This window comes from Lactuca serriola, chromosome 2 (genome assembly GCF_051521515.1).
Source record: "Lactuca serriola cultivar US96UC23 chromosome 2, Lser_US96UC23_V15, whole genome shotgun sequence".
NCBI classification, from domain to species: domain Eukaryota; kingdom Viridiplantae; phylum Streptophyta; class Magnoliopsida; order Asterales; family Asteraceae; genus Lactuca; species Lactuca serriola.
The window spans coordinates 45,539,684-45,611,772 of NC_136409.1; the positions used below are offsets into that span (position 1 = coordinate 45,539,684).

The 72,089-nt window shown below is 38.9% G+C and overlaps 1 protein-coding gene across 1 annotated transcript; it reads right to left on the reverse strand.

The window, feature by feature from the left end:
* Positions 1-25,504: 25,504 nt before the first annotated feature.
* On the reverse strand, positions 25,505-26,283 carry LOC145089202 (uncharacterized). Its single transcript, XM_079027671.1, has 2 exons — positions 25,613-26,283; positions 25,505-25,565 (listed from the first exon to the last, which is right to left on the reverse strand). The coding sequence occupies exons 1-2, from the start codon at positions 26,281-26,283 to the stop codon at positions 25,505-25,507; spliced, it is 732 nt and encodes a 243-aa protein (XP_078883797.1).
* Positions 26,284-72,089: the final 45,806 nt, after the last annotated feature.

Consider the following 72,089-nt stretch of genomic DNA (forward strand, 5'->3'; position numbering starts at 1 on the left):
ATCGACAAGTAGAATTTCGTATCGACTTGTTGCCAGGAACGACGCCGATAGCGAAAGCACCTTATCGACTAGCGCCAACCGAAATGAAAGAACTTATGACACAACTTCAGGAGTTATTGGACAAAGGTTTTATTCGACCTAGTTCATCACCCTGGGGAGCCCCTGTGTTATTTGTAAAGAAGAAAGATGGAAGCATGAGAATGTGCATCGATTACAGAGAGCTGAACAAAGTGACGATAAAGAACAAGTACCCGTTGCCAAGGATCGATGACTTGTTCGACCAGTTGCAGGGTTCGAGCTATTTCTCGAAGATCGATCTTAGGTCGGGATACCATCAACTAAAGGTGAGAGAGCAGGACACCGAAAAGACTGCTTTTAGAACGAGATATGGATACTATGAATTTTTGGTTATGTCGTTCGGACTAACCAATGCCCCAGCAGCTTTCATGGATTTGATGAATAGGGTTTGTAAACCATTCTTAGATAAATCCGTGATAGTATTCATAGATGATATCTTGATTTATTCGAAAAGCAAGCAGGAGCATGAAAAGCATTTGCGTGAAGTGCTAGAAGTCCTGAAAAAGGAGAAGTTGTATGCAAAGTTCTCCAAGTGTGAATTTTGGATTCAAGAAGTCCAATTTTTAGGTCATGTGGTTAACCAAGAAGGGATAATGGTCGACCCAGCAAAGATTGAAGCTGTAATGAAGTGGGAACAACCAAAAAGTCCTACGGAGATTCGAAGCTTTTTAGGATTAGCTGGATATTACCGAAGGTTTATCCAAGGCTTTTCTTCGATTGCTACTCCATTAACAGCTTTGACCCACAAAGGAGCCACTTATTCTTGGAATGAGAAGCATAAGGAAGCCTTTGAGAAGTTGAAGAAGAGATTGTGTGAAGCACCGATTCTTTCATTGCCCGAAGGAGTTGATGACTTTGCAGTTTATAGCGATGCATCCGGAGTTGGGTTAGGTTGTGTTCTGACCCAAAGGGATAAAGTGATCGCGTATGCATCGAGGCAATTGAAGGAGCATGAAAAGAACTACCCCACTCACGATTTGGAGTTGGCAGCGGTAGTATTTGCCTTGAAGATATGGAGGCATTATCTTTATGGCACCAAGTGTAAACTTTTCACTGATCATAAGAGTCTCCAATATCTCTTTAATCAGAAGGAATTGAACATGAGGCAACGACGTTGGCTAGAGTTACTCAAGGACTACGACTGTGAGATACTTTACCACCCTGGTAAAGCAAATGTTGTTGCTGATGCTCTCAGTCGGAAGGTAAACCTTGAAAAGAAAAGGCCAAGAGCATTGAGAATTGAAGTTGTCTCGACAATTGTGGAAAGTATAAAGAAAGCTCAAGAGGAAGCTTTAGAGAAAAATGACCGAAAGGAAGAACGTTTAGGCAAAACGTTAGTGTTCGGTACAAACAACCAAGGGTTGAAGGTATTTCAAGATAGAATTTGGGTACCTAAGACGGGCGGAATAAGAGATCTTCTGATGGAAGAAGCTCACAAGACCATGTACTCAATTCATCCCGGCAGTACGAAAATGTATAGGGATCTAAAACTCTATTATTGGTGGCCGACGATGAAGCTCGATGTTGCTAAGTATGTGGCCGAGTGTGTAACTTGTGCTAGGGTTAAGGCACAACATCAGAAACCATATGGGAGTTTAGAACCTTTACCCGTACCCATGGGTAAATGGGAAGACGTCACCATGGATTTTGTAACTAAACTGCCTAGAACAAGGAACGGTCACGACATGATTTGGGTGGTCGTTGATCGCTTCACTAAGAGTGCGCATTTCATAGCGGCCAAAGAGAAATGGTCTATGGATAAACTTGCGAATTCTTACGTGAAGGAAATTGTGAGGCTTCACGGTGTTCCGTTAACGATTGTGTCCGATCGTGACAGCCGTTTTACCTCAAGGTTTTGGAGGAGTCTACAAGAGGAATTGGGTACCAAGTTGTGTTTGAGTACAGCTTACCATCCGCAAACCGATGGTCAGAGCGAGCGAACGATTCAAACATTGGAGGATATGCTGAGAGCATGTACCCTAGAATTCCAAGGTAACTGGGATGAACACTTACCTTTAGTAGAATTCTCCTATAATAATAGTTTCCACTCAAGCATTAAGATGGCACCTTATCACGCTTTGTATGGGGAGAAGTGTCGAACGCCATCATGTTGGCTGGAAGCTGGGGAAAAGCAGTTTATGGGACCTGAAATAGTCCATGAGACTACTGAAAAGTTGAAAGTGATAAGGGAAAGGATGTTAGCTGCTCAAGATCGACAAAAGAGTTATGCTGACAAGAAAAGACGACCGATATCCTTCGATGTTGGAGATTCGGTTTTACTTAAAGTCTCGCCGTGGAAGGGACTTATAAGATTTGGGAAACGAGGGAAGTTGAGTCCAAGGTTTATTGGACCATTTAAAGTTCTTCAGAGGATCGGGAATCAAGCTTACAAGCTAGAGTTACCGGAAGAACTAGAGGGTATTCATAACACCTTTCATGTGTGTTATTTGAGAAAATTCACAGGAGATGTGCCCGACATAATTCCGATTTCTGAGTTAAGGTTGGATGAAAACAAGAGGTTGATCGAAGAACCTGAGGCAATCGTTGACCGTAAGACTATGAAGTTACGACGCAAGATGGTCGATTTAGTGCTTGTGCGCTGGAAACATACGAATGGACCAAATCTCACTTGGGAAACGGAGAGTGACATGATGAGTCGCTACCCGCAGTTGTTTGGTGATATGTGATTCCGGGGACGGAATCATCCTAAGAGGGAGAGAATTGTAACACTCGTGTTTCTAGCCTAGGCATTTATATTGAGTTGATAGTCTAGGTTAACCGATGTAACTCATTTTGAAGAAATGAAAAGGAGTTATGTGAATATTATGTGAATTATGTGTTTTATGCTTAAGTATTAGGGCTTAATTAATTAAGAATAAAAATAAGCGTCAAAATTAAAGTGTGATATAAGCCCGATATCTTTACATAAAGTTGTAGTGGTCGAAACAAGGATTTCGGGGATATAAAGAATACCAAAATCCGAGTTATAACGAAGAAGTTATGACCTGTCGAAGTTTCGCGACAAAACCGGCACGGTGCTGAATGTCGTAAAAAGTGAGTTTTTGATAAACTACTTTTTAGCCTTAGTAATCTAAACAAAAGTTGTAGTATTCGTTAAACCGAGAAGTTCGATAAAAAGAACGCCCAAATCTGACTTCGTATGAGGAAGTTATGATTTTTCGAAGTTTCAGCGTAGCAGTAGACAGCTAAAAACTCGAATTTTAGATCGAGCGATTTTTAGCCGACACAACCTAAACGAGAATTGAAGGTCTCGTCATTAGGAGCACAACGGTAAAAAGTCTGACGAAAACGGACGTCGGATGAAGAAGTTATGAATTTTTAACGGATTTCCTGTCCCGGTCTGTTAAAAATAATAATATAAAAATTAAAGTCAAAATTAGCCGACGAAGTCTAAACGGAAGTTATAGATCGTAATTTTAGCTACACGTGCATATAAAGAACGTCAAAAACGGAGCTCGTATGCGAAAGTTATGGATTTTAGAAGTTTTGGCACGAAAACCGAGAAATTTCGCATAGTCACAATTGCCACGTCACCCTCGCTTAGAAAGTGACACGTGTCCTGCTGAGTCACCTGACTGCTGAGTCATTAGGCTGCTGAGTCACCGAGGCTGCTGAGTCATGCGAGCCACGTGCCCTCTTCTGATTCGACCGAGGAGGAGGCCCAATCCGAAGCAGCCAGCTCCCCAGCCGAAGCTTCGCCCAGCTGCCGCGTGTGTCCGAGCCTCACATAGCCTAGCTCCGAGCCTCGCAGGTGCTCCAGCAAGCCGCGGTCCACTTAGAAGCCGACAGCGAGCCCTCGCATGTGCGAGCCAGGTGCGAGCCATGCGAGCCATGTGCGAGACCTCCCTGCGAAGCCTCTTAGCCGTCGGATCAGGAGACTTCTCAGCCGTTGGATCAAACTTCGGACCCTATAAATAGAAGGGTACCTGCGAGGGTTTCCGGTTACTTTTGGAATTTAGCCATTTTTAGCCCCTCTCTCCATATTTTCTTCATCTTAACATCCCGCAAAGCCCCGGTATCAATTGTAAAGCCCGGAATACCCCACGAAGTGCCCGAGAAGCCCGGAAAATTTATCTTTTCGGTTTCGAAGCCCGACTTTTGCAGAGCCCGGTTTCTCAATAAAACTCCCGGTTTTATTAGAAACGATCGTTTTAGGAAACGAATTGCTGCCCGATTTTCACCAAAATAAGTGAGTGTGTAGTTACTTTCAATTTACACATAGATATGAAGTATTTACCTTGAAATACGTGTTATGTGTAAATATGCTAATTGTTTATTCGAGGTGACTGTTGAATTGACGTTTTATACAAGTTTTAAACTGTATATGCTTTTTATCTACAAAATATGTTGGGTAGAACATGGGTAGATGAAATAGTTGATGTGTGTTAAAATGGTGAGAGGCCTCGATGTCGATGTTGTGTTGTTGTTGTAGTCATCTAGCGAAGTATAGATGACGACCACGGACTTTCTAGATAGTCCAGTGGAACACTAGCAGGTTCGCAACTTGTAGGTGTTGATGAATTAAATGTTCATTGGCGTACTTCATCCCCCTCATGGTTGCCTTAAGGACATGTATGGCTGAGGAAACCCCTTAGCAGTAGTGTCCATCCCGATGATAATCCTTAGGCTAGGTCCCTTGTGATAGGTGTTTAGGGACGTAAAGTGAGGACAACGGGAATGGGTAATCAGGGTTATTGTTGATTGGTGAACTTAATAAGTATATTATTATTGTGGGTTGAAAACCCTATATGCTCACCAGGCTCCCAAGCCTGACCCACTCAGTTTTATGATTACAGGTAGTGGACCCCGAGCATAGTCGGAGGACAACGAGAGATTTTTGGATTATAGGCCAGTAGTTGTAAATAACTGTTGAAAGGCTTATAATGTCTTGTTTATGCTTTTGGATCTGTATCGGAACATGACATCCCGAGGTTTTGATATATATATGGAAAACATATACCTTCTTAATGAAGGGTTTTGATAAACTTTTATCATATTTTGTTTGGGGACCAATTCCGCAACATCTTTTAAAAAGATTTCTCTGATTTTATTTTAAAAAGCATAAATTAAATCGGTCTTTTCTAGCCGAGAAATTAGGGGATGTCACAGTTGGTATCAGAGCATTAGTTTAAGCGAACTAAGAAATTGTAGAATTTCTAGACTTGAACTTAGAATGCTAAGTGATGATTGTGAGGTGAGTGTGTACCATATTTTAGACACGAGCACTAGTTTATTTTAGGGAAGATGCCTAAAATGCCCTTATGTGCTAAATGCTATGTGTTTGCCATGTGTGCCATTATTTGTTCGGATCTATGGTCTGTTGCCGACCGGATCTGGAAACCTTATGTGTGTAGGATTCTAAGTGTATGAATACGAGATTAGAACTAACATGTAAACGTTTCGGAGTGATAAGGGAATTGACATGTCTAACAAGGATAAAGACCTAAATTTCGCCTTATTCGGTATATAGATTGTAATGACAAGAACTCGGAGTGGAGCTGGAAATGCAAACAGAAACCAACAACCTCAACCTCCAGTGGTGGAACAGGTGCCTATAGTAGGAGCTGCACCCGAACCCATCACTATGGCTGGAGTACGAACTATGATTCAGGCCATGTTGGCTGAACAGAGGGAGGAATTGAGGCAAATGTTGCTGAACGGCAGGGATGAACCTTCAGTTCCTGTTGAACAACGTGAACTAAATAACGATCGATCTGAAGAAGGGAACAGTAGCAGATCGGTTGGTCATGGTGAACCGTTTGTGGTTGGGAGGAATAACCACGAGCGTAGAGCGGAGAGAAATGGGTGCAAGTATAAGGACTTTATGACTTGCAAGCCATCGACCTTCAATGGAAAAGAAGATCCTGTCGGAGTAATGGATTGGATCTCGGAAATGGAGTTGGCTTTCATGACTTGTGATTGCCAAGGCAAGTTACAAACTACGTTTTCAGTACGTCAGTTCAGGGGTAGTGCTGCCCGTTGGTGGAGCACTTTGGGGAAAACCCTAAGCCCTAACGAGCCACTGCAATTAACTTGGGCAGAGTTCTTAGTGCACTTCAAGCGCAAGTACTGCTCGGCCCAAAACGTACTTGAGTTAGAAAACCAATTTCTAACGTTGCAGAAGGGGAGTATGACCGTTGACGAATATACAAATAACTTCACAGACAAAATGGAGTTTGCTTTGCGTATTGTCCCAGATGAGTTGGCAAAAATAGACAGGTACGCAAAGGGACTTCCATGGGAGTATGCGGTGCCAGTACGTCAGGCACTTACTTTGGAGGCAGCTATCTGGGCTGCCAAGTCTGTTGAAGATATGATAAAAGGGAGAGCCGCCAGCAAGGTTGAAGTTGGCGAAAAGCGAAAGTTTGAAGGAACTTCAGGTTCCAATAAAAAGAACAAATTCTCGAAGACTGGTTCGAGAAAGTTTGGAGGAGGAAGCGAAGCCAAGTGGTGTAACAAGTGTAAGAAGAAACATGCTGGGAAGTGCAGCATGGAAGTCACTTGTTACAAATGTGGAAAGCCAGGGCATTATGCCGATGAATGCAGCTTCAATAAGAACGTATGTTTTGGGTGCAATGAAGAAGGGCATATTTTGAGGGACTGCCCGAAGAAGAAGGACGCAGCAAAACCCAATCTACCACCAAAGCCGAAGGCGAGAGCCTTTCAGATGACCCTCGAAGCTGCGAAAGAAGAAGCCGATGTTGCTTCAGGTACCTTTCTCGTAAACGAATTGCCTGCCCAAATTTTGTTTGATTCTGGAGCCAATTACTCCTTTATATCGCATGAATTTGGTAGAAAGCTAGCTTTGCCTGTAGATAGGCTAGTTAATGCCTTATTAGTCGAGATTGCTAGTGGCAAGTTTGTACCTGTTAGCCATCGTATGAAAAACATCCTCATTGACTTGGATGGGAATAAGTTCCAAGAGGAATTATTGCCTATCGAGTTAAATGGATTCGACATAGTTCTAGGAATGGATTGGCTTAGCGCCAACGATGCAGAAATACTATGTAGAAAGAAGATAGTAAAAGTAAACCCGCCAGGGAAAGAGTCGTTTATGGTGTACGGAGACAAACGCAGAGTAAACTCTGGAATCATTTCCCTAATGAAAGCCAGAAAGTGTTTGGCCAAGGGATGTACATCATATCTAGCATTCGTGATCGATGCCAAGATGGAAAAGAAGGAGGTGCAGAATATTCCGGTGGTGTGTGATTATCCGGAAGTCTTTCCCGAAGATCTTCCCGGATTGCCCCCTGATCGACAAGTAGAATTTCGTATCGACTTGTTGCCAGGAACGACGCCGATAGCGAAAGCACCTTATCGACTAGCGCCAACCGAAATGAAAGAACTTATGACACAACTTCAGGAGTTATTGGACAAAGGTTTTATTCGACCTAGTTCATCACCCTGGGGAGCCCCTGTGTTATTTGTAAAGAAGAAAGATGGAAGCATGAGAATGTGCATCGATTACAGAGAGCTGAACAAAGTGACGATAAAGAACAAGTACCCGTTGCCAAGGATCGATGACTTGTTCGACCAGTTGCAGGGTTCGAGCTATTTCTCGAAGATCGATCTTAGGTCGGGATACCATCAACTAAAGGTGAGAGAGCAGGACACCGAAAAGACTGCTTTTAGAACGAGATATGGATACTATGAATTTTTGGTTATGTCGTTCGGACTAACCAATGCCCCAGCAGCTTTCATGGATTTGATGAATAGGGTTTGTAAACCATTCTTAGATAAATCCGTGATAGTATTCATAGATGATATCTTGATTTATTCGAAAAGCAAGCAGGAGCATGAAAAGCATTTGCGTGAAGTGCTAGAAGTCCTGAAAAAGGAGAAGTTGTATGCAAAGTTCTCCAAGTGTGAATTTTGGATTCAAGAAGTCCAATTTTTAGGTCATGTGGTTAACCAAGAAGGGATAATGGTCGACCCAGCAAAGATTGAAGCTGTAATGAAGTGGGAACAACCAAAAAGTCCTACGGAGATTCGAAGCTTTTTAGGATTAGCTGGATATTACCGAAGGTTTATCCAAGGCTTTTCTTCGATTGCTACTCCATTAACAGCTTTGACCCACAAAGGAGCCACTTATTCTTGGAATGAGAAGCATAAGGAAGCCTTTGAGAAGTTGAAGAAGAGATTGTGTGAAGCACCGATTCTTTCATTGCCCGAAGGAGTTGATGACTTTGCAGTTTATAGCGATGCATCCGGAGTTGGGTTAGGTTGTGTTCTGACCCAAAGGGATAAAGTGATCGCGTATGCATCGAGGCAATTGAAGGAGCATGAAAAGAACTACCCCACTCACGATTTGGAGTTGGCAGCGGTAGTATTTGCCTTGAAGATATGGAGGCATTATCTTTATGGCACCAAGTGTAAACTTTTCACTGATCATAAGAGTCTCCAATATCTCTTTAATCAGAAGGAATTGAACATGAGGCAACGACGTTGGCTAGAGTTACTCAAGGACTACGACTGTGAGATACTTTACCACCCTGGTAAAGCAAATGTTGTTGCTGATGCTCTCAGTCGGAAGGTAAACCTTGAAAAGAAAAGGCCAAGAGCATTGAGAATTGAAGTTGTCTCGACAATTGTGGAAAGTATAAAGAAAGCTCAAGAGGAAGCTTTAGAGAAAAATGACCGAAAGGAAGAACGTTTAGGCAAAACGTTAGTGTTCGGTACAAACAACCAAGGGTTGAAGGTATTTCAAGATAGAATTTGGGTACCTAAGACGGGCGGAATAAGAGATCTTCTGATGGAAGAAGCTCACAAGACCATGTACTCAATTCATCCCGGCAGTACGAAAATGTATAGGGATCTAAAACTCTATTATTGGTGGCCGACGATGAAGCTCGATGTTGCTAAGTATGTGGCCGAGTGTGTAACTTGTGCTAGGGTTAAGGCACAACATCAGAAACCATATGGGAGTTTAGAACCTTTACCCGTACCCATGGGTAAATGGGAAGACGTCACCATGGATTTTGTAACTAAACTGCCTAGAACAAGGAACGGTCACGACATGATTTGGGTGGTCGTTGATCGCTTCACTAAGAGTGCGCATTTCATAGCGGCCAAAGAGAAATGGTCTATGGATAAACTTGCGAATTCTTACGTGAAGGAAATTGTGAGGCTTCACGGTGTTCCGTTAACGATTGTGTCCGATCGTGACAGCCGTTTTACCTCAAGGTTTTGGAGGAGTCTACAAGAGGAATTGGGTACCAAGTTGTGTTTGAGTACAGCTTACCATCCGCAAACCGATGGTCAGAGCGAGCGAACGATTCAAACATTGGAGGATATGCTGAGAGCATGTACCCTAGAATTCCAAGGTAACTGGGATGAACACTTACCTTTAGTAGAATTCTCCTATAATAATAGTTTCCACTCAAGCATTAAGATGGCACCTTATCACGCTTTGTATGGGGAGAAGTGTCGAACGCCATCATGTTGGCTGGAAGCTGGGGAAAAGCAGTTTATGGGACCTGAAATAGTCCATGAGACTACTGAAAAGTTGAAAGTGATAAGGGAAAGGATGTTAGCTGCTCAAGATCGACAAAAGAGTTATGCTGACAAGAAAAGACGACCGATATCCTTCGATGTTGGAGATTCGGTTTTACTTAAAGTCTCGCCGTGGAAGGGACTTATAAGATTTGGGAAACGAGGGAAGTTGAGTCCAAGGTTTATTGGACCATTTAAAGTTCTTCAGAGGATCGGGAATCAAGCTTACAAGCTAGAGTTACCGGAAGAACTAGAGGGTATTCATAACACCTTTCATGTGTGTTATTTGAGAAAATTCACAGGAGATGTGCCCGACATAATTCCGATTTCTGAGTTAAGGTTGGATGAAAACAAGAGGTTGATCGAAGAACCTGAGGCAATCGTTGACCGTAAGACTATGAAGTTACGACGCAAGATGGTCGATTTAGTGCTTGTGCGCTGGAAACATACGAATGGACCAAATCTCACTTGGGAAACGGAGAGTGACATGATGAGTCGCTACCCGCAGTTGTTTGGTGATATGTGATTCCGGGGACGGAATCATCCTAAGAGGGAGAGAATTGTAACACTCGTGTTTCTAGCCTAGGCATTTATATTGAGTTGATAGTCTAGGTTAACCGATGTAACTCATTTTGAAGAAATGAAAAGGAGTTATGTGAATATTATGTGAATTATGTGTTTTATGCTTAAGTATTAGGGCTTAATTAATTAAGAATAAAAATAAGCGTCAAAATTAAAGTGTGATATAAGCCCGATATCTTTACATAAAGTTGTAGTGGTCGAAACAAGGATTTCGGGGATATAAAGAATACCAAAATCCGAGTTATAACGAAGAAGTTATGACCTGTCGAAGTTTCGCGACAAAACCGGCACGGTGCTGAATGTCGTAAAAAGTGAGTTTTTGATAAACTACTTTTTAGCCTTAGTAATCTAAACAAAAGTTGTAGTATTCGTTAAACCGAGAAGTTCGATAAAAAGAACGCCCAAATCTGACTTCGTATGAGGAAGTTATGATTTTTCGAAGTTTCAGCGTAGCAGTAGACAGCTAAAAACTCGAATTTTAGATCGAGCGATTTTTAGCCGACACAACCTAAACGAGAATTGAAGGTCTCGTCATTAGGAGCACAACGGTAAAAAGTCTGACGAAAACGGACGTCGGATGAAGAAGTTATGAATTTTTAACGGATTTCCTGTCCCGGTCTGTTAAAAATAATAATATAAAAATTAAAGTCAAAATTAGCCGACGAAGTCTAAACGGAAGTTATAGATCGTAATTTTAGCTACACGTGCATATAAAGAGCGTCAAAAACGGAGCTCGTATGCGAAAGTTATGGATTTTAGAAGTTTTGGCACGAAAACCGAGAAATTTCGCATAGTCACAATTGCCACGTCACCCTCGCTTAGAAAGTGACACGTGTCCTGCTGAGTCACCTGACTGCTGAGTCATTAGGCTGCTGAGTCACCGAGGCTGCTGAGTCATGCGAGCCACGTGCCCTCTTCTGATTCGACCGAGGAGGAGGCCCAATCCGAAGCAGCCAGCTCCCCAGCCGAAGCTTCGCCCAGCTGCCGCGTGTGTCCGAGCCTCACATAGCCTAGCTCCGAGCCTCGCAGGTGCTCCAGCAAGCCGCGGTCCACTTAGAAGCCGACAGCGAGCCCTCGCATGTGCGAGCCAGGTGCGAGCCATGCGAGCCATGTGCGAGACCTCCCTGCGAAGCCTCTTAGCCGTCGGATCAGGAGACTTCTCAGCCGTTGGATCAAACTTCGGACCCTATAAATAGAAGGGTACCTGCGAGGGTTTCCGGTTACTTTTGGAATTTAGCCATTTTTAGCCCCTCTCTCCATATTTTCTTCATCTTAACATCCCGCAAAGCCCCGGTATCAATTGTAAAGCCCGGAATACCCCACGAAGTGCCCGAGAAGCCCGGAAAATTTATCTTTTCGGTTTCGAAGCCCGACTTTTGCAGAGCCCGGTTTCTCAATAAAACTCCCGGTTTTATTAGAAACGATCGTTTTAGGAAACGAATTGCTGCCCGATTTTCACCAAAATAAGTGAGTGTGTAGTTACTTTCAATTTACACATAGATATGAAGTATTTACCTTGAAATACGTGTTATGTGTAAATATGCTAATTGTTTATTCGAGGTGACTGTTGAATTGACGTTTTATACAAGTTTTAAACTATATATGCTTTTTATCTACAAAATATGTTGGGTAGAACATGGGTAGATGAAATAGTTGATGTGTGTTAAAATGGTGAGAGGCCTCGATGTCGATGTTGTGTTGTTGTTGTAGTCATCTAGCGAAGTATAGATGACGACCACGGACTTTCTAGATAGTCCAGTGGAACACTAGCAGGTTCGCAACTTGTAGGTGTTGATGAATTAAATGTTCATTGGCGTACTTCATCCCCCTCATGGTTGCCTTAAGGACATGTATGGCTGAGGAAACCCCTTAGCAGTAGTGTCCATCCCGATGATAATCCTTAGGCTAGGTCCCTTGTGATAGGTGTTTAGGGACGTAAAGTGAGGACAACGGGAATGGGTAATCAGGGTTATTGTTGATTGGTGAACTTAATAAGTATATTATTATTGTGGGTTGAAAACCCTATATGCTCACCAGGCTCCCAAGCCTGACCCACTCAGTTTTATGATTACAGGTAGTGGACCCCGAGCATAGTCGGAGGACAACGAGAGATTTTTGGATTATAGGCCAGTAGTTGTAAATAACTGTTGAAAGGCTTATAATGTCTTGTTTATGCTTTTGGATCTGTATCGGAACATGACATCCCGAGGTTTTGATATATATATGGAAAACATATACCTTCTTAATGAAGGGTTTTGATAAACTTTTATCATATTTTGTTTGGGGACCAATTCCGCAACATCTTTTAAAAAGATTTCTCTGATTTTATTTTAAAAAGCATAAATTAAATCGGTCTTTTCTAGCCGAGAAATTAGGGGATGTCACAGTTGGTATCAGAGCATTAGTTTAAGCGAACTAAGAAATTGTAGAATTTCTAGACTTGAACTTAGAATGCTAAGTGATGATTGTGAGGTGAGTGTGTACCATATTTTAGACACGAGCACTAGTTTATTTTAGGGAAGATGCCTAAAATGCCCTTATGTGCTAAATGCTATGTGTTTGCCATGTGTGCCATTATTTGTTCGGATCTATGGTCTGTTGCCGACCGGATCTGGAAACCTTATGTGTGTAGGATTCTAAGTGTATGAATACGAGATTAGAACTAACATGTAAACGTTTCGGAGTGATAAGGGAATTGACATGTCTAACAAGGATAAAGACCTAAATTTCGCCTTATTCGGTATATAGATTGTAATGACAAGAACTCGGAGTGGAGCTGGAAATGCAAACAGAAACCAACAACCTCAACCTCCAGTGGTGGAACAGGTGCCTATAGTAGGAGCTGCACCCGAACCCATCACTATGGCTGGAGTACGAACTATGATTCAGGCCATGTTGGCTGAACAGAGGGAGGAATTGAGGCAAATGTTGCTGAACGGCAGGGATGAACCTTCAGTTCCTGTTGAACAACGTGAACTAAATAACGATCGATCTGAAGAAGGGAACAGTAGCAGATCGGTTGGTCATGGTGAACCGTTTGTGGTTGGGAGGAATAACCACGAGCGTAGAGCGGAGAGAAATGGGTGCAAGTATAAGGACTTTATGACTTGCAAGCCATCGACCTTCAATGGAAAAGAAGATCCTGTCGGAGTAATGGATTGGATCTCGGAAATGGAGTTGGCTTTCATGACTTGTGATTGCCAAGGCAAGTTACAAACTACGTTTTCAGTACGTCAGTTCAGGGGTAGTGCTGCCCGTTGGTGGAGCACTTTGGGGAAAACCCTAAGCCCTAACGAGCCACTGCAATTAACTTGGGCAGAGTTCTTAGTGCACTTCAAGCGCAAGTACTGCTCGGCCCAAAACGTACTTGAGTTAGAAAACCAATTTCTAACGTTGCAGAAGGGGAGTATGACCGTTGACGAATATACAAATAACTTCACAGACAAAATGGAGTTTGCTTTGCGTATTGTCCCAGATGAGTTGGCAAAAATAGACAGGTACGCAAAGGGACTTCCATGGGAGTATGCGGTGCCAGTACGTCAGGCACTTACTTTGGAGGCAGCTATCTGGGCTGCCAAGTCTGTTGAAGATATGATAAAAGGGAGAGCCGCCAGCAAGGTTGAAGTTGGCGAAAAGCGAAAGTTTGAAGGAACTTCAGGTTCCAATAAAAAGAACAAATTCTCGAAGACTGGTTCGAGAAAGTTTGGAGGAGGAAGCGAAGCCAAGTGGTGTAACAAGTGTAAGAAGAAACATGCTGGGAAGTGCAGCATGGAAGTCACTTGTTACAAATGTGGAAAGCCAGGGCATTATGCCGATGAATGCAGCTTCAATAAGAACGTATGTTTTGGGTGCAATGAAGAAGGGCATATTTTGAGGGACTGCCCGAAGAAGAAGGACGCAGCAAAACCCAATCTACCACCAAAGCCGAAGGCGAGAGCCTTTCAGATGACCCTCGAAGCTGCGAAAGAAGAAGCCGATGTTGCTTCAGGTACCTTTCTCGTAAACGAATTGCCTGCCCAAATTTTGTTTGATTCTGGAGCCAATTACTCCTTTATATCGCATGAATTTGGTAGAAAGCTAGCTTTGCCTGTAGATAGGCTAGTTAATGCCTTATTAGTCGAGATTGCTAGTGGCAAGTTTGTACCTGTTAGCCATCGTATGAAAAACATCCTCATTGACTTGGATGGGAATAAGTTCCAAGAGGAATTATTGCCTATCGAGTTAAATGGATTCGACATAGTTCTAGGAATGGATTGGCTTAGCGCCAACGATGCAGAAATACTATGTAGAAAGAAGATAGTAAAAGTAAACCCGCCAGGGAAAGAGTCGTTTATGGTGTACGGAGACAAACGCAGAGTAAACTCTGGAATCATTTCCCTAATGAAAGCCAGAAAGTGTTTGGCCAAGGGATGTACATCATATCTAGCATTCGTGATCGATGCCAAGATGGAAAAGAAGGAGGTGCAGAATATTCCGGTGGTGTGTGATTATCCGGAAGTCTTTCCCGAAGATCTTCCCGGATTGCCCCCTGATCGACAAGTAGAATTTCGTATCGACTTGTTGCCAGGAACGACGCCGATAGCGAAAGCACCTTATCGACTAGCGCCAACCGAAATGAAAGAACTTATGACACAACTTCAGGAGTTATTGGACAAAGGTTTTATTCGACCTAGTTCATCACCCTGGGGAGCCCCTGTGTTATTTGTAAAGAAGAAAGATGGAAGCATGAGAATGTGCATCGATTACAGAGAGCTGAACAAAGTGACGATAAAGAACAAGTACCCGTTGCCAAGGATCGATGACTTGTTCGACCAGTTGCAGGGTTCGAGCTATTTCTCGAAGATCGATCTTAGGTCGGGATACCATCAACTAAAGGTGAGAGAGCAGGACACCGAAAAGACTGCTTTTAGAACGAGATATGGATACTATGAATTTTTGGTTATGTCGTTCGGACTAACCAATGCCCCAGCAGCTTTCATGGATTTGATGAATAGGGTTTGTAAACCATTCTTAGATAAATCCGTGATAGTATTCATAGATGATATCTTGATTTATTCGAAAAGCAAGCAGGAGCATGAAAAGCATTTGCGTGAAGTGCTAGAAGTCCTGAAAAAGGAGAAGTTGTATGCAAAGTTCTCCAAGTGTGAATTTTGGATTCAAGAAGTCCAATTTTTAGGTCATGTGGTTAACCAAGAAGGGATAATGGTCGACCCAGCAAAGATTGAAGCTGTAATGAAGTGGGAACAACCAAAAAGTCCTACGGAGATTCGAAGCTTTTTAGGATTAGCTGGATATTACCGAAGGTTTATCCAAGGCTTTTCTTCGATTGCTACTCCATTAACAGCTTTGACCCACAAAGGAGCCACTTATTCTTGGAATGAGAAGCATAAGGAAGCCTTTGAGAAGTTGAAGAAGAGATTGTGTGAAGCACCGATTCTTTCATTGCCCGAAGGAGTTGATGACTTTGCAGTTTATAGCGATGCATCCGGAGTTGGGTTAGGTTGTGTTCTGACCCAAAGGGATAAAGTGATCGCGTATGCATCGAGGCAATTGAAGGAGCATGAAAAGAACTACCCCACTCACGATTTGGAGTTGGCAGCGGTAGTATTTGCCTTGAAGATATGGAGGCATTATCTTTATGGCACCAAGTGTAAACTTTTCACTGATCATAAGAGTCTCCAATATCTCTTTAATCAGAAGGAATTGAACATGAGGCAACGACGTTGGCTAGAGTTACTCAAGGACTACGACTGTGAGATACTTTACCACCCTGGTAAAGCAAATGTTGTTGCTGATGCTCTCAGTCGGAAGGTAAACCTTGAAAAGAAAAGGCCAAGAGCATTGAGAATTGAAGTTGTCTCGACAATTGTGGAAAGTATAAAGAAAGCTCAAGAGGAAGCTTTAGAGAAAAATGACCGAAAGGAAGAACGTTTAGGCAAAACGTTAGTGTTCGGTACAAACAACCAAGGGTTGAAGGTATTTCAAGATAGAATTTGGGTACCTAAGACGGGCGGAATAAGAGATCTTCTGATGGAAGAAGCTCACAAGACCATGTACTCAATTCATCCCGGCAGTACGAAAATGTATAGGGATCTAAAACTCTATTATTGGTGGCCGACGATGAAGCTCGATGTTGCTAAGTATGTGGCCGAGTGTGTAACTTGTGCTAGGGTTAAGGCACAACATCAGAAACCATATGGGAGTTTAGAACCTTTACCCGTACCCATGGGTAAATGGGAAGACGTCACCATGGATTTTGTAACTAAACTGCCTAGAACAAGGAACGGTCACGACATGATTTGGGTGGTCGTTGATCGCTTCACTAAGAGTGCGCATTTCATAGCGGCCAAAGAGAAATGGTCTATGGATAAACTTGCGAATTCTTACGTGAAGGAAATTGTGAGGCTTCACGGTGTTCCGTTAACGATTGTGTCCGATCGTGACAGCCGTTTTACCTCAAGGTTTTGGAGGAGTCTACAAGAGGAATTGGGTACCAAGTTGTGTTTGAGTACAGCTTACCATCCGCAAACCGATGGTCAGAGCGAGCGAACGATTCAAACATTGGAGGATATGCTGAGAGCATGTACCCTAGAATTCCAAGGTAACTGGGATGAACACTTACCTTTAGTAGAATTCTCCTATAATAATAGTTTCCACTCAAGCATTAAGATGGCACCTTATCACGCTTTGTATGGGGAGAAGTGTCGAACGCCATCATGTTGGCTGGAAGCTGGGGAAAAGCAGTTTATGGGACCTGAAATAGTCCATGAGACTACTGAAAAGTTGAAAGTGATAAGGGAAAGGATGTTAGCTGCTCAAGATCGACAAAAGAGTTACGCTGACAAGAAAAGACGACCGATATCCTTCGATGTTGGAGATTCGGTTTTACTTAAAGTCTCGCCGTGGAAGGGACTTATAAGATTTGGGAAACGAGGGAAGTTGAGTCCAAGGTTTATTGGACCATTTAAAGTTCTTCAGAGGATCGGGAATCAAGCTTACAAGCTAGAGTTACCGGAAGAACTAGAGGGTATTCATAACACCTTTCAAGTGTGTTATTTGAGAAAATTCACAGGAGATGTGCCCGACATAATTCCGATTTCTGAGTTAAGGTTGGATGAAAACAAGAGGTTGATCGAAGAACCTGAGGCAATCGTTGACCGTAAGACTATGAAGTTACGACGCAAGATGGTCGATTTAGTGCTTGTGCGCTGGAAACATACGAATGGACCAAATCTCACTTGGGAAACGGAGAGTGACATGATGAGTCGCTACCCGCAGTTGTTTGGTGATATGTGATTCCGGGGACGGAATCATCCTAAGAGGGAGAGAATTGTAACACTCGTGTTTCTAGCCTAGGCATTTATATTGAGTTGATAGTCTAGGTTAACCGATGTAACTCATTTTGAAGAAATGAAAAGGAGTTATGTGAATATTATGTGAATTATGTGTTTTATGCTTAAGTATTAGGGCTTAATTAATTAAGAATAAAAATAAGCGTCAAAATTAAAGTGTGATATAAGCCCGATATCTTTACATAAAGTTGTAGTGGTCGAAACAAGGATTTCGGGGATATAAAGAATACCAAAATCCGAGTTATAACGAAGAAGTTATGACCTGTCGAAGTTTCGCGACAAAACCGGCACGGTGCTGAATGTCGTAAAAAGTGAGTTTTTGATAAACTACTTTTTAGCCTTAGTAATCTAAACAAAAGTTGTAGTATTCGTTAAACCGAGAAGTTCGATAAAAAGAACGCCCAAATCTGACTTCGTATGAGGAAGTTATGATTTTTCGAAGTTTCAGCGTAGCAGTAGACAGCTAAAAACTCGAATTTTAGATCGAGCGATTTTTAGCCGACACAACCTAAACGAGAATTGAAGGTCTCGTCATTAGGAGCACAACGGTAAAAAGTCTGACGAAAACGGACGTCGGATGAAGAAGTTATGAATTTTTAACGGATTTCCTGTCCCGGTCTGTTAAAAATAATAATATAAAAATTAAAGTCAAAATTAGCCGACGAAGTCTAAACGGAAGTTATAGATCGTAATTTTAGCTACACGTGCATATAAAGAACGTCAAAAACGGAGCTCGTATGCGAAAGTTATGGATTTTAGAAGTTTTGGCACGAAAACCGAGAAATTTCGCATAGTCACAATTGCCACGTCACCCTCGCTTAGAAAGTGACACGTGTCCTGCTGAGTCACCTGACTGCTGAGTCATTAGGCTGCTGAGTCACCGAGGCTGCTGAGTCATGCGAGCCACGTGCCCTCTTCTGATTCGACCGAGGAGGAGGCCCAATCCGAAGCAGCCAGCTCCCCAGCCGAAGCTTCGCCCAGCTGCCGCGTGTGTCCGAGCCTCGCATAGCCTAGCTCCGAGCCTCGCAGGTGCTCCAGCAAGCCGCGGTCCACTTAGAAGCCGACAGCGAGCCCTCGCATGTGCGAGCCAGGTGCGAGCCATGCGAGCCATGTGCGAGACCTCCCTGCGAAGCCTCTTAGCCGTCGGATCAGGAGACTTCTCAGCCGTTGGATCAAACTTCGGACCCTATAAATAGAAGGGTACCTGCGAGGGTTTCCGGTTACTTTTGGAATTTAGCCATTTTTAGCCCCTCTCTCCATATTTTCTTCATCTTAACATCCCGCAAAGCCCCGATATCAATTGTAAAGCCCGGAATACCCCACGAAGTGCCCGAGAAGCCCGGAAAATTTATCTTTTCGGTTTCGAAGCCCGACTTTTGCAGAGCCCGGTTTCTCAATAAAACTCCCGGTTTTATTAGAAACGATCGTTTTAGGAAACGAATTGCTGCCCGATTTTCACCAAAATAAGTGAGTGTGTAGTTACTTTCAATTTACACATAGATATGAAGTATTTACCTTGAAATACGTGTTATGTGTAAATATGCTAATTGTTTATTCGAGGTGACTGTTGAATTGACGTTTTATATAAGTTTTAAACTGTATATGCTTTTTATCTACAAAATATGTTGGGTAGAACATGGGTAGATGAAATAGTTGATGTGTGTTAAATTGGTGAGAGGCCTCGATGTCGATGTTGTGTTGTTGTTGTAGTCATCTAGCGAAGTATAGATGACGACCACGGACTTTCTAGATAGTCCAGTGGAACACTAGCAGGTTCGCAACTTGTAGGTGTTGATGAATTAAATGTTCATTGGCGTACTTCATCCCCCTCATGGTTGCCTTAAGGACATGTATGGCTGAGGAAACCCCTTAGCAGTAGTGTCCATCCCGATGATAATCCTTAGGCTAGGTCCCTTGTGATAGGTGTTTAGGGACGTAAAGTGAGGACAACGGGAATGGGTAATCAGGGTTATTGTTGATTGGTGAACTTAATAAGTATATTATTATTGTGGGTTGAAAACCCTATATGCTCACCAGGCTCCCAAGCCTGACCCACTCAGTTTTATGATTACAGGTAGTGGACCCCGAGCATAGTCGGAGGACAACGAGAGATTTTTGGATTATAGGCCAGTAGTTGTAAATAACTGTTGAAAGGCTTATAATGTCTTGTTTATGCTTTTGGATCTGTATCGGAACATGACATCCCGAGGTTTTGATATATATATGGAAAACATATACCTTCTTAATGAAGGGTTTTGATAAACTTTTATCATATTTTGTTTGGGGACCAATTCCGCAACATCTTTTAAAAAGATTTCTCTGATTTTATTTTAAAAAGCATAAATTAAATCGGTCTTTTCTAGCCGAGAAATTAGGGGATGTCACAGTTGGTATCAGAGCATTAGTTTAAGCGAACTAAGAAATTGTAGAATTTCTAGACTTGAACTTAGAATGCTAAGTGATGATTGTGAGGTGAGTGTCTACCATATTTTAGACACGAGCACTAGTTTATTTTAGGGAAGATGCCTAAAATGCCCTTATGTGCTAAATGCTATGTGTTTGCCATGTGTGCCATTATTTGTTCGGATCTATGGTCTGTTGCCGACCGGATCTGGAAACCTTATGTGTGTAGGATTCTAAGTGTATGAATACGAGATTAGAACTAACATGTAAACGTTTCGGAGTGATAAGGGAATTGACATGTCTAACAAGGATAAAGACCTAAATTTCGCCTTATTCGGTATATAGATTGTAATGACAAGAACTCGGAGTGGAGCTGGAAATGCAAACAGAAACCAACAACCTCAACCTCCAGTGGTGGAACAGGTGCCTATAGTAGGAGCTGCACCCGAACCCATCACTATGGCTGGAGTACGAACTATGATTCAGGCCATGTTGGCTGAACAGAGGGAGGAATTGAGGCAAATGTTGCTGAACGGCAGGGATGAACCTTCAGTTCCTGTTGAACAACGTGAACTAAATAACGATCGATCTGAAGAAGGGAACAGTAGCAGATCGGTTGGTCATGGTGAACCGTTTGTGGTTGGGAGGAATAACCACGAGCGTAGAGCGGAGAGAAATGGGTGCAAGTATAAGGACTTTATGACTTGCAAGCCATCGACCTTCAATGGAAAAGAAGATCCTGTCGGAGTAATGGATTGGATCTCGGAAATGGAGTTGGCTTTCATGACTTGTGATTGCCAAGGCAAGTTACAAACTACGTTTTCAGTACGTCAGTTCAGGGGTAGTGCTGCCCGTTGGTGGAGCACTTTGGGGAAAACCCTAAGCCCTAACGAGTTTTATGAACAAATGGTATACACCATCATGCACCCCAAGCTTTTTCATGGACTTTTTATGGTAGAATTTTGTCGGCCGGATTGCGCGACCCCGAAGATTGGAGCGATAGGTTTTGATCTCAGCATTTGTAAGGGAAGGATCGCTTCCCTCTTCTCCTCTTTTTTTCCGTTTACCGGCTGCTTTGCGTGATGGACTGGCAGTATCCTTTTGCGGGTTAGGATCGATCGATGATCCATGGGTGCGTGTCCGAGCCGTGGTTTTGCCCATTTTCGAAACCTACAATATCAAAAACAACTTCACCAAAGTAATCCCTCACCTCACCACTCTCAAATCAATGCAACTATCTTTAAACCGAACACAAAAAATTCCAAGAAATAATGACACCCAACTTTTGACAATTTAAAATGGTTTCAACAACACCACTCGGTTTATTTGACAATTCCAACAAAAATTTGACAGCATTATGAGACAAAATGAGAAAATCCCAACCAAAGTTTAAACAATTTTTGAACAAATTTCCAAGCAAATCAACCAATCTCAACCATTCTCAAATCAATGTTTTCAAATAAACCGGGCAACAACTAACGATCCTAGGTAATTTCCAAAGCATAATTGGATGCAATTATCGCATTGAAACAATGCAATGTAATAAAAACCAAGGAAGGAAAATACCCGAATTATCCCAAAATTGAACTTGAACCCGGAATCCGCTACCGTGCACCCCAAGCTTTGGTTATTCGTGGGTGCCAAAATGCAAGACTTGTTCACTGAAGGAAAATTTTTAACTTTATTTGTGTGAAAAATCCGACGGCGGCTCGTGGTGGCTCAAAAATTCCGGGAAATTTTTTTTTTTTTGGTGAGATTTTGAGGTTTTGTTCGGTTAGATGTAAAGAGCTTGGAAAAAGAAACACTTTGGTGGTGTCGGAATTGCGAAAGGTGGTCGGAGTTGGCCGGAAAATGGCCGGAAAGCGGCGAGTTGGGTGGTGGTGGCGCCCCTAAACCCGACAATGGATCGGAGTGAATTTTGGGTGGGGTTTGTAGAGCACGGAAAATGATGAAGAATGGCGGTGGTCTCGTCGGATTCCGACCGGTGGAACTCCGGGAAATCGATTTTTAGTGAAAAGTGGGTTTATGTGTTCTTGAAAGTTTAAGAGAGAATGGTGAGGGTTTGAGAGAATGAAATGAAGAAGAAGAGTTGCTGGAGGTTTTCAATCCATATTCAAGTGTGGTCAACACCCGGTCAACGTTGGTCAACTCATTAAACCACTTGGTCAACGAAAGTCAAAGCTGGTCAACAAAATAAGGGCTAGTCGTCAAAACATCACGCGGGTCGCGCAGAGGGGGCGCGCGGGTCGCGCACATGTTGCAGTTTGGATTTGATCTTTGTTGCATGTTGGAGACCGGCCGCGCACACCAGCCGCGCACCCGTGCGCGGGTCGCGCGGATCATGCAGAGTTCTGGTCCCGGTTTGCGATTTTTTTTCGTTTTCTTCACTAGTTCTTGATTCGGAAGGCCCCAAACACCTAGAAACTCTTGGCTTCTTCAAAAATGACTTCAAAAGTTGCATCAAAACATTTTCAAAACTTCTTTATTCGAACGTAGAAATATGAAAGCATAAAGCTTTCCAAAAATGCCCCTCTTTAACGTCTTAGGCGAGACGTCCTTCTAGCTTGGTTCAACACACCGGGACATCCAAGTGGATGATTTCAATAACACTTGCATTAAAACCTTCATAGAATGGCTTTAATCGGTGCCCATTGACTTTGAAAATTTGTCCCGTTTCTTCACTTTGGATTTCCACCGCTCCATGGTCAAAAGTCTTTATTACAACAAATGGGCCAATCCACCTTGATCTTAATTTGCCCGGGAATAACTTCAACCGTGAATGGTAAAGTAAGACCCTATGTCCCGGTTCAAAATTCTTCCGGGTGATGGACTTGTCGTGGAAGAGCTTCGTTTTCTCCTTATAAATCCTTGCGTTTTCATAGGATTCGTTTCTCAATTCTTCTAGCTCTTGGAGGTGAAGTTTCCTATGCCTTCCAGCCTCGTCAATGTCGAAGTTGCATTTCTTGACCGCCCAAAATGCTCGGTGTTCTAACTCGACGGGAAGATGACAAGGTTTTCCGAAAACTAATCTGAAGGGGGACATTCCAATCGGGGTCTTATAAGCGGTCCGATATGCCCATAAGGCATCGTCGAGTCTCAAACTCCAATCCTTCTTTGTCGGATTCACCGTTTTCTCTAGAATAGACTTCACTTCACGATTCGACACCTCCGCTTGACCATTCGTTTGAGGGTGATAGGCAGTAGAGACACGATGAGTCACGTGATACTTCTTCAATAGAGCCTCCATCATTTTGTTGCAGAAGTGCGTCCCTCTATCACTAATCAAAGCCCTAGGCACACCAAATCTCGCAAAAACATTAGACTTTAAAAACTCGATAACCGTTTTGGCATCGTCCGATCTTGTGGCTTTGGCTTCAACCCATTTAGAAACATAGTCAACCGCGAGTAAAATATAAACGTTGCCAAATGACACGGGAAATGGGCCCATAAAATCAATCCCCCATACGTCAAAAATTTCACAAACAAGGATTGGATTTTGGGGCATTTGGTTCTTTTGTGAAATGTTTCCCGTTCTTTGGCATCACTCACAACTTTTGCAAAACATATAACAATCGCGTGACATGGTTGGCCAAAATAATCCACATTCAAGGACTTTTCTCAAAGTCCGGCTAGGTCCGAAGTGTCCCCCACAAGCAAATTCATGACAAAATTGCAAAATGGAGTGGTGCTCTTGTTGGGGCACACATCGCCTAATGATTTGATCGGGACAATGTTTCCACAAATAAGGTTCATCCCACACATAGTATTTTGCATTACTTTTCAACTTGTCTTTTTGAGAACGCGTGAATGTGTCGGGATACCTTTTTGTGACCAGAAAGTTAACGATATCGGCATACCAAGGAATAGATTGGGTAAGGGAAAAGAGATGCTCATCCGGAAACTCGTCCCGCAATGGGAGAGGAGTTTCATTTGAAGTGATCCGACTTAGATGATCGGCAACGAGGTTCTCGCATCCGCTCTTATCCCGGATTTCCAAGTCAAATTCTTGTAACAGTAGGATCCACCGGATGAGTCTCGGTTTTGCATCTTTCTTCGTCATCAAGTACTTAACAGCTGCGTGATCCGAATACACTATGACCTTGGTACCAAGTAGGTATTGTCTAAATTTCTCCAAGGCGAACACTATGGCCAATAGCTCCTTCTCCGTGGTAGAGTAGTTGCTTTGGGCATTTTCTAGTGTCCTTGATGCATAATAGATCACATGGGAGGACCTCCCATTCTTTTGACCCAAAACGGCGCCAATCGCATAGTTGCTTGCATCGCACATGATCTCAAAAGGGAGATCCCAATTTGGTGCTTGCATGATGGGAGCGGATGTAAGCAACTCTTTGAGCTTGTCAAAAGCTTCTTTGCACGCCTCATTGAACTCAAAATCGACCTCCTTTTGCAAGAGTTGGCACATTGGTCTTGTTATCTTTGAAAAATCCTTGATGAATCTTCGGTAGAAACCTGCATGGCCCAGAAAAGAACGAACTTCCCGAACACAAGTCGGGTAAGGTAAGCTTTGAATAACATCAATTTTTGCCTTATCTACCTCAATTCCTTTTTTAGACACAATGTGACCCAAAATGAGACCTTGACTCACCATGAAATGACATTTCTCAAAATTCAAAACCAAGTTTGTTTCAATGCATCTTTTTAAAATTTTTGTGAGATTAGTCAAACATTCTTGAAAGGAGTTGCCATAGACCGTGAAATCATCCATAAAAACCTCAATTATGTTTTCAACGTATTCCGAAAAGATACTAACCATACAACGTTGGAAAGTGGCCGGGGCGTTACACAATCCAAATGGCATTCTCCGGTAGGCAAAAGTACCAAATGGACATGTAAATGTCGTCTTTTCTTGGTCTTCCGGTGCCACCGGGATTTGGTGAAAACCGGAATACCCGTCGAGACAACAATAATGAGATTTCCCGGCCAACCTTTCTAACATTAGGTCAATGAAAGGCAATGGGAAATGATCTTTTCTTGTGCTTGCATTGAGTTTGCGGTAGTCAATACATACTCTCCACCCGTTTTGCACACGAGTGGGGACCATCATACCTTTGTTGTTCTCGACCACCGTGATTCCCGTCTTCTTTGGAACGACTTGCACCGGGCTCACCCACTTGCTATCCGAGATTGGATAGATCATCCCCGCGTCAAGAAGCTTTAATATCTCTTTCTTCACAACTTCCATCATTGGCGGATTTAACCTTCTTTGCGCGTCTCTACTTGGCTTGCATTCATCCTCCATTAAGATCTTGTGCATACAAGTGGAGGGGCTCAAACCCTTGATATCCGCAATCGTCCAACCCATGGCTTCTTTATGCTCCTTCAACACCTTGAGGAGTTGCTCTTCTTCGAATTCGGTTAAATGAGTTGAAATGATAACCGGAAGGGTTTCATTCTTTCCCAAGTAAGCATACTTCAAATGTTGAGGTAAGACCTTCAATTCCAATTCGGGTGGTTGAACAAGGGATGGCGGCAATTTTGTGTGAGTTGGGGGCAATTCAATTTGCTTGACATCTAATCTTGTGAATTTTTTCATCTCCATTTTACTTACCAACTTCTCAACTTCCGGATCCAAAGAATAAAGCTTTAATTGTTCGGCTAGCTTCCCGCAATCGAATCCTTTGCTCAAGATCATTTCCAACATATCACCGTTAGACAACTCAAACAATTCTTGAGTAATTGGCTCAACAACATCAACAAAGTACAAAGATGAGACGTCACTAGGATATCTCATGGCATCATAAATATTAAAACTTATTGTTTCGCCATCAAACTCCATTGTCAAACTTCCCGCATACACATCGATCTTTGTCCTAGCCGTCTTCAAAAACGGTCTCCCAAGCAAGATTAGAGCCGATTTGGAGGACACTTGCTCATCTAGATCAATCACATAGAAATCCGTCGGGAAGACTAATTGGTTCACTTGCACTAGGACATCTTCTAAAACACCTCTAGGAAAGACACTCGATTTATCCGCAAGAGAGATTATGACACCGGTTTCACTTAAGGGTCCGACATTTAATGATTCATATACTGAATAGGGCATGACATTGATAGAAGCACCAAGATCAAGCATAGCACTACTAAAAGTGACATCCCCAATCTTGCAAGGAACCGTGAACATTCCGGGATCTTTGCATTTGGGTGGAAGTTTCCTTTGTAAAACCGCGGATGCGTTTTCATTCATCAAAATTTTCTCATTTCCCTTCAACTTCCTCTTGTTGGTACAAAGTTCTTTCAAGAACTTTGCATATCTCGGGATTTGCTTGATTGCGTCAAGTAGAGGGATGTTTACTTCCACCTTTCGGAAGGTGTCCAAAATCTCTTTCTCCTCCATATTCTTCTTTGAAGTTGAAAGTCGGGAGGGGAACGGTGGTTGAGTGGATATTGGTGTTACTAGAGGGGCAGTCTTCTTTGGAACTCCGGCTTGTGCATCATTCTTGATTATAGGTACTTCAACGGGAATAACTTCTATCTCTTCCTCTTCTTCCCTCGGCTTCTTCTTTGAACTACTTTCTCCGGCTTGTTTGCCACTTCTCAATGTCACCACATTGACATTTGGGTTCTTTTCGGTTTGAGAAGGGAGTTTACCACGGGATTCCAACTTGCTTATGGATGTAACTATATCTCCCATTTGTGCTTCAAGGTTGGAGATACTAGTCCTTGTTTCTTTTTGAAATTGTTGGGTACTAGTGGCTAGAGATTTGACAATGTCTTCAAGAGACATTCCGGAGCTACTTGGTTGGGATTGAGGAGGTTGTTGATGATGATGTGGAGGGTGCGGTTTGGGTTGATAGTGTGGTTGTTGATGTTGGTAATGAGGTTGTGGTGGTGGATAGGATGGTCTAACTAATGCATTTTGAGGCAATGGTCTTGGGTTGTAGCTCATGTTGGGATTTGGCTTCCAACTTGAGTTATATGCATTTTGGTAACCGGATGGTTTGTTGTGGTAGTTTTGGAATTCTCCCGTGGCATTCACATGCTCTGCATCTTCTTGAAGGATGGGACACATATCCGTAGGATGTCCCATTGTTGCACATATTCCACAAACCATCACTTGTGGAGTTTGTCCCATGGCTAGCTTTAGGACAACGGAGGTTAGATCTTTGATTTGAGACTCGAGATTTGATGTTCCCACTTCATTGACTTTGTGTTGTGTGTCTCTTTTCATATCTTGGCGAGGGCCAAAATGTTGTGAATTCGCGGCTATGGTGTTGAAAAGTTGTCTTGTTTGTTGTGGGGTTTTACTAAAGACATCTCCACCACTTGAGGCATCAACTAGTCTTCTCTCCATTGGCAACAATCCCTCGTAGAAGTGTTGAATGAGGAGTTGTTCCGGAATTTGATGTTGTGGGCAACTATAGCACAAGTTGTTGAACCTCTCCCAATAATCATGGAAAGTCTCATTTTGACCTTGGCGGATTCCACAAATCTCATTTCGAAGACTTGAGACTCTTGAGGCGGGATAGAACTTATCAAGGAAAGCTCTTGCCATGTCGGTCCATGAGTTGATCGACCCCGGTGGAAGATAGAATAACCAATCTTTTGCTCTATCGGCCAATGAAAAGGGGAATGCCCTTAGCTTGATTTGGTCATCGGTTGACCCTTGTGGCTTCATGCTAGTGCAAATAATGTGGAACATCTTCAAGTGCTTATGAGGGTCTTCGTTCTCCAATCCATGAAAAGTTGGTAGGTGGTGGACTAAACTTGACTTCAATTCCGAACCTCCTTCCAAAACCGGGTAATTGATACCGGTTGGAGTTTGTGTAACATCGGTCTCCATCATTTGCCTCAAGGTTCTCTCGGGAACTTCTCCTCCGTCCGCCATTACAATTGGTTCAATAATGAGTGGATTTTGTTGTAGGGGTGGTGTTTCGGGAATTTCTTGGCGAGGGTCGGGACTAGAATCGGGTTCTATATCACTTAATGAAGCGGTTTCAACCTCCAAATCCCTGTGGGGGTTAGAAGTTTGACCACGTTCAATTCGCTTTTCCTTTGCTAAACGCCTTGTTTCTTTTTCGATTTTTGGATTGTAAATCAAGTCACCTGTACGCTGAGATCTGGGCATAGAGAAATAAATTGATTAAAAATAAACCAATCCCCGGCAACGGCGCCAAAAATTTGGTGGTTGTCGAGGCCAACACAAATAATAACCCTAAATATTACACACTAAAATAGTGTATAGTGGTAAAGGGATCGAATCCACGGAGATTGGTTCAATTTATAACTCTATGAAAAATCTCTTTGTAAAAATACTTGTAAAAGGACAATAAAAATAAAATGGGGGGTTTTGTTGTTTTGAAATACTTGAAACAAACTAGAATTAACTATGATTTAAATAGACAAATGCAACAAAAATAAGAGTTTGATGTAAAATCAATGAGGGAGAGATGGTTGACTTAAAGTTTCCTCACTTTGACTTTTGATGAACATATCATTAGAATCCAATGGTGCAATACTTTGATTTAAATCCTTAATTTGGATATAGTAATCCAAGAAGCTTGAGATTACCTAGACTTTTCTTAATTGTTGAAATGGCTAGAGAAGCTCATAACAATTTCCTTAGTCAAAGTCACTAATTCCAAATAGCATGTAATTAGTGAAAGTCAACTAGCATTAAGAACCAAAAAGTCACCAAATCCAAGAGGGGTCAAATGCTTTCACCACCATGTTGGAGGAAATGTTTTTATGATTGTGTGAAGCAAAAACAACACAAAAATCATTTGTTGCTTGCTAATTTGAGGATCCTTTACTTAATCAAGAAATTAGCCAACTAATCACCACAAACACATTTAAACTCATGAACTAAAACATACAAGTAGTGATAAGATGTTAAAACACAAAACATTCCCATAAAGATTTAAGAACATGTTCATGGATTCTTCAACATTCAACAAAAGTTCAAAGGATTAACCAAAAGTCAACCAATATTAGTTTAGCCAAGCATGGCTAAACACAAAGAAACAAAGTTAGAGAAATTTGTACCAAACATTAAGCAAGAATCAAGAGGTAAAAATATGATGTTCTTCAAGGGTTCTTGGCCTTCAAAAGTCTCCAAAACTCCAGAGAGAATCTTCAAAAATCGGATGTCCAAGAGTATGCAAAAGATGGGCACCAACCTTCCTCAAATAGCTCAAAAGAAGGATTTCCGAAATTGCCCCTGCAGGGCCTTGCGCGACCCGCGTGCTTCTGCGCGGGTGGGTTGCGCGGGTGGTACCTGACATGGGCTCCTTTGAGATTTTGGGCCTCTAAAGCATATCCCACTAGCCCAGATCGAATCCAATCACCTCCTAGCCCATTTTCTTCAAGTTTTTCTTCATTTAAAGCCCAATTTGACCTCTCTAAATCCTCCAAAGCTCGTGAACTCGCCCGATTAATAATTTTCATACGCTTGAATGTTCCCCCGCATCTTTCAAATTTAAAGCTCAATTCTTCCAAGCCTTCAAGCAATTGACAAGTCCACCCCATGAATCACCTTCATAGCCATAAAGCATGAAATCTCCAATTCCCTTCAAGCCCAATCGCCTCGCAAGAGTGCCTCCCCCCTAGTTTCCAAGAAAATCTGCAATAATGCTCAAGAAACTAGAAAGTACCCCGAAATGGTCATAAAAATAACAAAAAGGGAAAATATGCATGAAAGTTAACTAAAATGCGAATGAAATGTACTAAAATAAACTATAAAAATAAGTAAATAAAATGAAGCTATCATGATGACTTGAGAGTTGTAAGTTATAGTGATGCTAGCTTTCAGACTGATAGGGATAATTTCCGCTCTCAGTCAGGCTGGGTCTTTATCTTAAACGGGGGAGCAATTTCTTGGAAGAGTTCCAAGCAAGAGACAGTGGCTGATTCAAGTTGTGAATCAGAGTGTATAGCAGCAAGCGAGGCAGCAAAGGAGGCAATATGGTTGAAGAACTTCATTGGAGACCTTGGAGTAGTACCAGCTATTAAGGAGCCAATGGAAATTTTCTGTGATAGTGAATGTGCAGTTGCCTTAGCCAAGGAACCAAGGGATCACCGGAGATCCAGACACATCGACAGAAAATGCCATTTCATCAGACATCGAATAGAAGAAGGACTCCCCGTGGCAAAGAAGGTATCATCGGATGAGAATCCAGCAGATCCCCTCATGAAGGCAATGACTCGGGTTAAGCATCTCTAGCATGCTCGAGGCATAGGGCTGAAGGATGATATTAGTTTTAGTAGTTAGATAATTTTACGAAATTTGTAAAGTATAATTGACATTAGATGATGAATAAAAGGTGTTTTATTTATGAGTAAAGTGTTGCTATCTCTTGTCGATCGTTTACTATATTTCTTTTGCATGTTTTGACTTCCAGAATAATTATGTTTGGTATATCATATTATTCGAACCTCCACAGTCGGTCATATGTAAGAAGTAGGTATGAATCAAGACTGTCATGATTGGTTGCAGAGGTCTAAGTTGTTAGACATGGCTACAACACTCATGAGTGCTCATAAGTTCTAAACATTGGACTCAACCCACGATCACTGGAATCACTTCATGGAATTGATCTCGAGTGATCGTGAGACGGTAATATCATATAAGTCTTCAAACCTAGAGATATGATTTGTGCCTATGAGTTGGTTATGCATTGATTATACGAAAACTCATTGGTAACTCGATGTTATAAAACGTGCTCTTGTGTGTAATTCCATAAGTAGTAGAGCAAACATATGCGTCGAAGTTTATATGTTCCTTCTTGGATTAGAAGCTGATATCTAGGCCCCTCGATGATTTTGTTCTGACCTATGTGTCGGGCCCGGTCAGAACTAAGTTAATGTGTTCAATTAAGTTCTTTGTCAAACAAATCGGAAATCGGGAAACAAACTGCTGAGAAATAAGTAAGACATTGTTCTATGTATTTGTCCGGCTGATATCTAGAATAGAGGATTATATGATCACTTATCTTAAATGGCGTATCATCATCTTCTCAGTTCCGAGAGACCTTGAAAGAGCTACGATTGCTGATCGGTTCCTAAAGTCATACTTGCAGTTATTGTTATTACATTTATCTAAGTGGGAGACTGTTGGATAAGATGTCTAAGTCCATAACTATTTCTGGTATGTACTTCACTCGACCCGGTATGGTCCATTTGGGTTGCATGGCACCATGCATTTGGATAGACTAAATGAGAGAAATAACACTTGTGGTTTATTAATATATTATAAGTTCTAATATAATAATAGTATTGATCAAGAATTCATTTGGAATTAATTAAGTGATCAAAAGATAACTAATTAAATATATGGGTTGATTATGTAAATCATCCATAACTTGTATAGTGGGCTAAGAAGCTCCATGGATTATAAAGTTAGGTTAAACCTATAGGACGCTCCATGGATGCTCCATGGGATTTACAAAACCATAGGTCATGGAAATGAAGAGCCATGACACATTAGGGTTTACATGGTGTAACCCTAGATGTGTCACACTACATAAGGATCATCTCCTCCATCAAAATCGGGTACACAAAGAGAAGTGAGGGCTAGGCCGATTTTTAGAGTGTATGCGTTCTCTTTAAATTCATTCCAAAAGCATTTGGTGTTATGTGAAGCATTTGAGGCATCACACTTGGGGTGCTAGGCTCACAAGGTTTCAAGGAATCAAAATAAACTACAAGGTATGTATTTCTAGCTATCCTTTTAGGATAAAAGTTCCCCATGTATGCTAGATAGGATTATGAACCTTAGAAACCAAATTTTGCATGTATTTAGACAAACATTGATCCAAGGTTATTTGGGTTTCATGTACACTTAGGAAGTGTTAGAATGCTCAAAACCCATCAACTACAACAGAAGCTATCAAGACAACAACAAAACCTATTCTGAAAGGAATTGTTATTGGCTCTTCTACTGAAGGAGGAAGTTCAAGTTCTGCTAAACCAAAACCTTCTGAAGATGATGGAAAAGGGAAGGGGAATTTGGTTGAAAAATCGAAAGAAGAGAAGAAGGCCGAAATTGAAGCTGAAATGGAGAAACAAAGGCAGATACAGAGCATACTAAGACTTCTTTAATGTGATCGACCTGGTATGGATAAGGGAGATCCAAAGAAGTTTTACAGTTATGAGAATACTGAAGCAAGATTTGCTTTGAATCACATGTATGCGTTTGAGAAAAAGACTAACAAAAGCTACTCTATCACTAATACTGATATGAGTCAGCTTGATTTTCTAGTGAATGAAATGATCTTTATCATAGCTCAGTACAAGATAGTTGAGAAGTTCGAAAACGAGGATGATTTTATTCATATGAAACTTAGGTTTCATGCAGTTGTTGGAAAATAACTAGAAGAAACATGGTCATTGGTGAAGATCAAGAAGGTTATCAGTATAAAGAAAGATGTAATGTTCGAGAATACGATACATAATTTTCGGTATCTTGTTGTCAGAGCGAATAATCAAGCATGCGATTTCTCTGTTGCTGATTTTCCTACAATGAACTTGAATGACCTGATTCAGGTTGCATTAATCTTGAAAGACATAGAGGCTTCGCAACTTCAAGGGACTGAAAAAGATGTATTGAGGCTTGGTCTTGCCCATATCAAAATCTCCATAGACAGTTACTATGATTATCTAGCATTCAGTGATGAGGAGTTAGCATCAGCAATGGGAAGGGAAGTGAAAGTATCTATGGAATTCTAGAAGACTCATGCTGAACTGAAGAAATATGCTGATGAGGAGATTTGCTTAAAACCTTTTGGATTGGTCTTTGTAGGAAAAGATAAGAATTGCAAAGCTAAGAGGTTTTTGTTCCAACCAAGTGAAGTGGAAAGATACACTACCTCATAACATACGAACTTCATTGTTCGTATGAATAATTGCAAGAAGAATAATGATGGAGATAAAGCTGAGTTAAAGAAAATTTTGACATAGTACTCGGAGATACGAAGGATGACGCACTTTGCTACACAGATTCTCACAAATTGAGAAGTTCGACATGATTACAAATGGGAGATGTACAGTCAAAATATCTTGTAATATGTCGAAGTATGTGTATGTGTCACTTTCGTATGTTTTCTATGTATTTTCTAAGGCATCTTTTTAACGAAGCGTAATGTCTATCCTTAGTGTTTTTTGTACTTTCAGCCTCCTATAAATAGGAGCTGAACATAGAGTTGATAGTAGAGTTTTCCAATCATTTACTATCAGTTTTGTACTCTTGTTCTCTGAAAGTAAAATGAGCTAAATGAGATCTTATTTACTTCTTTTGTTCATATTACATCATTTTACTCTGATTTGATTATTATACTCGATTAAACTCTTCTACAATCTACAGATATATTTGAACTTGTTGATGTTTCTGATCGCAATTAAGCCTAATAGGCTCATGGTGGAGGAAGTATTTTGTCTTTTTGAAAGAAAAATATGTATGGTGACTGCAATTTCTTATGAGTTTAAAAGTTTGATGAGTTGTTGGTTTTTGAAAGCAAGTTGCAGTTTTCATTTTGTCTCTTTTGAGGTCAAGTTGGAGGTTGTGGAAATTCGTCTTCCAGAAGTACCATGTTTGCAATAATTCAAGGACCATAAGTGTAATATTGGAGATGATGACGCCAAATTCAACGACAACTTCTCTTTTTCAAAAAGATATTTGGTGCTTATGTTAATAGGACTACATGCATATTAACCGGATGTTATAAATATTCTTTACGTTATAAATGTTCTTTATGTTATAAATATTCTGTGTGTTGGTTGGTTCTTTTATTTGATAATATATATATATATATATATATATATATATATATATATATATATATATATATATATGTGTGTGTGTGGGTGTGTGTGTTTGTGTATGTGTGTGTATACAAATTTCACCATTTCCATTTCTTAGTATTTCCTCTTAATTAAAAATCTGTAACACTGCAAAATTATAGTGGATTGTTTATCTGCTTCTTCAGCCCATGGTTTTTTCTGAATTCGTTTTTCCGCGTAAATCATTGTGTCTTTTTTATTTACCTTTTCCATTCGTATTTTATTGGTGGTTTATTATTGTTTGACATTTTGATCCTATTCCGCATTGAGCTAACAATATTATAAATGATTTGGATATTTAGGGGTGCAACACACTAGTCGTTTACTACAGTGTTATATAATTTTTTATTTTGGTAATTTTCTGATATGTGATTCATCAGTTTGATCGCATCATATACTCATCAGTGTATATACAAATTCTTCTGTCGTACTCTTTTTGAAGACAATGACAATGACCCACTAGATTTCTTAGTTATCATGCTTTAATAGATGGTTACTTATTTTTTTGGTTGTCAAATGCAATATGTAGAAACACTTTCATACATTTATATCTTATAACATCCTATTATAGCATTGTCCTTTCAAGTATGGTAGTGTCATTCATATACAAAGCAATTAATAAGAACAAATTGAAAATACAATGGTGTGGTAGATAAATGAAAGTATGATACTATAAATGAAAACTATTTCTCAATTGTTGCAATACAATGTTTAGTAAACTTATGGTATATATTATTTTCATTAAGGTAGGACGTCGGTGATTACTTGATGGAAGTTTTTAGATATTGATATACACTTCATATAGACTATTGTTTTACTCATGATGTAGGTGAATATATGATAAATCATAGTTTCTTGCGATTGGATTTACAAAATGCTTATTAGGTCTTTAGTGAGGTTAAGCGCGTTGGGGTGGCAGTGGGGTGGGTTTCGGATTTTTTCAAAATGCTTATCGGGTCTTTAATGATATGAAAACAATGATTTTTTTTTGTATTCTTCACATTTTCTTTACGATTCGATGTGTTTTGAATTACTTTATCTTTTCCCTATTAAAGAATCAGATGAAATTATGAAGTGTCTCTCTCATACTTTTTTTATTCATACGTGTTATTAGTTCAGAGGTTAGTAGAGTATAAAACCAGTTGAGAAGAGATTTAGAAAAACTTTCTATCGGGAACATGTTACTGTTTGGAGATTGATATGCCCTGTTAGATTCTAATATTATTATATGTTTTCACATTTGAATTATTCTTTAAGATTATGAACAACATTTTAAAATTATTATCATAGATATTTTTGACCGTTCATATTCTTTTCACAATATGTCTTTACTCTTTGCCCATTTTCATTGATATTTTTAGCATTTTAACAACTAAAGTTACAATTAGGAATCCGACATGTATGTGTAATAATTTACATCCATGTCATATTAGATGGCTAAATCTGGTATTATTGTTAATTACACTCATATGATTGCCCCTGTTAAAGACGGAATTTTTTCGCCTCTTACCAAACACATAGGAGAACAGATATAGGAATACAACAACCTTATACATGAACTCAATTTTCTTGACCATATTTTCATCACTTCTCACACCCCTTGTCGGCGGTGGAAATATCATGTTGTATGACGTTTGATGTGGTACATAGTTATTAAATATATTGAACAATACACAAAAAAATATAACACAAACATTCCTTTTATTCATTAGATAATAGGTTACATTATGGTTTTTAGTACAAGCAGACCACACTTCCTAACATAGACTAAACAATCAAGGACCTATAGTACTTACTTTTATGTTTGTACTTGACTTTTGTTTTAAAACACATATTTTTTTATCTTTTAAATTTGAATTGTAATAAATGTTGTTGATATTAATAGAAAATTTTTATTATGAAATTTGGAACGTTACATTTTTTACAAAACCTTAATATTTTATTTCTCATATAACAATTTCATTTTCATGATTTATTGTGTTTGTTTTTTAAGGTTATTCAATTTTATATTTCAGTATATAACATCATATTTTTTCATTAATCTAGAATGTGGCTCGTATCTTTAAAACACTTTACATTTTAATACGAACCAGCCATTTTAAAGCTACTGACAAATCTTCTATCTTTTGTGTGTGTGTATATATATATATATATATATATATATATATATATATATATATATATATATATATATATATATATATATATATATATATATATGGATAATTATTGTGTGACCATAAGAACCAATATAAGAACCAATATGGAATTAAAAAAAACTTAAACCATTAAATAAAAAAATGAAGATAATAGGTTACATTATTGTTTTTAGTACCAACACACCACATTTACTAACAAAGACTAAACAATCAAGGACACATAGTACTTACTTTTATGATTTCCTAACATAGACTAAACAATCAACCACACTTACTTTTATGTTTGTACTCTGAGTTATATTTTTTTCAATTTTTAAATTGGAATTGGAATAAATGTTATTGACATTAATAGAAAAATTTTACTATGAAATTTGGGACGTTATATTTTTTACAAAACCTTAATCTTTTATTTGTCATATAACAATTTCATTTTCATGATTTATTGTGTTTGGTTTTTAGGGTGATTCAATTTTACATTTTAGTATATAACATCATCATATTTTTTCATTAATCTAGAACGTGGCCTGTATCTTTAAAACACTTTACATTTTAATATGAACCAACCGTTATAAAGTAACAAACAAATCTTCAACCTTATATATATATATATATATATATATATATATATATATATATATATATATATATATATATATAGAGAGAGAGAGAGAGAGAGAAAGAGAGGGGAGAGAGACGTTGATATGCGTATGGACAATTATTGTGTGATCATAGGAACCAATATGGATTTAAAAAAAATTAAATTTTTAAATAAATAAATGAAGGTAGATTAGTAATATTACATATATATTAGATAAATTCCAAAAGTAAAATCTCATCATATGTCTATAAAATTGCAATAAGTTTATGAGAACTCCCCAATATTTTTTCCAAAAGGCTTCTTCTAGAAAATCCATTTTCGTTGTCCACAAACACCAACAAAGGGCACCTTCAGCAAGCGCTCTACCACCTTAGCGCCACTTTCGAATCCCCCGATATTTGCATCGCCACCTCCGGCAGCCCTCTGCAACTCCCACAGTAAATTTTTGATTTTAATTGAACTTTGTTTAGGGTTTTATGTGTTTCTTATTAAGGTTTTTAGCAATTGATTTGTAAATATTTCCCTCTTTTCTCCATGTTAATTCGACATTGTTGTTTCATTTGGGTCATTGGTTAGTTTGCATGTTCGGTTAGTACATATTATTGTTTATATTAAAGGCCCTTTGTTAAATCAAGTAAAGTGGATTTTCAATGTTTAATATATTTACATCATCTAAATTGCATTATCAATTTATAGCATAAATATGAGAGTTGATGTTTTGGTGATTCTCGACAATGTGAAAGTTATTGTTTTTTTGTCAAGAAGTAAGTGGAAAGTCGATGCTCAAAATTAGATTTATATCAATTCCATCATCCTTTTCACTAAGAATAGGAATCATATATTTTTGATGTCATGTATTTTTTATAATAAGTTTTAACTAGATGTTGCAATTTTTTCCTAATCAAGAAGAGTATTGTCGTTGAAAATGAAATAATCTATAAAAAGTGAAGCAGATATGATTTGATTTTGGATAAAATACATATTATGTGGCAATTTAGTGTTGATTTTTTTTCTTTTATTGTGATTCATGCTTCTTTCTTACATTCGATTATTACGTTTTTACTGGACAAAGATTTAATTTCCCACTTTTTGTTATCTCTTTTAATTTTATCATGGGAGTCATTTCTAGGTGGTACTTGTTTTTGTTTTCCACATCCTAAAGAAATGTCACAATACTATAACGTTTACCAAATTCTATTAGAATGTTTTTAATATCCATAAGAAATTCACTGCATATTCTATATTGGTGAGTTCTAACATAATTCTTGTAATAGATTGGATAATGTCAAAGCAAAGATGGATGATTCTTGTAGTGATGATATAACAAAAATAGTGAGGTAATGATTTATTACCATGCATCGAGATGGTGATGAAGATTCGATTGCATTATCAGCATATTCTTTCAGAATAAGCATATTCTTTCAGAATGACAATCATGTATCACCTGGAGCCACTCTGTTGTTCACCACGCCACCAAGTCAAAGTATAGCACAAGGTATAAGCTACTAAACCAGAAAGAAGAATGAGAATAATAATTTTTCAAGAATCACATTGTATTCTTATAGAATGGAGATTTTTAAGAATGACATTGTATTCTTATAAAATAAATATTATTTGAAGAATGACTATCTCTAAAGCATTGTATTCTTATAGAACATGATTGTAATACTTTTTTTTTGTTTACTTTTGGACCTTGATTTTTAAATAATGTTAATAATAAATGAGTATCCAGTCATAATATGTATTAAAAATGTTGTTATTTTTCAAGACACTCATAAACATATTTTTTCGGTATATATTGTTGTCAAAAGTGTTCTTTTAGAATACATTCGAATTACTTCCAAAAAAAAAAAAAGCAATCCATTATTTTCGGCGAAATCCCTACAAATTTGATTTTTTTTTTCTGTTTATAATTATCGCCTAAAAGACTAAAATACCCTTTTGGAAGTTATTTTTGGAAACTGATTAGGTAATTATTTTAATATAATTTTGGAAATTTCTATTAAATAATTGGTCCAACTTTTGTTTTCCTGAATTCTCATCGACCACAAAATATTTGCGGTTCATAATATTGTCTTACCTTATATCTACTCTTCTATTAGAATAAATCAAGAAATATTTTGTCACATGTCATCTTTTCATATAATTGAACATTTGTCATTTTTTAGTTTTTCGAATAATTTAATATTCACTTGTCATTTTGTTGTGTTTTTCAAGTTTATTTAAATGTCATCTAATAATAATAATCATATTTAAGATTTCTACAAGTTCTTTCCAATTTTAACTTTATAAATTTAAGGCTCTATACACAATAACTTTACTGTTTTTTCATATACTATTTATGTAATGAAGTCACCATTTATGTACATTTAATGCCTAGTTTTTGTAATAGGGACTGCTTTTGTAATTTTTAGAAGAAATATTATTTGTATAAATTTTCTACAACGTAGGCGCAGACCATTTATGTGATTTTAGTTTATCATCTATCATTTATGAAAAAATAATGTATCACGAATGGTAAATTAAATATAAGCAATGTGTTTCAAACACTCGGGTCAATTTGTTTATATGCAAATTTACTTTAAATGTTTGTTATACAAGACCATTTATTTATTTATTTTAATTTTACCAGCTGCCATTTATATATTTTTGGTGTAAGAGGTGTTATTCATGTATTTCTACACATAAATTATTTACAAATATCTTTTTAACAAAATATATTACCTTACTTTATAATTTTAAATAAAACAATGATATTGTCATTTATGATTGTGTTTGTTTCTTTTTCGGTCATTTAAAATTTATATTTCATAGTAAAATATGACTATTTTACCATTAATCATGAGTTAAACAACACTACGAATGCTTTAAAATCATTTTACATATTTATTAAAACTAACCACAACACACTTATTAATAAATTACTTACGTATTTATCATTTTTTGGCATTTATTGCGAAACGTTAGTTTTTAAAAATGCTTAAAATTTACAAGATGAAAATTATCTTTTTTTAATCAACATGTATAGTACACGGGTCTCACACCAAGTATGGGTATATATATATATATATATATATATATATATATATATATATATATATATATATATATATATAAATGTTTGTATCGATCGGATACACTTCAAATATAATAAACAAGAACAAACTAACTAAACAAAATAATGAACAGAAAACGAAAAGAACACGTAATTGTTGAGTCTAAGGAGTTGCGTCATTGGGCCTTGATAGTTCGGTCCATTATGTACTTCGGTTTGGGCTTCTCCAACCGTGATTTGTCTAGGGTTTTGTATATATATAGTGCATGCATGCATTATATTAATTACGCTTCTGAATCTTTATTTTGTTGATCAAGTATTGTAACCCTAGCCTATCTCTACAGTCGCAATTCACATTGAATTCTTCTGAGATAGAGCATATTAATCATTCGACACTTGTTTGATTCATCATTGTGTTTGTCATCTTATATTACACATTATTGTTTTATTGATATCTGTTTGAATCTATCGATCTTAAAGAGTTTAATTCTCATCAATTCGTATCGGAGCAGGAGACTGTGTAATTCATACGCATCTCTTATGTTGGAAGAATCTTTTTAGGGTTTCCGCTTTTATCGAATCTGTAAGAGATGTCGTCTCTTTGTTGACGTTGTTCCTTGCTTTTGATAAAACCCTAATTCAGTTTTTACAAGTCTGATTCTTAGCAGATATCTAGAAAGGTCATCATGTCTCTTGACGATTCTTAACCAATCCGATCAATATCTCGAACATCATTGGATCCAAAACGAGAATTCCTATTCTTTACACTTAAGATTATGAAGTTTGGATGCATCACTTTGAAGACTACGTTGTCAGTTTTGAAGACAATGACTATCTTATATGGGAAGCAATAATATTGGGTCCTTTTGTTCATTCTAGAACAAATTGAACAACAAAGACTCAAAAGGAGAACAACCAACTCTTGACTGATATGGAGAAGATTCCTTAAGACGAAAAAGAAAAGTTATTGTGCAATGTAAAAGCCATGAGAATGATAAGGTTCACCTTGCAGTCCGATACCTTTCGTCTGGTTAGCCCATGTACCACAGCGAAAGAGATATGGGATAGACTCAAGGAGTTATATTCAACTGATGAAGACCTAGAACACTCCATCCAAACTCTATTGCTTTTAGAGTTTGGCGCCTTCCATCAAAAGCCGGATGAAAAACTCATTCAGGCTTTCGATCGTTTCAACCGCTTGCTGAGCAAAATGATCAAGCACGACATTAGAAGAGAAGTGATCGAATAGAATGTCATGTTTTTGAACGGTTTAAGACCCGAATGGATGGTTGTGGCGACAACTGTGAAGCCTCATGAGCAGTTTAAGTCTTATTCCCTGGCAAAGATGGTGGGTATTCTCAAATCTCACGAAAGTGTTGTGACAAAAGAAGCGAAAATGGTGTCTGGTATGGGATCCTTGGCCCTTCTCTCTAAGGCAAAGATGAAGACGAACCAGAGATGTCAGAATACGATCTGACAAGCAAAGTATATGCTATGATGGTTTCCAACCCAAAGAGGTTTGCCCACAAAAAGTTCCCTGTTACTAAGAACCGAAGCTGGCAGGGAAGCTACAGGTGATGGGTTTTTAGCATTCTAACACTTCCTAAGTGTACATGCAACCCTAATAAACCTTGGATCTATGTTTGTCTAAGATACATGCAAATAATTATTTTTCCAAGGTTCATATCCTAACTAGCATGGCATGGGGAACATGAATCAAATAAAGCTACTAGAAATACCTACCTTGTAGTAGTAGTTGATTGCTTGGACTTTTAGAGCCTAGCACCAATAGTGTGAATGCCTCAAATGGAAATCACAAATCACCACAAACTTGGAACTTTGAGAGAATAGTCACTACTATCTTGAAATCGGCCCTCTTGCTTTACTCACATCAACTAGTGTCCACTAGCTTGATTTCAACAACCAAAGCCTCCTTTATATAGTGTGGTGGATTAGGGTTACATCCATGTAAACCCTAATACCCATGTCTCTTCATTTCCATGAGATCCATGGGTTAAAGCTCCATGGAGTATCCATGACTTTCCATGCAAGCCTAGCCCATTCCAAATGAGCATTAGCCCACACTATATAAATATGGAAGCCCATATTTAATTAGTAATATCTTTGATCTCTAAATTAATCCTAGATTAATTATAGATCAATACTAATTAAATAATATGATCTTATATTAATATATTAGAACTTATAATATATTAATAAATCATAACTTGTACTATTCTCAAAAGATTATCCATAAATTGTTCGGGTGAAGTGCAACCCAAATGGACCATGCCGGGTCGGATCAAGTACATACCAAATATAGTTATGGATTTAGACACTATATCCAACAGTCTCCTACTTGGATAAGTCTAATAACTATAGTTGCAAGTATGACTTCACGAACCGATCAACAATTGTAGCTCTTTAAACTCTGTTGAACTAGAACGCACCATTTTAGATAAGTGATCATATAATCCTCTATTCTAGAAATCAGCCGGACAAATACATGGAACATGGTCTTACTTATTGTCCAACACTTGTTTCCCGGTTTCCGATTTATTTGACATAGAACTTAACTAAACACATAAATTTAGTTCTAACCGGGACCGGTACATAGGTCAAAACAAAATCATCGAGAGGCCCAGATATCGCTTCGAATCCTAGAAGGAACAGATAAACTTCGATTCATATTTTTGTTCTACCACTCATTGAATTATACACAAAGGCACGTTTTATAACATCGAGTTACCAATGCATTTTCGTACAATCCATGCATAACCAACTCGTAAGTAACAAATCATATCTCTAGGTTTGAAGACTTATATGATATTACCGTCTCACGATCACTCGAGATAAAATTCCATGAAGTGATTCCAGTGAGCGTGGGTTGAGTCCAATGCTCAGAACTTATGAGCACTCATGATTGTTGTAGCCATGTCCAACACCTTAGACCTCTGCAACCAATCATGACAGTCTTGATTCATACCTACTTCCGACATATGACCGACTGTGGAGGTTTGAATAATATGATATACCAAACATAATTATTCTGGAAGTCAAAACATGCAAAAGAAATATAGTAAACGATCGACAAGATAAAACAACACTTTACTTATAAACAAAACACCTTTTATTCATCATCTAATGTCAATTACACTTTAGAAATTTCATAATTTATCTAACTACTAAAACTTATATCATCCTTCAGCCCTATGCTCCGAGCATGCTGGAGATGCTTAACCCTACTCAGTCCCTTCGTGGGGGGATCTGCTGGGTTCTCATCCGATGATACCCTCTTTGCCACGAGGATTCCTTCTTCTATTCGATGTCTGATGAAGTGATATTTTATGTCAATGTGTCTAGATCTCCCATGATCTGTTGGTTCCTTGGCTAAGGCAACCGCACTATTACTGTCACAGAAAATCTCCATTGGCTCCTTTATAGCTGGTACAACTCCAAGGTCTCCGATGAAGTTCTTTAGCCATATAGCCTCCTTTGCTGCCTCGCTTGCTGCTATATACTCTGATTCACAAGTGGAATCAGCCACTGTCTACTGCTTGGAACTTTTCCAAGTAATTTCCCCTCCGTTTAGGGTAAAGACCCAGCCCGACTGAGAGCGGAAATTATCCCTGTCAGTCTAAAAGCTAGCATCACTATACCCTACAACTCTCAAGCTATCACTCCCACCAAGGGTAAGGACCTAGTCCTTAGTCCTTCGTAGGTACTTGAGGATATTCTTTACCGCAGCCCAGTGTGCCTTGCCAGGGTTCCCCTGATACCTGCTCACCATGCTCAAAGCAAAAGCTACATCAGGTCGAGTACACGTCATAGCATACATGATCGATTCTACAGCTGAAGCATAAGGTAGTCGACTCATTTCTGCTATCTCAACCTTAGTACTAGGGCTTTGTGTCTTACTCAATCTGGCGTTACTCTGAATGGGTAACTCACCTTTCTTCGAGTTATGCATGTTGAATCTTTTCAACACTTTGTCCACATGGGTACTTTGACTAAGTCCAATTATTCTTTTACTCCTGTTTCTCAAAATCCTTATCCCTAGGATATAGGCAGCTTCACCAAGGTCCTTCATAGCGAAACACTTCCCAATCCAGGACTTTACTTCCTGCAGGGTTGTGATGTCATTTCCTCTGAGTAGTATGTCATGCACATACAATACCAAAAAGCTGACTATGCTCCCACTAGCCTTGATATAGACACAAGATTCATCTTCACTCTTTGAAAAGCCAAAATCCTTGACTTTCTCATCAAAGCAAAGATTCCATCTGCGAGGTGCATGTTTCAATCCATAAATGAATTTCTCGAGTTTACACACTCTATTGGGGTACTCTGTAGTGACAAAACCCTCTTGCTGAACCATGTAAACATCTTCAGCCAACTTTCCATTAAGGAAACCGTTTTTGACATCCATTTTCCATATTTCATAGTCATGAAATGCAGCAATGGCTAACAGAACCCTAATAGACTTTATCTTGGCCATTGGTGAAAAGGTTTCATCATAATCAACTCCCGGAGTTTGAGAATAACCCTTTGCAACCAGTCGTGCCTTATAATTGTCTACATTACCATCCATGTCGGTCTTCTTCTTGAAGATCCATTTGCATCCAACTACCTTACGATCAGGTACATGGTCAACCAAGTTCCAAACCTGATTGTCATACATGGACTGTATCTCGCTATCCATAGCCTCTTTCCATTTAGCAGCCTCAAGGCATGCCATGGCTTCCGTGTAGCTGTTAGGTTCATCCAAACCTACTAGTGTCTCATCACTAATAAGTGTCTCACCTTCTGCAGTAATATGGAAACCATAGTAATGCTCAGGTGCATTCCTAACTCTCGTGGAACGCCTCAGAGGTACAGACTCGTCAATTGGCTCAACAGGAGTTTCCTCCTCAAGTTGAGGGCTAGGGTTTGAAGTTCCTTCACCATTTGACTCTTAAATTTCTTCAAGATCAATTTGCCTCCCACTGTCTCCTTGGCTTATAAACTCTCTGTCTCAAAAGACTCCTCTTCTTGCTACAAAGACCACATTATCACTAGGTCTGTAGAAGAGGTAACCAAAGGATCTTTGTGGGTAGCCGATGAAAATACACCTCTCGCTTCGGGGTTCTAGCTTGTCATGAGTCTCGTGCCTCACAAAAGCCTCGCAACTCCAAATCTTGATGTGGTCTAGTTTGGGTACTTTACCAGTCCACATCTCGTGAGGAGTTTTGGTAACTTTCTTTGTAGGGACTAGATTAAGAATATGGGTGGCAGTCTCTAAGGCATACCCCCAAAATGAGATTGGTAGCGAAGCTCGACTCATCATGGAATGAACTATATCCAACAGGTTTCGATTACGCCTCTTAGCCACACCATTCAACTGCGGTGTCCTGGGAGGTGTCAATTGTGAGACAATCCCACATTCCCTAAGATAGTCGAGGAACTCTGAACTAAGATACTCACCACCTCGATCGGATCGAAGCATCTTAACGTTCCTGCAAAATTGATTCTTGACTTCCTGTTTAAATTCCTTAAACCTTTCGAAAGTCTCTGACTTATGCTTGATCAAGTAGACATATACATATCTACTGTAATTATCAGTAAAAGTCAAATAATAACGATTAGCATCCCTTGTGGCATGTTTGAATGGTCCACACACATCCGTGTGTACAAGGTCCAACAAACCTTCACCCCTCTCACAAGAGCCTGTGAAGGGTGACTTTGTCATTTTTCCAAGTATGAATGATTCGTAACTATCATCTGACTTTAGGTCAAACGACTCCTAGACTCCATCCTTTTGGAGTTGGCCTATGCGTTTCTTGCTTATATATCCAAGACGACAATGCCATAATGATGCTTTGTCCAAGTTATTATTATTAATATAATCAATACACATCACATTATTTCCTAAGTTATCTACAACAGACACAGCTTCATACACACCATCACAAGGTAATGCTTTAAAATAAAGAACATTATTAAAGAAAGGATCAATAGAACCAACTTCATTATTAAATGAAAAGGTAAACCCTTGTTTATACAATGCATGAAAGGAAATAATATTTCTTGCCATTTTTGGAAAGTAACAACATTTATTCAAATCTAAATTTAACCCACTACTTAGCGACAAAGTATAAACTCCAATCTTAGTGACAGGTGTAACTTTCCTATTCCCCATGATTAAGTTCATCCTTCCTTGCTCCATATTCTCACTTCTTCTTAGTCCCTGCAAGTCACAACAAATATGAATACCACAACCGGTATCAAGGACCCAAGAGTTAGAATTGGGTGAGTTATTAGAAATGATAGTGTAAATACTTGCATGGTTGGGTTTAACTTTCCCATCCTTCACATCTTGCTGGTACTTTGGGCAGTTCCGCTTCCAATTTGCCTTTTCATGGAAATAGAATCATTCAGCCTCTTTTGGGTCAAAAGAAGGAGTGATGAAACCTTTCTTGGTTCCACTTGAAGAAGAGCCATCAAGGGTCCTAACCTTGGTACCCTTCGAAGAACTCTTTCTCTTCTTCCCTCGTCCTTTCCCGATTGCCAAGACAGGGGCGGTGATGGTAAGAGTAGGAGTAACAATCGCCTTACCCTTAAGACCACTTTCCGTAGTCTTTAAGAGTCCTTGAAGTTTGCTGAGTGTGACCTCTTCCTTGTTCATGTGGTATGTCATGCGGAATTGATCATAACATGAAGGTAAGGAGTGCAAAATGATATTTATTGCAAGCTCCTCAGGGAAGTTCACATTTAGCTTCAGAAAACGGTCCACAAATCTTTTCATTTTCTGCATGTGGCTCGTGATGGGTTCACCATCCTTCATGCGAGTTGTTATCATGGAGGAGATGATTTCATACCTCTCTTGACAAGCACTTTGATGGTATCTTTCCATCAAATCTTAGTGCATCTCATAGGGGTAGAAATCTTCATAGGATTTTTGGAGATCCGCGGTCATAGTGGCCATTATGATGCATGCCACTTTGGTGGCATCCCTTTCATGTGACCTAAACTCAACGATCTCTTGAGGAGTAGCAACTGTCTCATCAATCTCCTCAGGCTCCTTATCGAGGACATATTCCTTGTCCTCGTAGCAAGTAATCATTCTGATGTTTTTGATCCATTCATTAAAGTTGGATCCATCAAAAGTGACTTTCCCACACAAGTTCATAAGAGAAAAGGAGCCATTAGGATTAGAGCCAGAAGCAGCGTTGTTTGTAGACATCTGATAAGAGAAGAAAGAGGATTAGTTTAGATATTGAGGTAGTCCTTAATAAAACACCCAAATGTAGTATTAAGGCTAGGTCCCAATCACAATATATTATACTTAGAAGAGGTATGCCGTAATCTAAGTAATAACATATTTGAAAGGTAGGTGAATGACGATTCACCAATTTCCAACAAAGTCGAAATATTAAAATATTTAATTTGTTTCTAAGAAACTCCTAGATTCTTTTGAGACTCAATGAACTTTTCAAAGGCATGTTTCAATCTCGATTGTGCCCTCCAAGTTTTGTGACTGGGATGCCGAGGATCACAAAACGAGGTCTGAAGTAACCATGCAAATTACTTGGTACCCTTAATAAATTACCCCTTAATCGATGTGCCGGTTAACCACACACGCTCCATCGATACTATGATAAATATTAAGTCACCCTTTACCTACCTTTTTAAGTCTAAGTGAGTGTGCCGGTTAACCACACACGCTCTACTAACAACTTAGACAAAGTGTAAAGTGTAATTTCATGGATTAGCACCTTATTCACATTTTTCCTAAAGTAACTAAGATTGGGAATTTAATAAAACATTTAGTTACTTTATAATATTCATCATACTTTTAATGAGAATTTATAAGTCCTTGTCTTACCCGTTCGGCTAACGACACTCCACCAGTCAAGCAAGCGGTGGGTGTGACATCCCCAATTTCTCGGCCAGAAAAGACCGATTTAATTTATGCTTTTTAAAAATCAAATCAGAGAAATCTTTATAAAAGATGTTGCGGAGTTGGTCCCCAAAACAAAATATGATAAAAGTTTGTCAAAATATTTCATTAAGAAATATATCATTTCCTTTTATATCAAAACCTCGGGATGTCATGTTCCAATACAGATCAAAAGCATAAACAAGACATTATAAGCCTTACGACAATTATTTGTAACTACTGGCCTATAATCCAAAATTCACTCATCATCATCATCCGACTATGCTCGGGGTCCTCTACCTGTAATATAAACAGCTGAGTGGGTCAGGCTTGGAAGCCTGGTGAGCATATAGGGTTTTCAACCCACAATACATAAATTTATTATGTTTATACATCAATCAATCAATCTAACTACCCCAAACCCCATTATTTTATTTATTTCTTAAGGGTTTACCCTAAGAATCAACTATCACTCCTTCCTAAGGATTCATCCTAAGGAATAGACACAAAGTCACCTCGTGACCGGGGTTTATACAACGGGCACTAATTCCATAGCTGCCAAAGTTTATTCAACATGTGCTAAGTCCATAGCTCTCATTTATCAACAGTATTATTTACAGGTGTTCTCTCCTGCAATACATGTCAATGGGTTTTAGAGTACAACAAATGAACATATAGTTCATTACACCTACAGGTTGCGGGCCTGCTAGTGTTCCATAGACTGTCTAGAATAGTCCATGGTTGTCATCCATACTCTGCTGAATGACAGGGGCCAACAATTTGGGTAAGTGATTCTCTCAAATTTTCACCACTCACCCTCAACTCATGATCAATATTATTGATCATCTCCTTTATCCAACTCACCTTTCATCATACCCACTATTTCATCTATCCATGTTCTACCCAACATATTTTGTAGATAAAAAGCATATACAGTTTAAAACTTGTATAAAACATCAATTCAACAGTCACCTCAGTCAAACAATTAATATATTTACACATAACACGTATTTCAAGGTAAATACTTCATATCTATGTGTAAATTGAAAGTAACTACACACTCACCTATTTTGGTGAAAATCGGGCAGCAATTCGATTCCTAAAACGATCGTTTCTAATAAAACCGGGAGTTTTATTGAGAAACCGGGCTCTGCGAAAGGTCGGGCTTCGAAACCGAAAAGATAAATTTTCCGGGCTTCTCGGGCACTTTGTGGGGTATTCCGGGCTTTACAATCGATACCGGGGCTTTGCGGGATGTTAAAATGAAAGAAATATGGAGAAAGGGGCTAAAAGTGGCAATTTCTTAAAAATATCCGAGAAGGCTCGCAGCCTTCTATTTATAGGGTGAAGCTTCTGATCGGACGGCTGAGAAGCTTCTGATCCAATGGCTGAGAAGGCTCGCAGGCGAAGGCTCGCATGGCTCGCACATGGCTCGCACCTGCGAGGGCTCGCTGGCAGCTTCTAAGTGGACCGCGGCTTGCTGGCGCACCTGCGAGACTCGGAGCTAGGCTATGCGAGGCTCGGACACACGCGGCAGCTGGGCGAAGCTTCGGCTGGGGAGCTGGCTGCTTCGGATTGGGCCTCCTCCTCGGTCGAATCAGAAGAGGGCACGTGGCTCGCATGACTCAGCAGCCTCGGTGACTCAGCAGCCTAATGACTCAGCAGCCAGGTGACTCAGCAGGACACGTGTCACTTTCTAAGCGAGGGTGACGTGGCAATTGTGTGACTATGCGAAATTTCTCGGTTTTCGTGCCAAAACTTCTAAAATCCATAACTTTCGCATACGAGCTCCGTTTTTGACGTTCTTTATATGCACGCGTAGCTAAAATTACGATCTACAACTTCCGTTTAGACTTCGTCGGCTAATTTTGACTTTAAATTTTATATTATTATTTTTAACAGACCGGGATAGGAAATCCGTTAAAAATTCATAACTTCTTCATCCGACGTCCGTTTTCGTCAGACTTTTTACCGTTGTGCTCCTAATGACGAGACCTTCAATTCTCGTTTAGGTTGTGTCGGCTAAAAATCGCTCGATCTAAAATTCGAGTTTTTAGCTGTCTACTGCTACGCTGAAACTTCGAAAAATCATAACTTCCTCATACGAAGTCAGATTTGGGCGTTCTTTTTATCGAACTTCTCGGTTTAACGAATACTACGACTTTCGTTTAGATTACTAAGGCTAAAAAGTAGTTTATCAAAAACTCACTTTTTACGACATTCAGCACCATGCCGGTTTTGTCGCGAAACTTCAATAGGTCATAACTTCTTCGTTATAACTCGGATTTTGGTATTCTTTATATCCCCGAAATCCTTGTTTCGACCACTACAACTTTACGTAAAGATATCAAGCTTATCTCACACTTTAATTTTGACGCTTATTTTTATTTTTAATTAATTAAACCCTAATAATTAAGCATAAAACACATAATTCACATAAAATTCACATAATTCCTTTTCATTTCTTCTAAATGAGTTACAAAGGTTAACCTAGACCATTATGTCAATATTAATGCCTAGCCTAGAAACACGGGCGTTACAACTCTCTCCCCCTTAGGATGATTCCGTCCTCGGAATCACACAACGACAACAACTACGGGTAGCGACTCACTATGTCACTCTCCGTTTCCCAGGTGGGATTTGGCCCATTTATAAGTTTCCAACGTACAGGCACTAAATCGACTATCTTATGTTACAACTTCTTAGTCTTACGGTTAACGATTGCCTCAAGTTCTCCAATTAATCTCTTGTTCTCGTCCAACCTTAACTCAGAAATGGGAATTATGTCGGGCACACCTCCCGTGAACTTTCTCAAATAACACACATGAAAGGTGTTATGAATACCCTCTAGTTCTTCCGGTAACTCTAGCTTGTAAGCTTGATTCCAGATTCTCTGAAGAACTTTAAATGGTCCAATAAACCTTGGACTCAACTTTCCCCTTCTACCAAATCTTATAAGTCCCTTCCACGACGAGACTTTAAGTCAAACCGAATCTCCAACTTCGAATGATATCGGTTGTCTTTTCTTGTCAGCATAGCTCTTTTGAGCAGCTAACATCTTTTTCCTAATCACTTACAACTTTTCAACAATCTAATGGACTATTTCAAGTCCCATAAACTGCTTTTCCTCTTATAGACTCCTCCAAAACATTGAGGTAAAACGGCTGTCACGATCGGATACAATCGTTAACGAAACACCGTGAAGCCTCACACTTCCTTCACATAAGAATTCACGAGTTTATCCATAGACCATTTCTCGATTGCTGCTATGAAATGCGCACTCTTAGTGAAGCGATCAACGACTACCCAAATCATGTCGTGACCGTTCCTTGTTCTGGGCAGTTTAGTCACAAAATCCATGGTGACGTCTTCCCATTTACCCATGGGTACGGGTAAAGGTTCTAAACTCCCATACGGTTCCTGATGTTGTGCCTTAACCCTAGCACAAGTTACACACTCGGCCACATACCTAGCAACATCGAGCTTCATCGTCAGCCACCAATAATAGGGTTTTAAATCCCTATACATTTTTCTACTGCTGGGATGAATCGAGTACATGGTCTTGTGAGCTTCTTCCATCAGAAGATCTCTTACTCCGCCCGTCTTAGGTACCCAAATCCTATCTTGGAATACCTTCAACTCTTGGTTGTTTGTACCGAATACTAACGTTTTGCCCAAACGTGCTTCCTTTCGGTCATTTTTCTCTAAAGCTTCCTCTTGAGCTTTCTTTATACTTTCCACAATTGTCGAGACAACTTCAATTCTCAACGCTCTTGGCCTTTACTTTTCAAGGTTTACCTTCCGACTGAGAGCATCAGCAACCACATTTGCTTTACCAGGGTGGTAAAGTACCTCGCAGTCGTAATCCTTGAGTAACTCTGGCCAGCGTTGTTGCCTCATGTTCAATTCCTTCTGATTAAAGAGATATTGAAGACTCTTATGATCAGTGAAAAGTTTACACTTTGTGCCATAAAGATAATGCCTCCATATCTTTAGGGCGAATACTACCGCTGCCAACTCCAAATCATGAGTGGGGTAGTTCTTTTCATGCTCTTTCAATTGCCTCGATGAATATGCTATCACCTTATCCATTTGGGTCAGAACACATCCTAACCCAACTCCAGAGGCATCACTATAAACTGTGAAGTCATCAACTCCTTTAGGTAATGAAAGAATCGGTGCTTCACACAACTTCTTCTTTGACTTCTCAAAGCTTCCAATGCTTCTCATTCCAAGTATAGACAGCTCCTTTGTGGGTCAAAGCTGTCAATGGAGTCGCGATCGAAGAAAAGCCTTGGATAAATCAGCGATAATATCCAGCTAATCCTAAAAAAGCTTCAGATCTCCATAGGACTTTCAATTGTAACCTTCGAGTTACAAAATAAATCCTTATTGAGGACTCCTTCTTCTTGGAATAAGTACTTATTGTAACAGACCGATGGGTCATGTTCTAATGATCTCTCATTGTATACTGCACTACTTAGACTCAGATCTCCTAGGGACAATTTTTAGAACAAATTATACCTTCCTTCATGTTCTAATGCGATACAATCACCGTTCAAAATGTATCATTTCTAACTACCAACTTCTTTAACAATGAGTGCGATACTTCTATTGATCGCTTTGATCATCTTTCATTTCAATCTTCTGGATTAAGTCAAATGTTACATCGAACTTGGTTCTCTGAACCACATAATAAACTCATCGTAGTCGGACTCAATTTGATATGACCTCTAAGGTCGGAATAACAATCATCTTCTTAGTCATTACCGAAACGATGGTAACGACAGACTAGAACAAGACGGAATAAAATAATAGCTTCTTGGTAACCTTGTGACTTTCCCTGATCCAAGTGCGAGTCCTGTGCTTCCAGTAGTATAGATCTCTACTACTATTCACACCTACTCATACTCGTCCCAAGTACTGTCTCGCAGTCCCCAAGTCCTAAAATCACAAAACAATTTAACACATACAAATGTGTCCAATTAATCATAAAATTTTCCTAGACTCTACTAGGACTTCTTTCACGCGTATCTTCAATGATCAACTCTACTTCAACTTGGTTGGTGATGGAAATTTCAGATGATTGGGACAACTTCAAAAATTACACCAGCCATTCTATTCATCAGACGACAAAACCAGGGTTTATTTTATTTCCTTGAAACGATTACACAAAGGTTCAAGTTTACCCTATACTATGCCTCTCATAGGCTAAACTACTTGTTACTATTCACATTACTACTTCGTAACTTGATCTTCGGGTATCAAGTCTTGACTTCTACTTCCTAGTGTTATTAATCGCTTCTTCAAGGATATCCTGAAATTCCTTTGGCATTGATGGTGCACTTGGCCTTGTTACTTCATTGTTCTTCTGACAATTCTTAGAAATATGGCCTTCTTCTTTACATACGTAGCACACCTCCTTGGGAATCATACACTTATTAGCGTAATGCCCTATTTCTCCACACTTAAAGCACTTCACCTTCCCGTCACAATTCCCAGAGTGTTTATTTTTGCACTTCCCGCACCATTTTCCTTTATCTCTTCTTTTGCCAAACTTTGTGGATATGTTGCTCTTGTTGGGCCTTGAAGACCCCTCAAATTTCCTCTTCTTGCCAACTTCAACTTTGTTGGCGGTTGTTTCCTTGATCATTTCCTCAATAGACTTGGCAACCCTAATAGTTGCCTCAAGAACAGATGCCTGAAGTACTGGCACAATAAGTTCATCCTTACTTTGTTGAAGTAAACGTTTTGTTTCTTCCATCTGTTCACCTAACATCGTACATACCATTGCCTGCACTCCAGTCATCGTGATTGACTCAGGCTGTGGATTATCACTTCCGAACCCACTTTGAGTACTCGGCATTTCGATCTATATACCAATCATAGGTGAATTTAGATCCTCATTTTTGTTAGATGTTAAGTCTTCGAAACGTTTATATGTTAGTTCCAATATCATAGTCATACATTTAGAATCCTACACACATAAGGTTTCCAGATCCGGTCGGCAACAGACCATAGATCCGAACAAATAATAGCATCATTATAGCTATAACACAAAACATTTAGCACATAAGGGCATTTTAGGCATCTTCCCTAAAATAAACTAGTGCCCGTGTCTAAAATATGGTAGACACTCATCTCACAATCATCACTTAGCATTCTAAGTTCAAGTCTAGAAATTCTACAATTTCTTAGTTCGCTTAAACTAATGCTCTGATACCAACTGTGACATCCCCAATTTCTCGGCCAGAAAAGACCGATTTAATTTATGCTTTTTAAAAATCAAATCAGAGAAATCTTTATAAAAGATGTTGCGGAGTTGGTCCCCAAAACAAAATATGATAAAAGTTTGTCAAAATCTTTCATTAAGAAATATATCATTTCCTTTTATATCAAAACCTCGGGATGTCATGTTCCAATACAGATCAAAAGCATAAACAAGACATTATAAGCCTTACGACAATTATTTGTAACTACTGGCCTATAATCCAAAATTCACTCATCATCATCATCCGACTATGCTCGGGGTCCTCTACCTGTAATATAAACAGCTGAGTGGGTCAGGCTTGGAAGCCTGGTGAGCATATAGGGTTTTCAACCCACAATACATAAATTTATTATGTTTATACATCAATCAATCAATCTAACTACCCCAAACCCCATTATTTTATTTATTTCTTAAGGGTTTACCCTAAGAATCAACTATCACTCCTTCCTAAGGATTCATCCTAAGGAATAGACACAAAGTCACCTCGTGACCGGGGTTTATACAACGGGCACTAATTCCATAGCTGCCAAAGTTTATTCAACATGTGCTAAGTCCATAGCTCTCATTTATCAACAGTATTATTTACAGGTGTTCTCTCCTGCAATACATGTCAATGGGTTTTAGAGTACAACAAATGAACATATAGTTCATTACACCTACAGGTTGCGGGCCTGCTAGTGTTCCATAGACTGTCTAGAATAGTCCATGGTTGTCATCCATACTCTGCTGAATGACGGGGGCCAACAATTTGGGTAAGTGATTCTCTCAAATTTTCACCACTCACCCTCAACTCATGATCAATATTATTGATCATCTCCTTTATCCAACTCACCTTTCATCATACCCACTATTTCATCTATCCATGTTCTACCCAACATATTTTGTAGATAAAAAGCATATACAGTTTAAAACTTGTATAAAACATCAATTCAACAGTCACCTCAGTCAAACAATTAATATATTTACACATAACACGTATTTCAAGGTAAATACTTCATATCTATGTGTAAATTGAAAGTAACTACACACTCACCTATTTTGGTGAAAATCGGGCAGCAATTCGATTCCTAAAACGATCGTTTCTAATAAAACCGGGAGTTTTATTGAGAAACCGGGCTCTGCGAAAGGTCGGGCTTCGAAACCGAAAAGATAAATTTTCCGGGCTTCTCGGGCACTTTGTGGGGTATTCCGGGCTTTACAATCGATACCGGGGCTTTGCGGGATGTTAAAATGAAAGAAATATGGAGAAAGGGGCTAAAAGTGGCAATTTCTTAAAAATATCCGAGAAGGCTCGCAGCCTTCTATTTATAGGGTGAAGCTTCTGATCGGACGGCTGAGAAGCTTCTGATCCAATGGCTGAGAAGGCTCGCAGGCGAAGGCTCGCATGGCTCGCACATGGCTCGCACCTGCGAGGGCTCGCTGGCAGCTTCTAAGTGGACCGCGGCTTGCTGGCGCACCTGCGAGACTCGGAGCTAGGCTATGCGAGGCTCGGACACACGCGGCAGCTGGGCGAAGCTTCGGCTGGGGAGCTGGCTGCTTCGGATTGGGCCTCCTCCTCGGTCGAATCAGAAGAGGGCACGTGGCTCGCATGACTCAGCAGCCTCGGTGACTCAGCAGCCTAATGACTCAGCAGCCAGGTGACTCAGCAGGACACGTGTCACTTTCTAAGCGAGGGTGACGTGGCAATTGTGTGACTATGCGAAATTTCTCGGTTTTCGTGCCAAAACTTCTAAAATCCATAACTTTCGCATACGAGCTCCGTTTTTGACGTTCTTTATATGCACGCGTAGCTAAAATTACGATCTACAACTTCCGTTTAGACTTCGTCGGCTAATTTTGACTTTAAATTTTATATTATTATTTTTAACAGACCGGGATAGGAAATCCGTTAAAAATTCATAACTTCTTCATCCGACGTCCGTTTTCGTCAGACTTTTTACCGTTGTGCTCCTAATGACGAGACCTTCAATTCTCGTTTAGGTTGTGTCGGCTAAAAATCGCTCGATCTAAAATTCGAGTTTTTAGCTGTCTACTGCTACGCTGAAACTTCGAAAAATCATAACTTCCTCATACGAAGTCAGATTTGGGCGTTCTTTTTATCGAACTTCTCGGTTTAACGAATACTACGACTTTCGTTTAGATTACTAAGGCTAAAAAGTAGTTTATCAAAAACTCACTTTTTACGACATTCAGCACCGTGCCGGTTTTGTCGCGAAACTTCAATAGGTCATAACTTCTTCGTTATAACTCGGATTTTGGTATTCTTTATATCCCCGAAATCCTTGTTTCGACCACTACAACTTTACGTAAAGATATCAAGCTTATCTCACACTTTAATTTTGACGCTTATTTTTATTTTTAATTAATTAAACCCTAATAATTAAGCATAAAACACATAATTCACATAAAATTCACATAATTCCTTTTCATTTCTTCTAAATGAGTTACAAAGGTTAACATAGACCATTATGTCAATATTAATGCCTAGCCTAGAAACACGGGCGTTACAGTGGGTGAGAGTGGACACCCATTAAGTTGCCATTTTATAGGCAACAACCTTATACCCACCGTATAGACCGGCTTCGTGAATGAGGCTTACTAGCGGTAAGACGACTTTAATCTTATACATATACATATACATACATATATATATATATATATATATATATATATATATATATATATATATTATTAACATATAATATTATAAGTATAAGGGTTGAATTTTAACTTTTAAAATTCTAAGGGTTGGAACTAAAGTTTTTAATATGAGTTTACTTGTTCCAAAACTTGAGGGCAAGTTTTGTAAACTTTCAAAACTTTTCATTTCTTGTAACTTATGAGTTAAATAGAGTAATAAAAATGAAGACTCTTCATTTTTCTAACTCTTGTGTTCTTTTAATGGTTTTAATTCAAAGTGACTTTTGGTTTTCCATAACTTGAGGACAAGTTATGGACTCCACTAAAACACATTATGATCAAGAATTAAACTACCACATAGGTTACAAATAATTCCTATGATCATCTAAACATCATAAGATCAAGAACATGAATATGAACACTTTCATGAATCAATAATTACACATAAAACTTTGTAATTTTGATAACAAGTTGTTGTAAATGGATTAGCAAAGACATTACACCATCTAAAACAAGTTTTCAAGTACCAAAACAGTTTAGGGTAATGTATCTAGTCCATTTCTAGCAACTAAAGTCGAATATCTGCACTCTGTGGCTTCTACTCGCCGAGTGCATGAACCTACTCGGCGAGTAGGTTGAAGATACACATGAACTCGGCGAGTCCCCCCATGGAATGGGCGAGTTCATCCGGCAGACAGCAAGTTTTTCGACTTTTTCAACTATTTTGCATCAAGTATCAAACAAACATGCCTAGGCTCTGATACCACTTATGGGTTTTGAGCATTCTAACACTTCCTAAGTGTACATGCAACCCTAATAAACCTTGGATCTATGTTTGTCTAAGATACATGCAAATAATTATTTTTCCAAGGTTCATATCCTAACTAGCATGGCATGGGGAACATGAATCAAATAAAGCTAGTAGAAATACTTACCTTGTAGTAGTAGTTGATTGCTTGGAGTTTTAGAGCCTAGCACCAATAGTGTGAATGCCTCAAATGGAAATCACAAATCACCACAAACTTGGAACTTTGAGAGAATAGTCACTACTATCTTGAAATCGGCCCTCTTGCTTTACTCACATCAACTAGTGTCCACTAGCTTGATTTCAAGAACCAAAACCTCCTTTATATAGTGTGGTGGATTAGGGTTACATCCATGTAAACCCTAATACCCATGTCTCTTCATTTCCATGAGATCCATGGGTTAAAGCTCCATGGAGTATCCATGGACTTTCCATGCAATCCTAGCCCATTCCAAATGAGCATTAGCCCACACTATATAAATATGGAAGCCCATATTTAATTAGTAATATCTTTGATCTCTAAATTAATCCTAGATTAATTATAGATCAATACTAGTTAAATAATATGATCTTATATTAATATATTAGAACTTATAATATATTAATAAATCATAACTTGTACTATTCTCAAAAGATTATCCATAAATTGTTCGGGTGAAGTGCAACCCAAATGGACCATGCCGGGTCGGGTCAAGTACATACCAAATATAGTTATGGACTTAGACACTATATCCAACAACAGGTCAGATAAACTGAAAGAGGATAACAAAAGCAGTCCTCTAAAAGAAGAAGAGAATGAGAGCAAACTGGTGGGAGACTCCAGATATGAATGCAACTTTTGCCATGGAAAAAACTACTTTGCCAATGACTGCATACTAAGAAAGCTGTCAGAGAAGGAGGGTGAAGATGATGAAGCATATTATATGCAAAAGCTAGAGGAGATAAAGAAGAAGAAAGCTAATAACAAGTCAATGAATGCTTTGATTGTGAAGGAGAATGTCATGGAAGATGAGTTCGGTTGCGTGGAAGTCTGGTCTATAAACTCAGAAGACGAGGAGGTACGTAAACCCTCGCATGGTAGGACATTTGTGGTAAAAGAGGATCTCGCTAAGTTTGCTGGGAGATGCTTGCTTGTGACAGTTGGAGTGTCACAGATGAGGGGATATAAAACCGAAGGTGAGCATGACGAGGCAAATCAGAAGAAGGATAAGTGTTTCGTGACTAAGCCTATGAACGAAAGGATTAACAACTGCGATCAGTTGATCAAGAAGGTACAATCTATTCTCGAATCACTTAAAATACATGTAACAAACTTTGAAAAGGAATTAAACGATTTAAAATATATGTTTTCTAGTTTAAGTGGAAGGCTAATGCAAACTCGCCTCACAAATGTTAACTTAACCGATCAACTTAGCAGGGGGACATCCAAGAGTGAGGAGCGAAGAATGTGGATCGAGAAGACGGAGTTAGAGTTAGTTAGGACAGGAGATGAGTTGATTTATTTGCAGCGAGACAATTTAAAGCTTTTAAAACAACAAAATATTTTTTGTTTAATAGTTAAACGTCTTTACTCTAATATTACTCAGTTGCACTTCAATTGTGATATTGGCAAAAAGGTTCACAAAATGATCTTGCCATTTCTTGAATTTAAGGAGGATGGAGTAGATGTAGCTTGCTACAATTGTGAATCAATTGTATCATCATATGAGGTTTCAAATGCTTACAGGATAGGTCTGGACAAAATTGGGTCCGTCATAAAGTCCAAAGACCATAAGGACATGCTTAGGAATTTGTTGGACGAAAATGTCTAATTGAACATAAAGACTGAATCCATGCAAAAATTTGACTCATTGAATACCAAATTAAGTTAAGAAAACAAGATGAATGTGGAAAATTCTTCTGAATTTGATGAGGACACCGATATGAGTGAAATTTCTATAGAGGATGAGGTTGATTGCTCTGAATTCCTCAAAAGCGAACCCAAACAAGCAAAACCTCTCATATCTGAAAACTCAGTTGCTTTCGCTTGTATGTCCAAGGACAAGTCCAAAGTCCTTAAAGAAAAGACAGTTGTATACAAAAATGTGCAAACTGACCGAATCAAGTGTATGCTACTACCAGAGTTACCAAAAAGCAAACAGTGGAGCTAACTTCTTTGGTGGATGAAGACAACGCTGATGGGTGTGATAACTTTTTCTAGTCAGCTCCCACTGACAATGCAGACGAAACAGTTGGTCTGTCGGAGCAGACCTCGTGGAGAGTCAAAGCTAGATATATGGTTGAACCTCTCAACTAACCATCAAGCTTTGATAAGCCAAGTACGAGTGGCACTAAAGATATTCTAGGAGAAATGGAAAATCATCTGGAGAATCATCGCCAAGCAACGCTTGTGAAGAAAAACTGAAACCAAGGGAATATATTCACAAATCACGAAAGAAACTTGTTGAGCAAGCACGTCAAAGGAACAGAAGGTATCCAAATAATCTCAAAAAGAGAAAGCAGTTCTAGAATTCCCAAAATGCTAATTACGTTTACAAAGTATCGAATCCACTGGCAAAAGCAGCCCTTTAGACGAACAACACTCCATGCACTCATTGTCAGTCATGCAAACCAAAAAACTGAAGAGACGGTTTCGGTGCTGAATCAGGCAGGAATATGAACCGAAAACCTATCTTCGGTCCTAAAGTCAATCAACAACCAAACCAAATCCAGTCAAGGATATCAAAGGAAAGGGAAAGCTAGTCTCGCATCCTGAAATTCAAGTCAAGAAGACGTTAGCTAACCCTAGGAATATAAAAACAAGCTCAGTTGAACATATAAGCAAAAACAAAAAGTCAGTTTTAGGTAAACCAAATCAAGAAAATAATAAAATCAAAGTTTGTACCATTAAACGAAAAGAGAAAACCACATTAATAAAAAGAACATATATGGTTGATCTTTCTGTTGCAATTCCATGTCCAGTAAAAGGCTCATGAGGACCTAAGAAACTTTCAGTTCCCAGATTTGCTTAATTTTTGCAGGTTATAAGTGATGAGTAGTTCGACGAAGAATGGTACATTGATAGTGGCTGGTCACGTCACATGACAGGAAGGAAGGAAGAGCTAAGGGAGTTTCGGTCCCTAAAGGATGATGGATGTGACAAATACAGGAATAATGCATATGGCACAATCAAAGGCTCTGGAATGATAACAAATGGAGAATTCTCAATCAGGAAGGTTTCATAAGTTGAAGGGCTACAACACAATCTCATCAGTGTTTCTCAACTAGTCATGGGAACAGGGCTAAAAGTTTCGTTCGATGATGAAGGTTCTGAGATTGTCGAAAAGAAGATGGAGATTGTCCTAATGAAATCCAAGAGAAAAGAAGAGATGTATCCTTTAAATCTTAACCATATTCGAGGAAAGCCAGTCGTATGCCTTTTGTCAAATGCGAACTCCGACGAAAGTTGGCTCTGGCACCGAAGGCTCTCACATCTCAACTTTAACGATATCAATAAGTTGGTTATCAGTGATCATGTACAAGGACTTCCTCTTCTCAAATTTGATAAGGAACACTTGTGTGCTGCATGCGAAATGGGAAAGCAGAGCGGAAGGAGTCATCCGACATGTATTAACACAAAGATCATTGAACCACTTAAACTTCTACACAACGACTTATGTGGTCCTTCAGCAACAGAAAGCGTTGGTGGTAGTAAGTACATCTTGGTTATTGTAGATGACTTTTCATGTTTCACTTGGGTATTCTTTCTTAAACAGAAATCAGAGGCAACTCCTAATCTCAAAGCATTTATAAAGCAAGTGGAGCTTCAAATGTGAAAGATGGTTAGAAAAATCAGAAGTGACAACAGGCTGGAATTCAAGAATCAAGAATTCGAAGAATTTCTGGTTGATAAGGGAGTAACTCACAATTTCTCAACTCCCTATACTCCACAACATAACAAAATTGTTGAAAGGCGAAACCGCTCTGTGTGTGAAGCAGCCCGAACCATGCTTAGCTTTGCTTCATTACCTTTGTATTTCTTGGTTGATGCTATTGTTGCTGCTTGCTATACCTAGAACCGATCCTTCCACAACAAGCGCTTTTCCATCACTCCATACAAAATTTTGAATAATCGGAAACCGAATGTCACGTTCTTCCATGTGTTCGGTTCAAGATTCTTTATTTTTAATTCCAAAGAGAACCGAAACAAGTTCGACGTAAAGGCAGATGAAGCGATCTTCCTTGGTTACTCACTAACTTCAAAGGCAAATAGAGTTCTGAATAAGCATTCAAGGAAAGTTGAAGAAACCTATTATGTCACCTTTGATGATTATTATGTGAAGATACTTCAATCCAGCAACGGACCAACAGAGGTGTCACAACTAGGAATTTTAGCTAGGGAATTCTATTCTCATAAAAACATCATCTATCGCGAGGCTTATATTCTAAGTGAATATCATACCCTATGTTCAATCAATGTCGTCCATTTAAATCCAAACTCTTGAATGAAGGTCAAAACCTAATACAATACATCTCATATGTTCATCTATGAGTTGAAAACCCTAGACATCTCGGTTTAAGTTCACATTGGACTAGGATTCTCTTATTGGGCCTAATGGACCAATAAACCTTCAACTTGAACTATTTTGGGCTTAAACACCCTAATTGGGTTCTAAATGGACCCACACTCAAAAAACTCAACATTTTGGGCCATAATGGGCCTAAAATAAATTTGTTTAACTACTAATGGACCATAAACCCATTCCTTTTACCAAATTGGGTCGTATACACTTAAGGGCCTAATGGGCCGAAACATTTTTATTAGGCTTCACAAAATCGATCAAAGCCAAGGGTGGGCCAAACTAATTCAATTTCATCCAATTTAAGTCCAAAATCTCGGCCCAATTGTAAAAAAAAAAAGAAAAAAAAAAAGAAACTCCATGGATATAAGAGGTGACACATCACTAATATTTAGTGGTAACCCAAGTGATTTACCCACATGTTTCTAGGAATAATTCACCATGTATTGCCCATTTTTGAGTCTCTTTCTCTCTTTCCCTCTACTTATGGCCGAGAGCACCACACACACACACCCATTTCCATTTTCAAACACTCCAAAAATCCTCTCAAGAACTTCCTCTTCTCCTCAAAAATTTCGTGAGTGTGGGTGTAGTTCAAGAGTCTTCATCAAGCTTTTCAACCTTTTGGTAAGTTGTTATCATGCATAAACATCCACTTCCCATCTTAATGCTAAGAAATCTTTCTTACATAGCTTTACTTCATGATCTAACTCCCTAGAACAATCTAAGTTTGAAAACTTCCTCAAGGAGTTGCTAGGGCCGAAATCTCACTACTTCTTCATCAAAACCGACTTCCAAACCCCAAGGTGAGTTCATACCCCCTTTTTTTTTGGTTTTTACTAGTTTTTTGGGGAGAATACAAGTTGATTTGTGTAAATCTATGTGTTTATGCATGATTATGTGTGATTTCCTTGAAACATTTGGTGATTATAAGTGATTTCTTCACTAATCTACAAATATGTTAAGAAACTTCAAGTGTATCACTAGGATCTTCATATTAAACATGAGAAAAGTATGTTTTATCTCATATAATACATGTAAACTTGTAGATCTGGGATTTGTATACTTGATATAGCAAAAATGAGTGTTGGGTTCAAAGATCTATAAACTAAACTCACAAAACAGCCCTTGACAGAAACGTTTTGGTCCAATCTCGGACTGTTTTGACCATCCAACTGGAATTATTTTTCAAAACTGTTTTACATGGATAAATTCCAGATTTATACCTTTAAAATGACTACTCTCACGTTTTCATACGATTTTTCTACAATTTTTGGCGAATTTTACAAAACTGCCTATCAATTTTGAAACGCTTTCGCACCAACCTGTGAAGGTGAGTAATTTCACACTAGTTTGAGGCCATCAAAAATTTTAAGAAAAATTGTGCACAAATTATACAAAATTTCCAAACTTCCAGAGTTTACAGATCCAAATTTCAACTTACGATGAATTTTCTACAAATTTTCCAAAAACTAGGTCGGAAAAGACCAAAACCAGAAAAATGTGCATTTTCACAAAAACCAAGCCAAAATGATATTTTTGACAAAAAAAATGAGTTAATAAATGTTATTTTTACCACAAACTAGTCATCAACACAATTTTTGAACAAAAATGGAGACTAAAGTGTTACTCTTACAAAGTTGGGCTTTAATCGCAAATTTTTGGCTTATTGGGCCAAGAATGTCATTTTTACAAAAAGTGGGTTTTAGATATCAATTATGTAAATAATCAAGCTAAAATAAAAAAAACAATAACAAATGGGTTAAAAAAAACGATATTCATATCCTTATTGGGCCTAGAAATAATATACATGTTTAGTGGGCCTTAGTGTCCTTTTACATGTATATTGGGCTCGGGATAGGTATTCATATCCTTATTGGGCCTGGAAATAATATATACATGTTTACTGGGCCTTAGTGTCCTTTTACATCTATATTGGGCTTAGGATAGACATTCACATTCCTTTTGAGCCTGGAAATAATAGACACGTATAATGGGCCTTAGTGGTTCACTTACATGTTTATTGGGCCTGGGAATGGGTTTTATATGCGTTCTTCTTTTTATGCTATTTTAGTGAATACTTGAACTAAAACCAATGATAAACCAACAAATGGATTTAATTTGATCATTTTCTAGGTATTGGGCCTTAGTGGCCCATTTTTATGTGTGAGAGGTCATGTATATGTTTATTGGGCCTCATTGACCCGTTAACATGTGCGACGGACCTTGGATACTATTTGTGTGCTATTTGGGCCTGTAAATACTATACATGTGAAATGGGCCTTAGTTGTCCTTTCATATATATTTCGGGCCCATGTTATATAATCTCATTCCCTTTAGGTGTTGAAATGATTTACATGTTTAGCGATGCCTTAGTGGTTCACTTACATGGATGATTGGTCCTGGAATGAGTTTATACCTTTTCTCTTTGCGTAAATTCGATTAAGGATCTAACGAGTTTTTGTCGGTTGGCACCTATTAAGTGTACGATCGTAGCCTGTAGTTATAACCAGAGTCTCTTGGAGGGAGAACGGGGATTTGTGTATAGATCTATACGGGGTTGACACCCCACACCTCAGCTGTTCGCTACAGTTAGACTATCTCATTCTAGGGTGACGAAAACCTTATAATCAAAGTCAAAACCGGCGTCCAACGATGCCAAGACAGGTGAAATTGTCATTATTTAGTATGGTTATGACGGCTCGCTTAGAGGAATTAACGTTATGAAGTTTACGGAAGACCTTTTTTTATTTAGGCAACATCGGGTTGTCTGGGAACATTGTCTTTACATGCTCTTACATTCTCTCTACATTCTCTTTACCTTTTTAGTCAAATAAACAATAACATACATGCATTAATACAAGATCTAACACAAACACACTAAAAAGTTTTCAGAAAATATCGGATTTTCTGGTGGTTTTCAAAGTTATACAAATCATTTTCACAAACATGCTTATGAACTCACCAACATTTTTATGTTGACCGTTTTCAAAATAACTTGTATTCTCAGGAAAACGTTGAAGCAGGATGAACGAAACAAATTAATGGATATTGTGTTATATTTTGTTTCATCATACTATTACTATTATGGCATGTAATATTCAAATACAATACACGATGTAAACAATGAATGTTGTAATATTACATGTGTGATGATGATGGCGTTATGTTTCAATTATATTCACTGTAATGATATTTCAAGATGAAGTCACGCACAAGCCCCAGGACGTTTCCGCCGTCTGGTTCGGGGGTGTCACAGATTGGTATCAGAGCATTGTTTATAGTGAACTAGCATATCTAATCATACATGATTTGCAACTATAAATACAATGGGACTAAACAAATCTGAACATAATAATTAAAATACCTACATTTGTGTGCATTTTAGAATAATAACACAACAATATCAGTAAAAGTCTTTGGAGGATTTGAACATCGCTATTAAACACGGGCAGTTATGTAGTCGTATTGGGGGTGAATGTAGTCTGATCAACTACATTCATTCAAAATATGACCAACATGTGTTCGGGAGTAATTGTGATGGAAAATGAATAAAAAACTTACCATTTAATTATCCAAAGAGCTTATAGAACCAAACCTAAACAAAATTAAAATTACTATAGGAGTAATTGGTATGCTATTTGTTTCTAGTAATTATACCCCTTTGTGCAATACACTATAGACGAGTATCATTAGCCAAGAAACCCCTATCTCCCAAGTCAGGGAATAGCAGGGTGGCTCGATCTCAGAGGAGGACACGGAGTAGAACTTGCAGATGGACCCATCGAGTCAATAGTCGACCTCGAAGAGGAAGAGCCAGAGGGCAATGGTGATGATGACTCGGATGCGGAATCTGAAGTCATCAATCCTCCATGTAGGGCCAGAGTACAGACTTATCGTGTGGGCCCTGTTGCCCCCATGCCCCCTTAGGCACACGATATTTGGAGATAGAGTCACCAGCAGAAGATACGACCACACTACGGCAGGAACCAAGGTCTCTTCGATCTTAGTCATAGAGGACAGCTGATTGGGCCTTCCCAGTCATGGTCTGGTGCACCTGAGGTATTGATAACCAAGCTCAGGACACCTCAAATTGAACGGAACCAATGTGGTTTGCTATTGAGAGAGATGAGAGGCAAACATTGGAAGTGAACGGAGACTCTTGAGCGAGACAGTTAGTGTGAGAAGTACGACTACGAGATACTGAAAAACAAGTAGCTCGTCTCCGAGGTGCATCCACTTCATCAGCACCACCACTAGACACTTTCCATCATAATTAGGATCGGCCTTTTCTTTTCCCTCTACTATCCGATATGACTCTCTTTCGTGTACTAAAATGGTACTTAAGGGTCTCGAAACCAAAACAACCTATATACTCTAAGGATAGATGTGACGATTGTGCCAAATCTGCGATTACCTACTACCGCAAATACATCATAGGGATGTAGATGGTGTTGGATTAATGTCTAAGTCCATAACTATAATTGGTAAGACTTGACCCGACCCGGCATGGTCCATTTGGGTTGCATGGCATCATGCATTTGGATAGACTATAATGAGAGAAATAAGACACTTATGGTTATTAATATATTATAAGTTCTAGTATATTAATAATAAGAATAATAAGATTATTTAATTAGTATTGATCAAGAATTAATCTAGGATTAATTAAGTGATCAAAAGAAGACTAATTAAATATATGGGTTGATTGTGAAATCATCCATACTTATATAGTGGGCTAATGCTCCATAGATTATCTAGTTGGGCTAAAACCCATATGATGCTCCATGGTGTTTTTGTACCCATGGATCATTGAAATTAAAGGCCATGTCAATTAGGGTTTACATGGTGTAACCCTAACTATACATGCATCTTATTCTTGACCAAAATTGGCACTAGTATCATTCTAGTGAGGGCTAGCCGATTTTCATGAAGTGTAGAATTCTCTCAAGTTATTCCAAGTGTATTTGGTGTTGTGTGAACCATTTGAGGTGTCACACTTGGGGCACTAGGCACTCAAGCTTCATGAAGACTTTCTACATCACAGAGGTATGTATTCCATCTTCATTGTTTTGTATGCTAGATTAGGATAATACCTTGGATGTTCATATTTGCATGTATAATAGAGAAAACATAGATCCAAGGTATTTAGGGTTGCATGTACACTTAGGAGTGTTAGAATGCTCAAAACTCAACAGTGGTATTAGAGCCCAAGCTTGTTTTCTATTATACTTGATGCAAATTGCTGAAAAATGCTGAAAAACTCGATTTTCTGGCTTTTTGGGCACTGGACTCGCTGAGTCCAGTGATGAACTCGCCGAGTCCATGAGTAAAATCATCCTACTCGCCGAGTAGGAGCCCCAGACAGCATATTTTCGAGGTTTTTGGCTAGAAATGGACTAGGAGCATTACCCTACGTTGTTTTTGAACTTATAAACTTGTTTGTGATGTGGTAATGTTCATGCTAATCCAATTTCAAAGATAATTGTCAATAGATTCATGTTATGAATTAGTTTAGTGATTAGGCTAATTACATGAAAAAGTTTGATTTGAATTATCTTGTTCTTATGAGTTGCTTAGATTAATAGAAAAGTTAATAGATTATGTGTTTTCAATCCAAATTAATCTAAGATTTGATTCTAAAATGTGTTTCTGTAACTTTTCCTCAAGTTATATGAAAAGTCACATTTAAGTTTCATAAAACTCATAAAAGTTGGCAATGGTTACAAAAGATGAAGAGTCTTGTCCTTAAGTTATGGAGGTTCAAGAGTCACTTCATTAAGTAATAAAATATGTAACCTTCATTAATTCCATAAGTTATAAAATAAAGAAAAGTTAATTCTTTTATTAGTTTAAAGTCTTCCATAACTTGTCCTCAAGTTATGGAACTTGAAGAGTTTTTATATAATTAAAACTGCTTTAAACACATAAGTTATGGAATAGAAAAATTTTGAAAGTTACAAAACTTGCACTCAAGTTTTGGAATTTAAAAAAGTTTTCACTTATGAATACTTTAAATTCAAAGTTAACCCTTAGAATTTTAAAAGTTAAAATTCAACCCTTATACTTTATAATATTATAAGTTAATAATATATATATATATATATATATATATATATATATATATATATATGTATAAGAGTAAAGTCAGTCTTACCATTAGTAGGCCTCATTCACAAAGCCGGTCTATAAGGGGGGTATAAGGTTACTGCCTATAAAATGGTAGTTTAATGGGTGTCCACTCTCACCCACTGCTTCCTTCACTGGTGGAGGGTCGTTAGCTGAACGGGTTTGACAGGACTAGAATTCTCCCTTCATTAAAAGTATTAATGATAAATACTAAGTAACTAAACTCTTAATAATACCCAATCTTAGTTACTTAGGAAAAATGTGAATAAGTTGCTAATCCATGAAATTACACTTTTCACTTTGTTTAAGTCGGTTAGTGGAGCGTGTGTGGTTAACCGGCACACTAACTCGTATTTAACAAGGTAGGAAAAGGGTAACTTATTGTTTATCATAGTATCGATGGAGCGTGTGTGGTTAACCGGCACATCGATTGATGGATAAAAACTTAAGGGTACCAAGTAATTTGCATGGTTAATTCACACCTTGTTTTGTGATCCTCGGCATCCCAGTCACAAAACCTGAAGGGCACACTTGAGATTGAAACATGCCATTGAACATTTCAATGAATCTCAACAGATCTAGGAGTTTCAAATCCACTTAAAAACCTAATTATTATTTCGTTTTTCATGGTGGAAATTGGTGAATCTTCATTCACCTACCTTCAAATATTTTATAGCTTGGATTACGGCATCCCTCTTCTAAGTTATAAAATAGTTTGTTGGGTCCTAGCCTTAATATTTCATATTGGGTGTCATATTAAGGACTTTAGATCAACTATCTTAAATATCTCCTAAAACATGTCTGGTTTAGACATTTATGATCTTCCCAAATCTCTTGAAACAAGTTTTCCTAAATTAAGATGATGTCCCTTGGAAATCATATTTCTTTTACCTCCTCCAATTATTCTCCTAACCCACAAGTTCTTGAAAAGTTTAAGGTCACTCAAGCCCTATTGTCAAGTAAAGGTCTATGTGTGGTCACATCTTGAAGATGTAGTCACATATTGACAAGTCGGGAGAGTTGGGTGTCAAAGTCTTGAGAAAGTTGGTGGTTCAATCACTTTCTAAGTCACATACTGAGTCCCTTTGGGACACCTATGAAACAGACTATGAAAAGACCCTTAATGATCTTATCTATTAGCTACGATCAACTTCCTAAAAACTTGATGGACATTGACAATAGTGACACAGAAAATCCAGAAAAGCATTCTCTTCCCAATGGAAAGGGATCGGCCATAGTCAACTAGGTTGACCAAATGGTAAACAGAAAAGCTAAGTCTGTGATAGTACCGTGTATCATTACCAAAGGGTTCATATGTTTATATTGACAAAGAAAGGGGCATTGGTTGCGAAGAGGTGACAACCCAAGTTGTTCCGTTACATTTCCCCGTTACCGTTAACGGAATATTCCAGTTTATAAAAGTTCCGTTAATTAGATGTCGTCAAATAAATAAACATTTCATTTGTTTATATTTAATATGCCGTTAAGTTGTGATAAAAGGGAATAAAAACACATAACACACATTTCCATTTAATTGGAAAAAGCTAGTTTTTATTATTACGACCACTAAATCGGGTGCGACCAAAAGCCCCGTATGACGGCAGTATTGGGTAGAATTCCACTGAGCTCCAACTCCCACCCATATATAAAGGGGAGTAAACTCCATTTTGTGCTTTTCCACCCTCTCTCTCTATACTCTCTCACTAGACCCGTTTTCAAGCCAAAACCGCAACCAAACGCTTCCAAATCGTAAGTCCACTTACCATAACTTACTCTAAACATTATGATTCATGTTTATAGCTTAGAATGGGACCATTTAAGCTGTAGAAAAGGAGTTCACGGCCTAAGCTCCTCCTTAGGCCGTAAACACCTAAAATGAGGCCAAAATGACCCCAAAATGTCCCTAAATGCTTGGAAATAAATTAAGGGATTAGCCTAGGAGTGTTTGAACATGAAAACACAATGATTTAGGGCATAAAAGAGAGTTTACGGCCCAAGCACAAGCTTAGGCCGTAAACACCTCTAAACTTGTATAAATGCCTCAAAAACACTTCCAAACCACCCTTAGGCTTCCCACATAATTTAGGGACTTAGTATTTTGGGTTTAGATCATTCAAACACATCAAAATGGAGGGACAAAAGGAGTTTATGGCCCAGGCATGTACCAGGGCCGTAAACACCCCTAAACACACCCAAATTCTAGTTTTAATTCCCCTAAATGGCCTCAAACTTCATCTTAAATTACTAGGAGGGAACTAGGGGCTTGAAACTTCATTAAACTCAAGGAATGAGAGTTTACGGCCATAAACTCCCTTAGGAGTTGTCCCTGGGCCGTAAACTCCATTATAGTGCCCTTAAAGACCCTAAACCCACTCATGCCTTTTGGATTTGGACTTAGAATAATTCCATGAACAAGCTAGAAGCCTTAAACACACTAGAACCCTTCACCATGAGTTTACGGCCGTAAAATCATGGTGAGTAGTCCCCTGGGCTGTAAACTAAGTGTTAAGGGTTTACTCTCGTAGAGTAAACTCCATTCCTAAGCCATACACACCTTTAGACGCTACCCGGGACACCCAAACACTTATCTAAAGTGTTTTCCGCTCCTTTGAGTGCGTGTATTTGTTTAATTAGTATTAAATATACTAATTGTGTGTGAACATATGTTATCATATGTTAAATTGGTCATTGAGTGTGATCGAGTCTTTACGTGACAACGAACACCTAACCGGCACCCTCGTCGGACCTACTTACACCAAGTGAGTTCATACCCCTGAATGAACCTTTTAAATGTTTTTATACGTTTTATAGGGGGGGGGGGAATACAAGTTAAACATGCCAGTTATCATATCAATCACATGTGATTCATAACCCGCATGCACAAGATTTTACCACACTTTACACTGTTTTACCGAGTAGAACACTATAATGGTTTTCAACTGTTTCAAAACTCTTACTTATACTGTTTTACCTAAATTCATTCCAAACTGGTTTATGAAAGATTTCCAAAGATTTTCAAACATAGTTTACAAAAGAATACAAATTATGATTTTTCCCCGAGTATAAAGGCTTTTCCTCAAAGTTCCCTTTTTATGACGTATATTCTTAGTTGTTAGTTACTACTGCTTCGCTTTCATGTAATTTAAACTCCTACTTGATAATGCTTTCTCTTCGTGATACGCTTATACTTGTTATTGCCTCTATTTCACTTATACTTGTAGTCGCTTATACCTGATAGACGCTCTTACTTCACTTATGGTCGTCTCTACTTCGTGATACGCTTATACTTGTTCGACACTCCTACTTCACTGCTGACCACTCTTACTTCACTTGTTCGACACTCGTACTTCACTTGCGACCGCTCCTACTGCACTTTCTAGACATTCCTACTTCACAAGAATCACTTCTACTTGATACACACTCAGTCGTAGTTAGATGTATGTCTGTGCTTGTCTAGGTACATATAAGTAAGGATTGAAAGACTTAGGAAGGCTCATCCGCCCTATTTCCTTTTCTTCGTTGAGATGTGGTCTGGTGGGATCGGATGGCCGTCCGAAGGTCGTTTGATTCATTAGTTATATATTATGTATATAAGTATGGGCATACAGGAATTCTCTAGTCAGGTCAGTTAAGAGTCTCTACCTCTAGTCTACACTTACATTAGAAACACACTACCCACTATTTGGGATGCATCTTCAGGACACGACCTTCTCCATCGTCTAGTTGGTACCCAGAATCTCCTGTAGGGAGAGCGGGCATTGTGTGTATAGATCAATACGAGATTGACAACCCCGCACCCAGACTGCTAGCTACAGTCCCGGCCGACCAAGCCAACGGGTGACAAATGTCATATTTTGGACGCTTGTAGGGCGTCTGGTACTCTAGTAAGTATGGTTACGAGTATCCCGGGTTACCGTATAATTCATTGGCCTTAAGGTAACGGTATTTCACCGGCAATTTACATTGTATGCTGGTAATTCATTTTCAGAGTCACACTGTTTTGACCTTACAATACGTATCTTTCATTTGATACTGTCTGGGGTCTGTTTTCTCTGTTTTGACCTTACAAGACGTATCTTTCATTTGATACTGTCTGGGGTCTGTTTTTCACTGTTTTAGACCTTACCAGCTGTGCCTTTCATTTGGTACCTTCTAGGGTCTAAGTCTCTACTTGTTAGACTGAACCAGGCGTGTCGTTAGTTCGACACTCTCCTGGAGTCTATGATTCCTTGC

Coding starts and splice junctions, on each gene's coding strand:
- LOC145089202 (XM_079027671.1), bottom strand. CDS start 26,283: ATGGAGGAGAAAGAGATTTTGGACACCTTCCGAAAGGTGGAAGTAAAC. Junction 25,566..25,612: donor GAGCCAATTACTCAAGAATT/GTTTGAGTTGTC, acceptor TCTTGAGCAAAG/GATTCGATTGCGGGAAGCTA.